Here is a 71466-nt window from a genome sequence, read left to right as displayed (position 1 = left end):
AGGTTATCCTAGGAAAACGACTTGAGTATCCCCATCAAAAAATAATATTGTATCTGTATCAAGAACAAAAGCTGTTTAAGTATTACTTAAAGACCCCCCAACCCAAGAACAAGACGTTCAAAGACCTCCTAACCCAAAGACAAGCACAAGACGTTCAGAATCAATTCACACAAAGAGAGTATCCACATTCAAAGGGTCAAGATCAACGCCCTCTGCAACACCAGAACTGGTAGCCTAATCAACAACAACTTCAGAAACAACAGAAGGAACAGTTAGAGCAACCGGTGGCACAACGACTTGGTCAGATGGCAGATCAGATGGTCTATTCGCATCTACACCAGCATCTGCAGTAGACACTGTTGCAACCCCACTTTCAATAGACATCTTAAGGCGATCATATTTATCCAATGCCTCAGGATAATCATCCAACAGCATGTACTCATCGGCACTCTCCACCTTATCCACCAAGTCGTTGTATGCAATCTCAGCTCATTCAGTAACGGAGCGCAGCCTCTTACACTCATCAACCCATTGCTGAACCTCCAACTTTGCGGAATCCAGAGCGGGTTACAACAGAGCCACTTTACTACCAAGTTGTTGCACCTGATCCCTCAGCCCTGCAACCTCCATTCTCTCCATCCATCGCTTTCAGCCACCGGGCTACAAAGCTTGCTTTTCTTCATTATCCAAATTCTTCTTATAACGGTCGGAGATAGACACCATATCCTTCAGCTTCCGATACATCGCCAGAACCTAACAAACAAGACAACAAATGTAGACATTATAAGGGATCAAAATCAACAAGACCAAAAAGGAGCAAGCTCATAACGGAAGAATACTCACAAAGCACAACGACCGTTCAATCTCCATAAAGTTTACATCCAAACCCTTACCATCCAGCTTGCGCCTATCCCCGGCAAGCGCAATACTCTCCAACAATGCCCCACCAACCAAAGGAGACTTGAAGTTACAATCACCATTCACAACAAACTTCGGCAGCAGACTGTAGGGGTCCTCATACGTAACTAGTCTATCAAGGACATCACTATCCCTCTTCTTACGGGGGTCCGTACTTCCTGACCCCTTGCCCTACTCAGTAATAGGCTCAGCATCACCAACTTTCTCCTTACCTCGGGCCTCAACCACCCCAACATCAGCAGCCACATCAATCAGGCTCATCTTCTGCAGAGGAGCCCGACCTGAAGACTAGTGACCTACAACAGCACCAGGTCGGTCTCCAGACCCAATTCGGACCTTCTTAGCCCCCTCCGACTCAACCACTTCGGAACGCCTTTTCATATTAGGCTTCCGGAACGAAGTGGGAGCAACACCCTCCCCACCAGTACTGCCACCTGCAGCACCACCAGCACTTCCAGCACCCGCATCTCCAGAGGAGAAGTAGTTGGATGCAGAACGATCTGCATCACCAAAGGAGAAGCGGTTGGACGTAGAGCGCCCTCCACCCCCGAGCTCAGAACGTTGGGGTGCCAAACGATTTGCATCACCCAACTCAGAACGTTGAGATAGCAAACGATTTGCGTCACCCAACTCAGGATGTCTGGAAGGCGTCACCCCTCTAGCCGCCCTCACCGCTCCAAAACGGTGTTCAGCGACCCCACCAGACATCCTAGCTCCACCAGAACGGCTGTCACCAGCACCTCCACTCCGTTTCACTTCAGAAATAGGTGCTTTCTTGTGACTCTCCCTCTCCATGGAAGATTCTGTGCTAGAATCAGAAAGTTCAACCACCACCTTGCGAGCCCTAGCCTTCTGCTCCAGCCTCTTACGGTTGATTTTCTTCCATCCGCGCCTCTTAAAGTAATGCGCAACCTCACCCAGCAAAGCCTGCTTATCTTCCAAACTCAAACAAGCAAACCTTTCAATCACACCGTTCTTCGTACGAGAAGGGATAGAAACCTCTGCAAAAAAAACAAAAAAACAAAAAACAAAAAACAAAAAACAAAAAACAAAAAACAAAAAACAAAAAACAAAAAACAAAAAACAAAAAACAAAAACAAAAACAAAAACAAACAAACCCAACAATAAATCAGAACGTCTAAATTATAATATAAAACACACACATTACGACCTACAACCAATGACCTGCCATGAGATTGTACAACACGTTTATCAATCTCCAAGCTAGGAGGACAATATCTACCCGCAGCCAACAACGGCCTATGACTCCAGTCCTCCTTGCTCACCCCTACAATAACAGGAAACTTCCCCTTATAAACATGAAAACTAAAGTTCATAACACCCGATCTCCTAAAAACAAAGTGCTCAATCACATCGTTTAAACAGATGTTGTAGCCCCTGTCATTCAACAAGTCCAACACATGGAGAACCCTCCAATTGTTCCCCACGAGCTGACAAGGGGTTTTCCCCAAAAAATTCAACACCTCCACAGTAAGACGGGAAAAGGGCAGCCTCATCCCAGCCTTCAACTGCCCATAACAAACAACTACTCCTCCACCCCAAGGAACGTAGTCGTTAGTATACAAATTCTTCTCCCTAGCCAGATCGTACATAACCAGGTCGGATTTCACCCAACCAAACTCCCTCCTCAAAGCGGCATAAGAATTCACCGACTTAGGCTTCCTCTTATCCACTGTCCCCAACAAAGAAAACGACGAAGCCTCATCACCACTACAAACCCTCTCCTCACTTTCTTCACTTACAGTTCTCTCTCTTCATTTACCAACTTCAACCTCACCACTTACACTATCACTAGTCATAGACATGGCATAATCAAAGAAAGAAAGAAAGCTCAAATTTTTAAAGTGGAAAGACGAACCTGATTCAAGAAAGACGAGAAGTTTTTTTTTCTTCTTTCTTTCTTTTTCACTCCAGACTATTTTTTTTTTCTTTTGGTTGAAAAGTGAACAAACAAAAATCTTCTACAAGTCAAAAACCCCTTAACTGCCAAACACCTCGAGACAATCAAAACATTTCGTATTTTCAAAACTTAAATCATTACTCGTCCACAAATCGCCGCAAATCCGAGCCCACAAATCTAGCCCAACAGTTCCCGCACATTCTCCAAAACCTAAATTCAAAACAAAATAGCTGTCAGACATGTGCCTTCAAACTTTACTTTTTAAACCATTCTTATCCCACGCAACCGCTGTCCACAGAACGGATAAAAAAGGGGGCTGTGTAAGCACCCTCTGTTCTACACTACAGAGCACGTGTCCACAAGGCAAGACGCCTTACCTCAGCTCATCCCACAACATCAAAACGTACCAACGACCCAACACCCAAGTCGTCACCAACAGCAGTTACAACCATACATGGAAAGATATCAACTAGCGCAATCTTGGAGCTCAGTCAACGCAACAATCAAGGAATCATTTACTTTGTAACATCAGAGTAATGGCAAATCATCAAGATAGCATACAAGGTGGATCTGCAATCCATAACGGTTCAGACACACATCTACAAATAGAGAGAGATGAACTACGTAAGACTTGATTCAAGTTTACCCGGAGAAACTTGATACGTAGGCAACTCTTATCCCAAGAAGAGTGCAGCCATTTCCTATCCAACAGATCATCAGGTCGTAGTCCCAAAATAACCAACATCTACAATCTGCAAAATTTTACCTCTTAAATCAAAGAATTATAAGTCATCTATTTTATTGAATTCTCAGTCTTCTCTCATTCGGAGTCTCCATCTAAAGTTACATTAGGTATTGAATTATTATTTTATACATATGTGTGCATAACAATCTCTCTTTAAACATTGACATCAAATTGTATCTAGATTTTTTTTGTTTTCACGACTACTTAATTAGTATCAATTGGATATAATGTATCAAAATTAACTATATAGATGCAATTTAAAGGGGTTAATTGTGTATATTCCATTTTTAGGGTTTAATTTAAGTCCAATTCCTTTGTTATTTAGTTGTACTCATATTTTTTGCATAGGGATTTCTTGTTTAGATTATTTTCAGGGTTTTCTTGATTTTGTAAAGACTGTTGTCATTTGGGGTTTCATGACTGATCTTTGTGCTTTTGGGTGTTTTGATTGTTTGATTCAAGTAATTAGATGTTTTCATGATGTTGTTGCTTTCAATAGGTAATATTATAACATGACGTGAAATCACAATAGTTTGTGAAGATCGAGGAACATGTTTGTTCAAGAAATTTCTTCTTTTTTATCGTCACCTTTTTACTCAATTTATTACTTCTTGCATCACATTCCAAATTATGGAGAAGTATATACATAATTATATATGGTGGATTTCGACCATGTTGGTTTTGAGCTTGAATATGAAATTTATGGATGTTTAATTAGAATAAATTTGGTTGTTGAAACTTAGAATGAAACTGGATATAAAAGAAGCAGTAAAACATTGAAAGAGGGACAACTCCCCTTTGACACCCAGAGATAGGCTACCCCTCAAAACCTGTGATTGTTTGGACAAGATGGCTAGAGATTTTTGTTGGCATGGCACCACAGATTCTAAGGCCTATCACACTCTGAGTTGGAATAACATTGCTACTCACAAGACCATGGGTGGACTTGGTTTCAGATCTTCAAGGAATATGAACTCTGCTCTTTTAGCAAAACACGTGTGGAGATTGCTCACTGATAATAGCTCATTTTGGGTTTGTTTTTTCAAGTCAGTTTATATGAAATGGTGGCAACATATGGATATATATCAGCTACCAAGAGATTGCTCCTTTTTCTAGAGAGGCATCTGTAAGCAGGTTCAGTTTGTTCAAGATAACTCTCTCTGGGCAGTGGGAGATGGATCTTCTATATCCATTTTTACTGATCCATGACTCTCCTTAAACAACAAATCTTTCCTTCTCTTGGACCACCATTACAAACCAAATCTCTTGGATGTTAAAGTCAATCACCTCCTCATTCCAGGAACGAACTCTTAGGATTCTATCAGGGTAGGAGAGTTGTTTCCTAACCCAATTCAAAACCTCATCACATCTATCACAATCAGACCTGATGCTACTAGATATAGACTTATTTGGTTGGGTTTTAGAAAAGGCATTTTGTCTGTTAAATCTGCACACTATAGTATTAGTTTGCTAGAAAGTCATGGTCAAAGCTCCACTTTAAACCCCCTCACCCTTAAAAGGATCTGGAATCTGAAAGCTGCAACAAAAATATAATTGTATCTCTGGAAAATGTATAGATATGCCCTACCTACTGGGGAATGTCTGATGAAAAAGAATTTCAAAGGGGATGCAACCTGTATCATATGTGGGAAAGTTGTAGAGACAGACACTCGTTTGCTCATACAATGTGAGTGGACTAGAGTTGTCTGGTTTGGCTCCTTAGCTTCTGTAAGGATTGAGAGCCTGAATGTGAACACTTGCAAGGATCATATAGACATTCTTATGGAGTGGCTCAACTGCTCTGAGGAAGATAAGAGATTAAAAAGTCTTTACTGTTGCTATCTCTTATATGAAATATGGTGTCATAGAAATAAAGCAAGAATGGAAGGAATTGGTATTTCATGCCAAATCATCTGGACAGACACTATGCATGATTGGCTCTCTTGTATAAAAGCATATGAAGTATCTGAATCTCCAATACTGAATGACATTGCTGTTGTAACTCTTGATGAGATATGGCCTAAGATCTCCTTTGATGCCTCATATAACAAGTTGTTGAAGTCTGGCATAGCTTGAGCTTGTTGTTTTCTAGAAGGAGGAAATATGGTTGCTGGTTACATATTCAAGATTTCAGGCTACAAGTGTTGAACAAGCTGAATTCTGGGCAGCAGAGTTGGCACTGAAGTTGGCAAATAGGGCTGGAGTTGGCGGAAGTCCAAATTCAAGGTGACAACAAAGCTGTAGTTGTTGTTGTTGCAGAGGGCACCACTCCATCACATTGGAATTGCTATCCTATATTACTTTCTGTTCAGAACCTTAGTACTAGATTGCGAAATTTTGTCTGTAAATGGATTCCTAGAATATCTAATGGGGAGGCACATAGTTTAGCTAAATGGGCATCTGCGAATGTCAGTAACAGGCCTCGCCTCCTCCACTGATTTTCCAAAACACTGATGTAATGCATTTCTAATATATATATATATATATATACTAGAATTTAACCCGTGGCTACGCCACTCGAGTCATTATGGGTAAATTTAGTAAAATAAAATCGTGTCAATTTATTATTTTAACTTTAATTTTATTGGGAAAAAATAAAGAGTGTTTCCACTATTTTTTTACATTTAAATTGAACTTTTGTGCATCATACATACTCAATTTCACACGGCAATATGCCCATAAAAGTGATGCACCCACAAGTGCTTCAAATCCCATGAGTAAATATGCCTTACGCCAACAAAACCTGAATAGTTGTTAAGTCCCTTTATAAGAATTAGAAAAATAAATAAAAAGTCAATAGTAAACTCTTATAATCCAAGGTATATATTGCTATCAATAAGAACCTAAAGCTCAAGGGTTATGCAAACATTGTTGGAGCACTATTAGGCTCTTAGTGAGAACTTGTCACACATGTCTATACTTAGAGTGAACACTGAAGCACACCTCATCCGCGTCGTTAAGCAAGCAAATGCAATTTTCGCCAATGACAATCTTCTTGAGAGAAATTTTGTGGGTCTTTTGGCTTACTTGTGTTTTAATCTTGCTAAATACATAGCGAGATTAGCTTATTCATGAGCACATAATTATTATCATCAATAGTTCTGCAGATAGTTCTGCGGTAAAACATGTTTAGATCAAACAACTAAGATCCTAAATTGATATCAAATGTTTCCTGCTAAAGGACATGTCTGCAAGTCTGCAATCCAATGGACTGCCAAACGAAGTGTCAACAGCCAATAACAAAAACAAAAACAGTAACTAATATGAACTACTGAAGTAACAAAAAGTTCTCAAGTTTTCTTGATTTTGTCAACATCAAAAGTTCGAAAATAGGAGCTAAATGAATTCAATGCATTTAATTAATCACATCCATTACACAATTACTACAAAAATGCATAAGAGATCATATGTAAGATGCACTACAAATTATGCCATTACATTCAACAAACAAAGATATTTCAAATGACCAATATATAGCCCATAGAGCTTCAAATAGGCCCAATTAAAACATGGCTATTGTAAACAAATTTATAAGTCTGCTACTCAAATATATGTACTGGGAATAGTTTAATCTGCCACTCAAAGATACCACTGGGAATAGGTTTGCTACTCAAATGAACTTCCAAAATTTGTTTTTAATGCCTCTAATACCTAATTTGCAAACTTCAATGGGTGGGGAATCTGTCAGTTGCCAAAATATTGTCGTCTTTATTTCCTTCATTGGATAGTTCCTGCATAAATATAATAATAGTGAAAGTCATAGATCCATTAATAAGTAAAAATTAAACAAAATGGATCCTTGTTAAATCCAGCATATATGCAACCAACATTACTGCGTAAGAAGCTAAAGACAGCCACAACCAATGCTCAAGACAACATGGGGCAGTTTAGTAGCTAGCTATTAAGAAGTGGGCCCAATTGACAATGAAATCTGAACTTCTGTAGCCACTTCTTGCAACTAAATCTTAATCACAAAGCCATAGCTAAACTTTCGCAATGCAATCATGAAAATATAATATTTTGTCAATCCGGCTACGTTCATTTGACAATCCAAGGATATGAACCATTAGCTTCCAAACTAATGACCCAAATATGCAACTCAATTGTATCTTATGAAGAGGGTTCTTTCTTGCCTACCTTTATCTACTTGTTCCGATCTTAGTGTGAGGTAGTCTTCATGTGTCATATTCTCAAAATATTGGTTTTAATTCAACCCACAATCCTTTGTACCTGGATTTAACATAATTAATAAATGTCAAATGATAACTAAATTCATATATTGTGAGGTACGGTTATGAAGTCCTAATAAGTGCACACAAAATCATAATACAAAGAGGCTGAAAACATCCAAGAAACTACAACCTTAATATAAAAATTTATCGAAACTAAAATATCATATTAGAAATTATGAGGATTAAAAAATCTGATAAGAAGAGAAAATACTGATCCTCAATACTCGAGTGATGATATCATAAGAAGTAGAAGTTCTACTTGTGCCTTGACTTATACTCTTTTTGTTGTTGTTGCATCATTAACCATGCACTTATGCAACACAATAATAAACATGGGAAATGAGTCCAGCACAAACATTTGGGATTGGGAAACGATACATTCTTCTACATTTAGTCTCCCACTCAACACGTCTTTACAACTACAAAATGCACAAAATGAAACATACATCTACAGACAAATAAGACATAACTTTTCAAATATAAATAGTGAAAAATAACTTTTCCACTAACTTACTTGCTTCCATTATAGCTAATTTTTCACTCTTACATTTTCTTATAACTCAGACACGTTCTCAGTCATGTTGACTAAAAAAGTTCACATTCAACAATATGTAAACCTTCCATTGATTAGTTAAATCTTACAAAAGAAGCGTTGAAGTCTCTACACTCTGTACATACCGAAATGAATGTAGATTCTTTGTTGTTCTGTGCATAGAAATAAACTTGAGCAATTAGAAGGAAATGAAGTTAAAATGTACTACTTCCCTTCACAACTGTCGTTTAATCTCGAGGAATCTTATTCAATAGAAAAGATTTATTCACGTATCAATGGATTTTGCCGAAATCCCATCCCGCTGAAATCCAAATTGAGTGTTACAGGCATAGTTTTCATTACGCTCATAAAACTATGCACTGAACCACTATGTAAACTAAATACAAATTAATATTACCTGTTGAAGAAGAGACTTAGAGTGGTGGAGAGAGCATGACGCAGTGGAGAGAACCGAGATAGATAAATCATGTTAAGAATTCTTACTGAAGAGAAGAAGATAGTATTGAAGAAGGTTACTGAAAAAACAATGTGGAAAAAGCAACAAAATTCATTGACAACAAAGTAATGAGATTGTTTTACCTTAAATTGAGGATTGTGTCGGGAGATCCTTGCACTCAAACGTGACAGGGTGAGAATAAGGGTGTTACCTTACTGATTAGGAAGAAGAAAGGGTTCTAAGGTATCTTCGTGAGGAAGATGAAGAGGAAGAGGAAAGAGTGAAAGACGTCGGTTTTTTTTTTCCTGGTAACTAAAAGTGATTTGAAGAAAAAAGATAGATTGGCCCAGGATACTTATTTCCTAATTTCGTGGGTATTAGTAAGTGTTATAATTATCGTCAGATCATCCCAAAACTAAAAGTGGTTTGTTTATTGGTAACTAAAAGCTAGTGATTTGAATGAAAAAGAGAGATTGGCCCGATGAAGGATTCTTATTCTTGTTTCCTAATTTTGTGAGTATTAGTAAGTGTTATAATTACTGTTAGATCATCCCAAAACTGCTTTATTATATAAAGGATTCATAACATCAGGGAAATACTTTCCGAAGAGTTTGTCGATAAGAAGGCTATGAGGATTAATATCATTAGTACGTTAGAATTTAGATAATTTTAGATAAATTAGAATTTCAATAAGTTTTTTTTTTAAACTTTAAGCTAGGGTTAGGCTGACCCTCACTTGTATTCATCATCCAACTCGTACATATATGGTTCCTCTTGCATCCTCCTCAATGAAATTATACAACTCCCTACCTATTGGAGGACCAACATACACAATATTACAACCATGGTCAATAGATAGGCCAGCTAGGTGGTCGGCCACTCTGTTAGACTCCTAAAACATCTTGAGAAAGTACAACTTAACAACCGTGGACGCTATATCTAAAATATGGTTTAGCACATCTTGACAGTTCCATGGCGGCTTGGCTCGCTTGTTACTCATTTGTCTTTGCTTGTAGAGAGTCCGATGCCACATCCACTTGTACCGACCTATTTCCAAACATATACTCAACCCAATCTCGATGGCCTTCAATTCTTGGAAGAGTACTGACCTCTCTCCTCCACTACCAGTGAATGCTCTCAATAACTCACCCTTACTATTTCTGATTGCTCCCCCATGACCCGTACCATTATCTGCAACAGCCCCATCTGTATTCAATTTGAATCTATCCTGTTCAGGTGGTTCCCAGGTACAAAACTGTTGTGCCGCACTTTTAAACTTCACCTGGATCCCGATATCCTGAGTTAGCCTTCGGGCGACGTCCGTGTCCTCCATTTCCGATACCTTCACCTCTAGATACCTTCTCATCTTTCTCGAATGCATTTCAACACTGGCGATCTTTGGCCTACTATGATTGGAGAACCTACGTGCATTTCGCTCCTTCCAAATCCCATTAACTATTGCACATATGTAACTCTTATAGATTTCCACCACCTGGCTCGACCCTCTGCAAAGTTTCAGCAGTGAAGACCATTCTCTATTTGAGCTTCGCAATCGGTTCCAATACCCAAGACTATCTTAATGCCATTGATCACCTCTCGAGAAAGGAGCATTCAAAGAAAAGGTGATTTGAGAATTCCGACTTTGGTCGACCGCGAGCAACAAGATGAATGTGTTAGAATCTTCTTGTAAACTAACCTTGTCTTGAGTGGAGAGGTCGTTCGAGAATAATTGCCGAGCAAGAAAGGAATGACTAGGGATAACCGATCGGCCCCATACCATACGTTGCCATCTAACCTTACCCCCATGTCTTCTCGGGCATGGTACGCGACTTGCTAAATTCGAATGATCCACTATGATCGCGGTGTCCATACTACTCGATCTCTCTCTATGTGTCGATTCACTTTGGTACTCAAGATATCTTCTCTGAGGGTACTGCACTGTATATTATTTACAATGTCATTCCAGCTTCCATTGGTCAATAGCTCCTTCACTGTTGCATTGAGGGGAAGCATGATTTCAGCTACCGCTTGTGAATTGTGTAAGAGAGGACTGCTGCTGCACCAAATGTCGTGCCATAAGAGTGTGTCTTCCCATTTGAGATTGAATAACAGATTAGCTCTCTTGCTTCCTTTCTCGCACTTCAAGATATTGCGCCATGACCAAGAACAATCTCTGAATCGGCATAGTCCACAAGAATTTATTCTCCAACCGATTTCTCCAAATCCACTCGACCCGGACATTACTCTCTTTACTTGCGATCTTGAACAAGCTGACCCACAATGCGCCCTTGTTCCATATTTCCATACTCATCATCCCTAGGCCACCCTCCTCCTTTGTTTTGCATATGGTACTCAAGCTTGCTTGATGTACACACCTTTTGATTCGGCCCGCCCATAGGAAGGTGACACATATTTTCTCAATTTGTTCCAAAGATCAAGCATCTGAAGTATGAAAGTTCCGCCCAATAGATGTTTAGAGAACTCAAAACAGCGAGGACCACCATAATCTGCTGCGTGAGATAGTAGTTTAGCTTTCCAAATTTATGCGGCTTGTGACCTTTTCAATCAATGGTTGGCACTCTTTGATTCCAAGTCGAAAGCGAAATGAGTGGGAGACCGAGATATCTTCTTGGAGGTTTCACAAGTTCCAAACCCAAGATCACGGGCCGGTATTTCGTGCATCATCATGAAACATAGCTCCCGCCATTATAGTAGTCTTCAGGGGTTAATGCCGAGTCCAAAAGTAGCTTCACTCGAATATTTGTAAACAGTCCTTGAGGCCTTCTATATAGGTTACTTCCCTTTGCGTAAGATGAGAACGTCATCAGCAAAGGCCAAATGTGTCAACATATTCCTTTTGCATTTAGAGTGATATTGCATGAGCCTGGATCCAATGCTTTTCCTGATCACAATTCCCAAAATTTCCATGACTAGCACAAAAATATACGGAGACATAGGGTCGCCTTGACGCAAACCTCTTCTCCCAGCAAAAAACCCTTCTGGAGCCCCATTCACCAGGACAGAGAAATAAGCTGTACTAATACACATATGAATCCATCTTCGCATCTTCTGAGGGAATTCAAATTTCTCCAACAAGAGGAGGATCGTTTGCCAACTAACCATATCATATGCCTTTCTGATATCCAGTTTAACTGAGCATCTGGGTGTGCCATGCCGCCTATCATATCCTCTCAACACTTCATGGGCCATGAGAATATTATCTTGAATAGATCTACCTGGGATAAAAGCACACTGGTTCTCATGTACAAGTTCAGATATCACCATTTGTATTCTATTGGTGATTACTTTCGATATGCACTTATATATCGTGTTGCACAGTGCTATGGGGTTGCTCACCTTTGGGATGAGGCAAAGGAAGGTAGCATTGATACCCCTCGGCATCTTAAAGCATCTGAACACATTGTTAACGGCACTTATTACATCCTCTCCCACTGCCTCCCAACAATATTTAAAGAAGAACGGATTAAACCCATCCGGACCAGGCACTTTATTATTCTCCATCTCAAAGATAGCCTGCCTAATCTCTGTTCCTGTAACCTCTGCATCAAGTAGAAATCTCATGTTCGGCTCGATGACATTTCGGACTTTCAAATCCATGAAAAACTCTCTCTCTCTCTCAAGCGGAGCCTCAGTACCCATCATCTTTCTGAAATACTCAACAATGATATCTGATACATCCGCCTCGACCTTAATCAGAACCCCCGGTCGCTTGCAATTGCCCAAATACCTTTCTTGGCGGCTTTTTCCTTCAATGAATTGAAGAAAAACGGTGCATCTATCCCCGTCTATCATCCATTTCTCCTCTGCTTTCTGCCTCATATCCTCCGCTTCTGCTCGTGCAAGACTTATGTACTTCTGCATTGCAGCCCTTTCCTGTGCTCCCAACATCGCATCATCAAACTTATTTTGGACCAGCACTTGTGCATCCTGTAAATTTTGCCTAGCAACAATTACTCTCTCATGTAAATTGGAGAAGTTCCTTCTTGCCCATGGTCTAAGCCTTTCCTTTAGTAACTTGAGTTTCTGCATCAGTTTATACATCGGGTTATTATAGATTTGAGTTGCCCACACTTCCTCTAGCATACTTTTAAACTCATCCTGATAAACCCAAAAGTTGCAAAATCTGAACGGTGTTGGCTTTCTCTTAAAATCGTTCCATGTAATGAGAATAGGGGAGTGATCTGAAACACCCTGTGGCAGAAAATCAGCTATAGTTTGCGGGTATCGAGATAGCCACAGGCTATTAACCAAACATCTATCAATCCTCGACATGATTCTGGCTGATCCGATGGATTTATTCCACCAAGTGTAAAAGAACCCGATGGATTTTATATCCGAGTCCCGCGTCTCGTATGCATATACTAAAATCGGTCACTTCATTCGGATGCATAGGATCTCCTCCTATCCTTTCATTTGCAGCCAAAATGTTATTGAAGTCTCCTACTACGCACCATGGCATCTGAATCGATTTGTGTATACCATGCAAATCCTTCCATAACACTAGTCTTTCCCGTGGAGCATTACTAGCGTATACTACTGTGAGCAAGAACTCTTCTGGTTCTGGAAGATATGTAACTCTACAATGTATATACTGATCTGATGCGTCCGTTCGAAGAACTCTGACTACAGACGGATCCCAGCATATCCAGATGCATCCAGAGTGACTCCGATCATAGTTATTAGTATCTTCCCATGTAGGGCAACATATTTGTCTTATGAGGTCATACTTGGCTTGCTTCACTTTCGTTTCTAGCAGCCCAAATATACACAACTTCTTACTTTGTCGCACCTTATTTATTTCCGCTGCTTTCAACAGATCATTAGCTCCTCTCACATTCCAGACGCAAATTGGTCCTATCATTTATAGATTGGAGTTTTTGTTTTTTGAACCCTTGGGGCGTCCCCTACTCTTCTTTCCTTTGCTTTTCTTACCACTAGACTGATTAGTTGTTTGACCTTTACTCCTCGTTGTCACACCACCCTTTGGAGAAGCAGGTGAATCCGATATAGACAGGGGGATATTATTCTTATCCTTGAAATAGATAGTTTCCTCCTCCTCAAGACTCCTCACCGCACAAGTCCCCATTTAAAGGGTCGCCACAAGGAGATTGTTATATTCATTCTGCTTTCAACTTCATAGTGCATCAGCGGATCTGGATTTGTTTGCATTTCATCAATCCGAGTGTTCTCAAAAGGTACTAAGGCCGCAAACATATTACTCTGACATACATCTGATTCACTGTCGCTTTCATATTCCTTCCTCTTCTCAATTTCTTCTGGTACTTCAGCTGATGTTGCTAACACTATAGCCCTCACTTCATTCTCTACCATTTCCATTACTGCATTCATCTCATCCAATCCCACTGTTGAATCCTCTGCATTTATCCTTGTTTCCTCACTATCATCCACTCTCATTCCATTGTCTTCACCCATGGTATTCTCCCTCGGACTGCTTCAAATCCACCCCACTACATTTAAACCTCCAATTCCCAGATTTATGACATTCATTGTTCCCCCAGTAGCACCCTCCACAGTTTGAGCACCTCTGTCTTCTCGATTTATCTCATTATTTGAGGTTGTGACTGGTGCCGCATTGTGCACTGTGTTCTCTTCCCCTGAAGTAGTACTAATCACACTTGTAATCTCAGTTGTGTGCACCCTAGTTTCCACACAAGAGTCAACCCTAGGCATATGCCCTATACTGCTACAGTCGACAATCTTATGTCCAAACCTTTTACAATAGTCGCACATTTTTGGAACCCACCCATATTCTATAGAGATTTTCCTAACATCTTCTCCACCCATATTTATTTCAAAAGAATCTAGCATCTCTGCTGTAATTTCCACTAGAACACAAACCCTCGTGATACAAGAATCTCTTCCGTCTTTGCGTGGCTTCATCCATCCTCTGTGGCTCTCCTATTCTGCTGGCTAAAAAACCCAACCCCTCTCCAGTCCAGAGCACCTTTGGTACATTATAAAGATTAACCCAGATTGGTATAGCTTTAACAACATCCTTCCTCCTCTCAATGTCCCGAGTCCATTGAGTAACTATGAAGCATTTCCACGCCATGAATATCCGGGGATTTTCTAACACTTTCCTCTTATCTTCCTCATTAGAAAATTTAAAATAAAACAGTCAAAGATCAAAGAACCATCTCATATACACCTTTTGTTTTCCATTTTTTTTTTCAAGAACTCCTTCACCACCGGATATGGAAGCCTCTGTTCCAGAAAAAAAAACCCACAACATACTCTTTCCACACATTGAGACCTTTCCACCTCAAGTCCATCGACACTTGTGTAACCCCCTCAATCATATCAAGCTCAAACCTTTGGAGAGAGGTATCTGATGTAGATGCATTTCCTCCCTGGAAAAGCGAGCTCCAATTCGACGCCTGGTTACCTGTAGCATTCACATTATTATGTTGCATCTGATTGTTACCCAAGGATGGATTACATCCCTGCTCGCGAGCAGCTGTGAGTGGGGGAAAACTTTTAAGATTATCTAGCTGCGAATCCATCTCTAGAAGCGTATCCAACTACATTATCAAAGAGGTAGTGCGCTATCTTCCTACTCTGAACTTACAGTGTTAACACTTGAGGATTTTACCAGCTGAAGCAACCACCAAAGATGAGAAACAATATTATCCACGGAGAACTGAACTTGTAAGCTAAGCCCCTAGAATCTCTCCTTACCAGAACTCACACTGTCTTCAGTTGAGGATTTTACCTGATAAGGAAAGGAACTTAGAAAGCAGAAAAGATAAGATAATTGCACCAAACCAGTTTTTACTAAAAGCGGGAAGGAAAAAGGAGCACAGGAACCAGATGCATCTTAAGTTATAGCACTCCTGGTCGCCCAAGAGTTGGTCCCCATTTTTAAAGGAAAAAGGAGCTTCTTAAAATTGGGGTGCATAAATTATAACCCTAATTTCAATAAGTTAGATAAGTTATTTAGATAAGTTTCATAAATTCTAGATAAGTTAGTAGTAATTTCTTTGAGTACGTTTTCATAAAGATTGTTTCCTAATTAGAATCAACTTACTCTTTTATCATGCCGGTCTACCGTCAGATGTACTGATTGTATTAACTATTAGCCATCCGAGAGAGATTTGCCCGATGAAGGATTCATATTCTTATTTCCTAATTTTGTGAGTATTAGTAAGTGTTATAATTACCGTTAGATCATCCCAAAACTGCTTTATTATATAGAGGATTCACAACACCAGGGAAATACTCTACGAAGAGTTTGTCAATAAGAAGGCTATGAGGATTAATATCATCAGTACGTTAGAATTTAGATAACTTTAGATAAATTTAGATAAATTATAATTTAAATAAGTTAGATAAGTTATTTAGATAAGTTTCATAAATTCTAGATAAGTTAGTAGTAATTTCTTTGAGTACGTTTTCATAAAGATTGTTTCCTAATTGGAATCAACTTACTCTTTCATTGTGCCAGTCTACCGTCAGATGTACTGATTGTATTAACTATTAGCCATCCGAGAGAGATTAGCCCGATGAAGAATTCATATTTGTATTTTCTAATTTTGTGAGTATTAGTTAGTGTTATAATTACCGTTAGATCATCCTAAAACCGCTTTATTATATAGAGGATTCACAACACCAAGGAAATACTCTCCGAAGAGTTTGTCGATAAGAAGGTTATGAGGATTAATATCATTAGTATGCTAGAATTTAGATAAATATAGATAAATTAGAATTTAAATAAGTTAGATAAGTTATTTAGATAAGTTTCATAAATTTTAGATAAGTTAGTAGTAATTTCTTTGAGTACGTTTTCATAAAGATTGTTTCCTAATTGGAATCAACTTACTCTTTAATCGTGCCGGTCTACCGTCAAATGTACTGATTGTGTTAACTATTAGCCATCCAATGTAAACTTCACATAAACCACTTAAAAACCAAGATGTTTTATTATATACTAGAATTTAACCTGTGGTTACGCCACTCGAGTCATTATGGGTGAATTTAGCAAAATAAAATTGTATCAATTTATTAATTTAACCCCAATTTTATTGGGAAAAAATCAAGAGCAAAAAAGAAAAACAAATTAGTTACGTTAAAATGAATACTAATGTTGGTTCTTTCCAAAATCATGTTGTGTCCGTGGTTGAATTGAGTATCTAACCATTTGATAAAACTATATTTGTAAGGAGTGTTCCTACCAAGAAGAGAGTACCGACTACAGAGTATACTAATGCGAAACATTAAGCACTCACACGATAGCACACCCATTTCAAAGTTTCCAGGTTAACGTGATTCATAGACTATACCAACTCAATTGTAGAGAGCCCAGATATATCCAGTGTGTCTGCGAGATGGAACCAATCACCATATACAAATGCTCAGAAGGTATATACCATCATATATATACTATTCACCGGTCCTTTCAAAATTAAATTGAAACATCATTAGGCTTGCATCCTTTACAGGTCAGCACCATCTGGTATCAACACTACAGTTCCAGTTGTTTTATGATTGTCAAGATCTGCATGAGCTTTGTGCTGCTTGTGAAAGAGGGTAAGTGTGGTTAACGCGAACCCCCAACACACCAGATGCGACATTGGTAAACAGTTCTCCAGCAGCTTTTAGTAGCTCATCTCGAGCTTCTATGTAGTGAAAGAGTGAGGGCTTTATTAAGAACAACGATTTTGCAGCAAGCGCAGACAACATAACGGGGTCTATTAGACCTGACGCCTGCCTAAAGCTAACCATGTATCCAGAAGTCTTCAAACATGCTAGTGATCCCTGAAAAAACATACCTCAAACATAAGAATCCGAAATCGATACAATAAACCAAAACAGGGATTTTTTTTTTAAAAAAACAAAAATTGTATCTTATATGATGTACTAAAACAATTGGTAAGTGGTATACACAAAAGCGTAGAAAACTATTTAGTTTACTTGTCCTCATGTAGTCATTCATTAAGTAACACAATATGAATGTTTTACAAATATTTTCAATATTTTCTTTTTTGGAACATGATAAAGTTCCAATAGATAGGAATAAATACTCACAGGCTAACAGCTCTTCCCAACCTCCTAAGTCAATACAGAATTTAAAAGTGGTAGGTCTTTCCTATTCAAAATCCCTTTTTATAGTAAGACTAATCAGTCTATTATCTAAAACGCGTTAACCGCAGGGCGGTTTCCACGGCATGTGTGTTTTCTACAAATTCTACATCGTAAAAGTATCTTTTCTTACGAGCCTACCCGAATGTATATTTTCCTATAGAGTCGTAGACAACATCAACTCCTTTGCCCGATGTTATCGTGTTGACCGCAAAGAACAAAATCCTCATGAGTCTAGATTATGATGTGGTGGCATCCATCTTCTTTGGCTTGAGTTGCCTTCTCTTCTATTACGCCTTCCAATTACGATGGTGCCAAGGGCATTTGCCCACCGGCACAAAAGATACCCGACTCCTCCAAATTCTTTGATGAATAAGGACTGTGTGTCCAGCTTCTACCTTCATAAACATAAACCACACATCTCAGAATAAAAAGATCACTAACTAAACTATCTAGGGAAAACATTCAGGAGGAGAGCACTACAAGCAGAAACAACTCATTTTATTGGGATAAACATCAAAGCATATAGAAAATCCACATAATGGCATAGACCTCCCAATTCCACTCGCTTACTCCAGGACTACCCTTGTTCAACATAATTAAGGACACATAAAAAGTAGAAACATAATTCAAAAGGTTCTTGCTTAAAATAGTTGTTTTAAATCATGGTTCACTACTGCTGGGCACACTAAACTCTCTGAGCACCTCCGTGGCTCTCCTCTTCATCGTCATTCGCTTCCCAAGAATGGGCTTGCTTCCATAGTTTTCTTCTTAGGCAAAACTAAATTTGTTGAATAAATTCAAGATATTGTGCTGACTTTGTCCAAATTTATCTGATTTTGTTGTTGATGTCTAGCAGAGAGAAGCACCTTCCAATCCATCTATTGGTGCCCCACGCTATCATATCTCGTTCACTTTGCTATGCGAGATGTGCTATGGAGTTTAAGGTCACTTTGAAGAGTCTTCGTAATGTGGTTTCTACATCTACTCGGGATTCATCTGTGGATGATCAACCTCAGAGGATAAGCTCCTATTTTCAAACCTGCAGCTGAAGCGGTTTTGGGTTATTATACTTGCGAACAATTGAAAATAAATTCTAGCTATAATTTTAACTATAACAAACCAAAAACTAAACAATATATATTTTCACAATGCAGTGAAGAGAGAGGCATACTCCCTCACAAAAAATCAGCTCCTAAGTCCTAACTAACATGGCCAAAAATTATATTCAAGCTTTAGGACATAACTAAAGTTCCACCTTTGATGGTCATGCTTTTCTTGTTCTTATGGTAATGATACACTAATGGACATGTATAATTGAATTTGTACCCCACCTAATCCATAAATCTTCTTCCTTATCTAACAACCATATGCAATTGATCCAAGATTTGGCTAACTCAGCTAGTGTGATTTCTGATTGGTTTTGAACTTCTAAGGGTTGACTGAATGCAAATATTCTTAAAGGTATGAACCTCAAACTAATGTAGTCAGGATGCAACTACTCATAGAACATGAGAGAAAATCAGTAGTTCTGAGATATGCAAGATAAGACTATGATGCATTTATCACGTAAAGTTGTATACATGTGGAGATTATTGGTCGCAGAACTTTTCTAAGAGGAGCAAACGAATATCAGAAACACGCCATATTTTAATGTCAACATAGAAACATATTTTAAAATATGGGGTTTTTAATAGTTAATTACACACAAAGGAAATCTGGAAGTAAGACTTTAAGGCAATTTAAGATAGTGATATTTTGGTACCTCTCATGCCAAACATGAGCATGCCCAGCTTCAAGAGGTGTATAGGGGTCAATGCTGCACCATTTGTGTGCCCACTTCTCAGCTTGGCCAGAGGCATTGTAATTTTCCCACCACTTCTCATGTCACTCATCACCCATTCCATTCTTCCCCCACTTGTCTGCAGTTTTCTCCATATATAGTAGGCCACTTCCAAGATCCTATGTGGATAGAAAAGTTTCTGAAAGTAGCTCCTAATTCCAAGGGCAGACCAATCACAACTTAGTGCATCACCATGGCACACATATCAGTTTAAGCAATGTGTCTCTAGAATACAGTCAAGCTGCAAATAATATTTCCAAGCTCTGCAAGCAAGTAGATAACAGTCTACTTGTTAGAGGTTCTCTACTATCCCTTCATCCTCATCTTCTTTCCTCTCTCACTCTAGATGAGAGTCTGATAGTGTCAGCCATACTCCTTGATAATGAAATAGGAAGGAAAATATATAGACTCTGTTTTTTATGCAGACTGGGTTGCAATTTTTTATGAGCCAACAGTACTTCATTTGAATGGTTGGGAACAAACTTTCGCACACGAAGAGGGGTTGATAGCTAGGGCGCTAACGTAGTGGGAGTGTCACCTATCTTTCTGATTTAGAGCACTCCCCCCTACCTTGTTGGTCATGGTTATCAGCTCATATTCTCATGTACTACCTTCAAAAAATTTGAATAAGTTCACACTCCCCTAGTAACATTCCTGTTTTTTCTAGGCTTACTGTGTTAAAAAAAAATAGGGGCATGTCAACTCTTCTATACTAGCTGATTCGACGGGATCATTATATTACAGTAAACTCCCTTTATACATCAACAGAATTTGTTATTTATATTGCTTCATCAAGAAGTTGCTTTAACCCATGCTTGCAATAGTGGGGAACTTATCATGAAGCAACTTAAGCAATGCCACATCTAAAGAAACACAATTACACATCCCATCTCACAAAATGTTGATATAGTCCAGGAAAATAATTACACGACCAAAATCACTAAAACAAATGAAAATATGGAGAAAAGGAAAACTGTCAGCATATTCAAAGTCTCATGTGTGTCTTTTCCTTGAGCATATATATACACATAAATAGGGATGCTAAAATAATTCATAAACCAAATCCAATAATTATGTAACATATATATAATTAAAATAGCATCTTGATTTCATGAATGTGAATGAGTGAGAGATTGGAATATTTGACATAGTGATAAGAGCCCAAAACTGTAGTTTTAACCCTGTAACAGTCATACTTTTAGACCAATTATGTGAGTAATAATTAAAAGTTAATACCGACACGTGTTTTTATCGCGTTCGTGCTTCAAAGTCAATTATGTGCAGAAAGGTGCCACTTTGATGAGATAAAAGAGCAATGGTTGGTTGCTAAGGAGTTCTGTGATTAAAGGCCAAGATTTAAGAAGACAAAGCCTTTCTAAAGCTCGGTCAAAGCTGAAAAGTCAAAGTCAACGTGGGCGTAAACAAAGACACAAAGTCGTTAGAACTTCCTCGCGTCAGATCTTTGGACTCAGACCTCGGAATTGGGTCTACCTTATGTCAAAACGACCGGCTCGGAATCGGAAAGAGCTTTCCAATGGTCCAATCCTTGGCCCAATCAGAGGAGCAGAAGTGGACGAAAAGTCTGTCGAAGTCAACTACAGCTGAAAAGGCCTTTTTAGACTGAAAGTATTGGGTTTTGGGCCTGATTCTCTGGCCCAAAACATGGCTCCAAGCCCATGCACGATTTTTGGATCTTAACATATAAAAACAAAAACTTAGCTCTTTGTTAATGGTAGCTAATTAGACCTAAAACTATAGATAATTCTAGATCTAGTTTTAATTGTTTTTAATTAAGTTTAGTTTAAAATTCAATTCTTGTTTTAGATGAAACTCTTAAATCATTGATCTTCATTGATTAGATAAATAAATTAGTAGATTCTTATTCATTTCGATTTTGTCATTTACAATTGTTTAGATCTAAACTCCCTTATTACTTGTTATTCATTTCCTAGTTATTACCTGAGATTTCAATTATTGTTTAGATAAATTGCATAAAGATAGAATTTTTATATGATGTCTAGTTTTAAATCAATGGGAAATGATAGTAGTATGAATCAAGGCTAAACCTCCATTAGAGGGGTTGAAGAAGCCTTGATGACGCTTGATCTTTGTTAAACTTAGAAATCGTCGTGATAATTATTTCACTCTAGAAACGATTAATTCACCATGAGAATGGGTTTAATCACTCACATGCTAGTTATGAATTGGTAGAAATGCCATGTATAATTAGGGATTATAATTACTATTTTGATATGCGAAGCATTCAATTTGGATCACGACGAGTCTTTGTTAGTAGGATTAAGTCGAATTAAGGTGGATTCACTTCCCCTCTAGTTCTTTATCTAGATTCACATTTCAGTATTCCGTAGCATTCCGTTATTCGTAACTTGTCAATTGAATCCACCCCGTAGTATAGAATTCCCCTCGTAAATCTCTCACTAGACATAAGACTGATTAGTTAATTAAGAAATCATTCCATGCTAAAGAACTAGGAGTGGAACGAATTTGTTACTCCACTCTATTTTGATAGAATTGAGAGTAGAAAACTTGATAGCAATTAGGCTCGTAATAAGTTTTAGTTTACTTATGTTTTGAGTTTTATCGTTCATTTCGTAGGTAAACTATCATTTTTATGTTTATCACATAGCATAATTTGAAGTAATAACAATTCAACAAAACAAATTTAGTTCATATATACGGAAGGAAAATGCAAGCTGGCGCATAAAAAAAACCATCCTCACTCATACCTCCAAGTATAAGATTTGTTAAACCCTTGATTATAGGAATCCATTGAAGCTTTGATAGCCTTTAGAGATACCCCGTCGATAGAAAGTTCAAAACAACTTTTACCTAGAGCAAGGGCTCCTCTTCAAATGAAAAATGCACGTCGCCTCTGATTTTGTTTCATTTGTTGCCTTTCAATTCCCGGAATCTGACAGATTCTATATTGACGTTGGGTAAAGAAGCACCTTCGGGTGGTGCGCCGGTGACTTACTTCGAATAACCCTTTGTGCACTTTCACTCTTCTTCCCTTGCTCTGCATATGAAATTCAGTAAATAAACCTAATTACAAAACATATCTTAATACCAGTCAATTACAAGTAGGGTGTTTTTTTCATAATACCTGCAAATTCAAGTACTTCAGGAGAAGTCGATTACACATGTTGAGTCTCTGGGAAGCATTAACAATTGCTTTGTAACCTCAAATTGCTTCTTTGGGTTTGCGGATAGTGTTGAAGAACTTCTGATAGTCACTTTCTGTAAGGCTATTGCATTTTTCATTAAAACTCAACCAAACCAAGGTCGTTCTCATTTCCATCAAAACTCCTAAGCTCAACTGACTTCCAAGTGTGACAGAAAAGATTGAGGAATTGCTTCAAGTGTCCAACACCCATTACCTTCAAAGAAAATTATATCAACTTCCTACATGAAAATCCAAAATCAAAACTTTAGCATTAGCACAGAAATTAAGTACAACAATTTACTTTATATTTATTTCCTATATTTACTTCAGTATAAGGAACTTAGAACATTATAAGGAACTTACTTTGGTAAAGAGAAGAGATTCAACATTAGGCAAGTAACTAAATAATTATGTCAAAATTTCACCATATCGGTATCCCCCTTTTATATGGACTCTCAAACTTTTCAAGTTGGGAAAGGCAAGAAGTTCCACTGTGATATCTCTCATGCTTCAGAAGATTCTAATATGGATTGGGTAAGTCAGAAAACTAAAAAGAACATTTTTTTTTTGGCGTGAAGAACTTAGAACATTATAGGGAACTTACTTTGGTAAAGAGAAGAGATTCAACATTAGGCAAGTAACTAAATAATTCTGTCAAAATTTCACCATATTGGTATCCCCCTTTTATATGGACTCTCAAACTTTTCAAGTTGGGAAAGGCAAGAAGTTCCACTGTGATATCTCTCATGCTTCAGAAGCTTCTAATATGGATTGGGTTGGGTAAGTCAGAAAACTAAAAAGAACATTTTTTTTTTTTTTTTTGGCGTGAAGAAAAGGGGGAAAAAAGGGTTTTTTTTGCTAGCGTGAAGAGAAGGAGCATGGGTGAATAGGCGAACGAACGAATGAACTCTCTATAAAGTTTTCTTCCATTTGTTTTTGGCAAGTATATAGGACTCTAAGTTGGTGGTTTTCAGTAGGACTGTTAGAAGAAAGCGAATATTTTGTATAGTAAGTAACTAAGTATATAGGACTCTATTTGGTGGTTTTTAGTAGGACTCTTAGAAAGTAAGTGATTGTTTACCGTAGGATCTCCCAAAACTGTTTTCTCCCCGACCTCTCGATATAACAGCATTAAAAGACCAAGTTACTTTATAAATATATATCTATATCTATATATTAATATTAAAGCTCCCACAAGGGGTATTTTTCTAGCACTCTTAAAATTCCACGTCATCAAGTCCTATTAAAACGGGAATTTCTCTCCTATTGAAAAGAAAAATTATAGCATAACATTCTAATTAAAACGGGAATCATTCTCTTATTATAATGAGAATTCATCTTCTATTGCAAAAAAAAAAAAAAAAAAAAAAAAAAAAAAACTATCACTTCTAATTAAAATGAGAATCCTTCTCTTATTACAAACGGTAATCACGCTTCTAAATTAAAACAGGATCCCTATTCCAATTAAAAAACGGAAATTATTCTCCTATTGTAATGGGAATTCCTCTCCATTGAAAAAGAAAAATCTAGCACTTCTAATTAAAACGGGAATCCTTCTCCTATTAAAAATGGGAATCACACTTCTAAATTAAAACATGATCCTTCCTCCAATTAAAAAATGGGGTTTTAAAACACAATAAAAACAATTTGTTGAGAAATTGAAATGGGTTTTAAAGACTGGATTAAAACAATTTGTTAGAAAATTAAAACGGGTTAGCAACGAAAACAGGAATCATGATTTGTTAGAAAATTTCTATATGTATAGTTATGATTGTTGAGCAAGTTTTTAAATATCTTAATATTAAAGTTCTCACAAAGAGTATTTTTAGAGCTCTATTAAAATTCCACGTCATCTCCTATTAAAACAGAAATTTCTCTCATATTTGAAAATTGGAAATCTTTTTTTATAACGGGAATTCCTCTCCTATTAAAACAAATTCTAGCATTTCTAATTAAAACGAGAATCCTTCTCCTATTACAACAAAATCTCTCTCCCAATTGAAAAAACGGGTTTTTAAAACTTAATTAAAACTTCATTAAAAATAATTTGTTAGAAAATTAGAACGGGTTAGCGACTAAAACAGTAGTCCCAATTTTCTAAAAAAAACCTAAATGTTTTCAAAAGAGCCGGTGCATATGTACGGCCTACAAACTAGTATATATATAAGACAACTCCCTGATGGACTGAACTTTCTAGAAGCTCCTGCGATATTGTGTTTGTTAGCTGCATTTGATCCAGCCCATCGACCGAAAACTAAAAAACTTCTTAAAAGAAGAGTAAAACGTTTGAAAGATGGACAACTCCCTGATGGACTGAATTTTCTCTATAAGCTCTTGCGATCATAGTACAAAATATCGTGATATATATCGAGATTTCAGATATGGGTATATAAATATCGCGATATTAATTTGGATAAATACCAGTATAAGTATCGACGATATTTGTGGATATATCGTGATATTTCGACGATATACAAAATTTTTGTTTTAATTACGATATTTTTGGATATAATTGGTGGTGGTGGTGGCGAGGAAAAGAAACTGGAGAGTTTCGCAAGATGTAAAAGGAACTTGTGCACTATAGCTTGTTATGATGGTATGATGGCTAGATGGTTTATAAGAATGTTTATTGTCTGAATGCTATATTATGAAAGTTTTTTTGTTTTTTTGCAGGTTGAAGAGATAACAACCCCATTTTTAACTCCGCCGTTGCCGGTCCCAAGCCCAGATAAAGGAGGAGAGAGAATGGTGAAGTCTCTGCAACAAAGGCAGCTGCACCTGTCAGAGCCAGTGGAGAAAGCAAGGTCAAAGCAACTTCATCCCCATGAGTATAACTCAGGTTGTTTACTAATCTGGTTCTTTGTACATTCCGTTTCTTTGTAACAATGTCTGTCCAGTGATATTAAGAAACTGCATGGGTGTAATCTTGTAAAATTCAGGAACATTCACTCTTTCCAATTTGGGGATGTTTGGAGTGGACAGATTTGATGCAATTCTTCCACCAGGCCAAGTGAGTGACATGCTAGAGTCTCTTTGCCTCCATCACCTTTATAGTATTATCTTGTTTTACTTACTTTTTCATGGTATGCTTGAAACATGTACAGGGGGCTATCATGGCCGTTGGAGCATCAAAGCCTACAGTTGTGACAGGTGCAGATGGATTCTTCAGTGTGAAGAGTAAAATGCTGGTAAAGTCTAGTTTTTTTAATCTTTATTTTCTCTTTGGACATCACTCATCCTTAATTACGTGGCTTGGGTTGAGTGGAAATAGACGAAATTCATGACTGCAACCCTGAAGTTCTAAGCCTAATTCTGCATAGACACAGTGATAATATGTTGATATCATTACAGTGCTCTCATACATAAAAAGATAACTGTACACATATAAAAACATAAAAAGATCACTAAATGAAAAGCAATCAAACATCTACACAGTTAAATGTGTTTCCGCACCAATTATATGCTGATAAATAGATCGCAGATGTGTATGGGTTCTGTAAACACAGGAATTATGTACCAAGTTGATCATTGTTATTGTTTCTTGTTGACTTCAGTATTTGGCTTCTAAGAAGATGGAGTCATTTCCCTTTGGGCTAAGTATATATTGATCATCTACGTAGTACTGAAAACTGGTTGATTGAATTCGGTGGCATACTTTTGAGGGTGCTCATAGTCTCAAACTGCTTGTTATGAAGTGCCTATTGTATTCATTATCATATAAATCATACCTGCATGCTTCTTCCTTTTCACTCTTTTAAGTTACTGTTCTAAAAGAAAGTAGACAGCCTAAGGGGAAGAAGGTTTAGATCTGGTCATATCAGTGACTGACAGGGGTTTGCGCTGCCTCAAATGCTATGGACACACCTTTTGGTTTTACCTATAAGCATATGCATTGTTTTTTTCTGATAATAGTTAGCTGAATGAAGTTCCTCTGACCATTGATAAGAATATGAATATCAATGTGTTAATAAATTTGAGCTCATTTTTCAAGTTTATATTGATGATATCTGTTAGTTGTTTACTTTAGCTTCCATCTTTGCTTGTAACTTTGTATCACATTCATTTCTAAAAAACCAATACCATCAATCTCGCAAAGCTAGTTGCCTTTTAAGCGAAGGAAAATGATTGGTTTCTTCTTTGACTTGAGGTAATCGGTAATTCACTAGTTGGGGATTCTTACATTTGAAATGAAAGGTGTCATTGAAAACCTGTAGGATAGATTTCTTAAGATTGAAACATCATAATAAATGAAATGATGAATACATATATATTCTTCTGATGGTCACATCTGTTATATAGACATCAAAACCATAATCCATAAGGGTAGAACCAGTAATCACGCAACAGACATGAAACTAAGATCTACAATTCATAGGAAATGTTTTTTTTCCCTTTCATTTAAAAAAAAAATGTTAAATCACACATTAGAGGAAAAGCGCACCACAAGTGGCACTGCTAGTCCTTTTTCAAAGGTTATTTTTGTTTTTTCGGGAGAAATTAGACTTGAAGCTTATGGTGTATTGGGAATCGTACACTTTTATGTTGGGGATTTATCCTTTGTTTTCTATTTCATTCTGTCATTGATGATGTATATGTTGTGGTTCGGGAGAGGGGACAAAATGACAAATAGCTGGGTGAACAAATAAGTGTCATTGTTTTCTTGCTTTATGTAGATAAATTGTGACCCAATGACAGCTCAAATGCAAAGAATGCATAGCCAAGTTGAGCAATTGCAAGCTGAGCTTCTTTATTTTTGTGGAGAAGGTGGTACACCATCAGAGGAGCTTCAGGTATCAAGCCACTGTTAAGAACTTGACTAACAGAGTAACAATACTCTTTTGCCAAAATTCTTACTCTCTTTATTCCTTAGATTCTTGGGCACAAAATTTCATTGCTGGAAGCAAGTAATTCATAACTACATCAGGAGCTTAGAGAACGAAAGCTTAACTGTGAACAGCTAGCACATTGTGCTTTTGATGCTCAGGTTTGTTGGACAATTTTTTTTCAATGTTGCTATTGTTGTTTCAGTAAGCATCCCACATGTCTTTCATAGAGTCTATTATTCATATACTTGAGAACGAAATTGAAAAACTTTGAATTGACTTCCTTCTGTATACTGGTATGAACTGTTGTTTGTGACTATTATGTTAATATGCATTTACATCTCCACGTTTAGTCTTACAATAACTGTCTGAATTTGTCAGGTAGAAAAAGATAAACTGCTTTTGAAAATTGAGTCTGCTCGAAATGGCAAATCCACGGATGAGATCGAGAGTGGGGATGAACAGCAGGTTTGACACTTATTATTATTGTTGTTCTTGTTCTTGTTATTATTATTAGAATATTAGTACTATTATTATTGTTATTATTTATTTTACAATGTAAACTTTGCTTTTTAGATTTAATTTCAAATTTGGTTGGTTGGTCATTGATATTGATGTTTTTGTATGCATTTCAGGACTGCGATTTAGTGAAAAGTTATGTTTCGAAGATTTAGGAATTAGAGGGTCAGTTGTTGCGGTTGCAAAGCTTGAATGATACAAGACGTAATGATTTTGTTGATTGCCTTGATTTGGAGGATGATGGTGCAAGAGGAGTATCTTTTTGTAGGTTTAGCTGGTCGTTACAAAGTATGATAAAAAAAAAATTTATCAGCAACGGTTTATAACCGTTACAAACGAATAGGCGTGAACAAACTGATTTATTTTTTAAAAATTAACTGACAACTTTGCAACGGTTAAGAACCATTGGTAATTTTTTTAACAAATTCCTAACGCTTACAAAGCGTTTGTGAAATCAAAAAACCGTTGCAAAGGTTTTAAATTTGTGTACGAAATGGTTATAAAAAGCGTTACAAATCATTATTGCAACGGTTAATAAGCGTTGGAAATTTTTGTTCGCATCGGTGAATAACCGTTGGAAAGTTCTGTTTGCAACGCTTTTTAACCGTTGCAAAAATGATTAGCAACGGTTTTTTGCCGTGGAAATTGGGAACCTGTTTCGAATCCCAATCCTGAAGATAACTTTGAAGCAACTTTATCTCCTAATGACACTCAACTTGATGGTGAAATATATTATGATCTTGATACATGGAGAATGCCTAGTGATGGGGAGCACGATAATACTCACAATGTTGTTGATAACGATAACGATAACAATAGCGATGATGATGATCATGCTCAAGTTCGTGCCAGTGGTCCAAGTCGAGGAGGTGGTGGTCGTCGTGGGGATGGTAGTGGTTCGAGTCGAGTAGGTGGTGGTGGTCCTCCTGATTTTGATGGAAATGATGGGGTTCAGTCACAACAACGTAGAGTTTCCATTGGTGGTGGTGTTGGGTCACAACGGGTGACAACACCAAGGTCACAGCAGTCAAGGGGTGGGTCCTCAATGCAGCAATCCTCAAGCTAAGTATGTACAAAGAAAATATTAAAAGTATGACCACATTCAAAGAAAATATAGATGATTTGTGGATATTTTTTGCGATATTTGTCGATATATCACTATATATTCACGATATTTGCAGTTAGCAATATACACACACAGTCAAGCGATATTTTGGAATATTTGTCGATATATCTCAATATATCCATGATATTTGCAGATGCCCCAATATAATATATCCACACAGAAGGGGATATATCCACGATACATATCCATAAATCAGAGATCGATATTTTGTCATATCCTGATATTTTGTATTATGCTTGCGATATTGTGTTTGTTAGCTGCATTTGATCCAGCCCATCGACCAAAAACTAAAGAGGTTCTAAAATAGGTGAATCAATAGGATTGTACTTAGGATTAGGGGTGGGCAATGGGTGGGTCGAGCTAGCCCGGTCCTAAACATTTAAAAGCTCTTCAGATATTAAGGTCGGGTCGGCCTGGTTCTAAAGTCAGTATAGGGTCGGGTCGGGCTGGGTCACAAGTCTAAATCTCAAGCTCTGACCCTACTCTAAGCCTTCTTTAAAGGCTTTAGGGCCGGATTTTAGGGTCGGATTTTATAGCCGGGCCTATATATTTTCTTCTTTTTACAAATGTCATTTTTCAAACAAAGGTTGTTTTTTTGGTTTCTGTGTTACAAATGTCTGCTCTGTATTTCGCTTTAATGGTGTGGACAGAAACCTTTAGTTCTAGACTTGGCTTGGATGTGAATAAAAATATAATTTATAAGAAGTAAGGGGGAAAATAAATTGAGAATAATAAGTTCTAGACTTTGATTTGATGATCAAAAGAATAAAGTCTTATTTTTTTTTATTAAGCTAGTGCTCATTGTTCTTCATGGCTGCTAGATAGGTTGACAAGTTTTTGTTATATAAGATAAGTTATTGGAAGTAGCCTTGGGTGTAAGTGATAAATTACAAAGGACAATGTTATTTTAACTTAAAATATTTAACAAAGAGTTGGACAATTATAGTACGTGTATTTATAGTGACATGTGAAACGAAACTATAACTAGGGCTTGGTTAGGGCTGAATTAGGGTCGGGCCTATGTTTCAGAACATTAGCCTTAGCCCTGCCCTAGAAGGCCTTAGAGTCGGATCGGGTCGGTCCTGTCCTAAACTCTGTGAGGGCTTTAGTTGTGAGGGCTCTATAGGGCTTAGGGTCGGGTCGGTCAGGGCCGGGTTAGAGTCGTTAGGGCCAAATTCCCACCCCTACTTAGGATAAGCCATATATCATTTTTTACCTCATATCTCAATGGGTTAAGTTTTCGTATAAATTTCACTCCGAACAAAAATCATATAGATTTCAAGTGACTACAGCGTCTATATATAATCCACATGCTATGTTTGATACATTGCCTTGTTGTTTGATAGTTGTGTGAAATTTTTACTTGTGATCACAGTCTTTTTAAATGAGTATATTATGGTGGTTATGGAACTGCTTGCTGCAACTTTGCACTACATTCTTAAAAACCACCCCATAATTTTCATTTCCTTCCCATTAGTCACACGGATATTAAAGAGTTGGCAAAGAGAAAATTACCATATGTTTTAATCACATTCGTTAAGAAGCACTCAGCAGGTGATGGAGTCTCGAAAGAGTGAATATGATTTCTGAATAAATGTGTTTTGAGCCTTTGGGGGGTTTAAGTGTAATGGCATGACCAATGGAGGTTCTACACGGGCTTTTATCTTCAAAATTGAGGGACCAATAAAAAAAACATCTTCTAATACAGCCTCTAAATGGGCCTTTGTTTTTTACTTCACATTTTTTTTTGGTCTTAAATTTAAGAGTGCTTCTTCAATGTGCATCACATTGAGTAGACTTAATGAGCACAATTTGTTGTTTTTTATTTGACATTTTTTTCATTGAGATTTGGGTTTTTGTGAAAATTTTCACTCAAAAAAATTTGTCTTTTGTGCAATACATCTTCAACCCTTAGGCTGGGTGCAATGGCACCCCATTCCTTCAAAACTGGAGGGAGTGGCGGTGGTCATTGCCCCCCATCTCTATTTTACTCTCCATATATAGAGAGTGAAATGGAGGAATAGAGAGTGCATTCCACGCCACTTGAAGTGGAGTGGTTTATAAAAACTCAAACGGCGCCACTTCAAGTGGCGTGGAATGCAATATGCAATTTCAAACCGCGCCATTTGAAGTGGAGTGGTTTGCAAAGTGTCCCCACCAGATAACATGGTAATTATGAGAACAGTGAATTACTACACTACTCCCACTACTTCTATTTTATTACGGATGTATCTTATTACTCAATTTAATTTAATTTTGCCATGTGTGTTTTTGCGTAATTAAAACAAAATTTTCCAAATTAATTGACAATTATAAAATAAAACGAATTGCATAACATAAAAAAAAAAAAAAAAAAAAACATTTCATTATTACAACACACAGAAATTAAAATGGCATGAAATAACACAACACTTCCAAAAGATATTCAATTTCAATCGGAATCTTCGTCGCATTCGGTGAAGTCTAAGTTCCTTGATACACCGGACATACGCGTTTTGCATATCCGTGATTAATTTGACGTTTCATCCCCTTATAATATATTTTCCCCTCTGGTGTCATATCTGAAGTATTTGTGGTCATGATTTTTGACTCCCACTCCAATCTCGCGAGGGTTGGCTCCTTCTCTTTATTTTTACCATGTAAAGAATTTTTTTCACTGGATTCATAAACTTCATAGGCTTTTTTCCCGCGGTCATGCGAGTCTTCAATAGCCTTCATCGCTCGTCGAGAGTATTCTTCAATATTCTTCAGACTGGGTGCATTTTGTGATTCAGCTCTTTTCACTTGTTTTGCTTTGTCTCGCCCACGTACCCTTGTCGACGAAGGATTTCCTGGCATACCAGAATCAGGTGTTGCCCCAGTCTCGACGCTAATGTTTACTGACGCGGGTGATGTGAAATCCATATTGTTAATGGAGATGCCAGGTGTCGGTGAGACTTCATGTGGAGCCCATTTCTGGTTGTCTTTCAATAGTTCCCATGCGTGATCCATGGTAAAATTCTTGTGACCCGTTGACCTTTTGACATACATCTGTTTTGCTTGTGTCATCTGTTAAGAAAAATTATACAAACTGTAATATTAAATGAAATACAAATTAAATTTAACAATACTAGTGAATTTCATATCAATACTTACAATATGTGCATCGTTTGCTCCAGAAATGTTAAATGATTCAAATTAGATGGACACAACCACCTAAAACGAGTTATAGCTTTGTTGATACTTCCCCAACGATTTTCCAAGCTTTTCTTGGTTCGATGAATATAACAGAACTTCAATCTCTCTGTCTCGTAGTGATTCGCAATATTATCCCAGAGCATGTTATAGGACTGGTTGATCCCAGTAATTGGATCAATAGAGAACTGTAACCATGTTTCAATCAAAATTGTGTCTTCCATTGGGTTAAATGACGATTCCTAGAAGACATTGCTATAAAACAAGCTTAGTACTAAATGAGAATAAAACTGAGAGAATGAGATTTTATTTTTTGTTGGTTCAAAACAGAATGAGAAATGTGTGAATTGTATGATGAGAATGGATACGTATTTATAACTAAAAAATCATAAATGTGGCACTCGCTCTAAGTCAGGAAATAAATGTGGCACTCGCTCCAAGGAAATAAATGTGGCACTCGTTCCAAGGAAATAAATGTGGCACTCGCTCCAATCTCCAATCTCCATTCCCCATTCTCCAAAATCTTATCTTCAAAAAATTTGGACCTCAATTTTAGATTTCATTTGTCTATATAAACAATAATAAGCATATACCATTCCAATGTACCTTCTTACTTCGTTCATTATTTTCTCTTTCTTGTATAATCTTAAGGAAAATGGCCTCTGGAGCTGGTCCTTCTCATCATCATTCTTCCAACTCTTCTGATAATGAAGACAATGATGCTATTAATCGAAGAAATCATTTTCTTCAATTCTACCAACAAGATCAAGATTTTTTGGATACCATAGCTATTGGCATCCAAGCAAATCTTGCTGCAGCGATTGCTATCTATAGTAATGCCATTCAACCTGAAAGTCCCCGTCTAGGGTCTATTGCAGGACGCAAGTATCGTAACTGTAATAGAGTCATGGGCAATGCTCGTCTAAAGGCTGATTACTTTGGTCCGAATCCCACATATGATGAAGGCATTTTCAACAGTCGCAACCGAATGAGTAGTCAGTTATTCTTGAAGATTAGGAGTCGCCTAAAGCAACATAGTGACGTTTGGAAGAGAAATCTGACGCAGCTGGTAAAGTCGGATTGTCATCTCGGGGAAAAATATTGTGTGCATTGCAAACGGTAGCTTACGGAACCCCAGCTGATTTTCTGGATCAATATTTCCGCATTGCTAAATCAACCATACTCTCATATGTAAAATTGTTCTGCCAACATATAGTGGAGGCATTTGGTCCCGAATATTTGAGAGAACCAAACCAGGAGGACATTGCAAGGTTGCTTAACATTTCTGAGCTAAGGGGGTTTCCAAGAATGCTTGGTAGTCTCGATTGTATGCATTGGACTTGGGAAGCATGTCCAACAGAGTGGGCAGGACAGTACACTGGAAGACATGGAGCTGCAACCATCATACTCGAGGTAGTTGCTTCTTACGACATGTGGATATGGCACGCTTACTTCGGCCTACCAGGTACTAATAATGACGTTAATGTTTTGTGGCGCTCTACTCTTTTCAATAATCTCATGTTTGGTCTTACCCCTCCTGCAAACTATACTCTCATGGGTAAAAACTACACCATTGGTTACTATCTGACGGATGGTATATATCCTAAATGGTCTACACTAGTAAAAGCGATTAAAAAACCTAGAGGTGAAAGAGAACAATTTTTTACACAGATGCAAGAGTGTTACAGGAAAGATGTTAAACGAGCATTTGGAGTTCTTCAAAAAAGATTTGCCATTGTTAGGGGTCGAGCTCACCTATGGGAGAAAGATGTGTTGCATGATGTTATGTCAGCATGCATAATTATGCATAACATGATTGTGGAAGAAGAAAGACATACATATGTGTATGCAGAAGAGTTTGGAGATTTACCACCTACTAGGGACTATAATTATGAAGAGGCTGCTGTCCCACATATTGTTCTTGAACGAGACACTAGTAATGTTGAATTTATAAGAATCCTACAACGTTTAGCTTATATGCACAATCGAGTTGAGCATAGAGAATTAGAACAACGCTTAATTAATCACTTGTGGGAATGGCGTGCAAACCAATAAATAAAGTTGTTTGGTGTCTTATTATTTCCAAGTTCAAACCAATAAATAAAGTTATTTGTTGTCTTATTATTTCCAAGTTCAAACTAATAAATAAAGTTATTTGTTGTCTTATTATTTCCAAGTTTCAGTCTTCACGTTTCAATGTTGTATGTTGTGTTGTATGTAACTTTTAAGTTTTGTATTTCAAATGTTATGTGTTCGAAGTTACATATTATAAACTATCTTTTGAAAAAAAAAAAAAAAGGACAGAGCCTCCTTTGTATTTTCAGTACTTTTTCATAATATTAATCCTATCATACCTGCAATGTATCATAAACTACATTATTACATCCTGTCATACCCGACAATCTCCTTGTATTTTCAATACTTTCCCATAATCAACATGATATCAAATATATACACCATTTGAGGAAATTAAATATTTCTTACAAACATAATAAATAAGTCCTCCACTTATTACAACTTGAAAGGAAATATATTTTAAAAACTATATTACAACTTGAAAGGAAATACGTCCTCCAGTTGCTGTTAGTGTGATTGAAACCGAGGGTCCGTAACAAAGTCCCAAAGAAAAGTGGTTTAAATGAGTACCTGCTGAAAAATTACCATTCATCTTGAGACTATTCTTCTGCTCGTCCACCACTACTGCTGTAACAAAGAAAGGCTATATATGACTATGTCGTTCATGGCATTGTACTAGTAAGAGTTATGATATCGATAGCCATAATAAAGGATCGGGAATTTTACAACATACAGTAAGTGTTATCACATTTAATAAAATCAACATTGGACTAGGAAGCTATCTTGACGATGTAACCATTAAGGAATGCCAAAATCATCACAAATCTAGCTTTCTTTATAAGAGAAAAAATACCGAGATGAATAGCGGCCATCATCATCATCATAGGCTTTCTTTATAAGTAGTTCTTCCTAGCAAGGCTTAAAGCCTGTAATAACTCTTGAATGACAAGCTAAGAAAATCGCAGACACATACTCATTTAATTTAACAAACAAATAATTTCATGTAATCAACAGTTCTTCCATCTATCTAACAAGGGCTGAAGCAGATTGTCTGACTGAACTAAACTGAACATAAATCATGTTCATAACGAAAGAATATTTGAGTAAAATGACAAATATTCATCTCAAGCAAATATTTGAGTAATAGCACTGTCATGAAAGATCGAGCCTATGATGATGATGAAAGCTTTAATCTACTAAAACTAGCTAAAGGTAGAACCAACACCCAACCTAAAGCAAAGGAATCCAAGGATAAGCCATCCAAGTTCACAACTTGGACCAAACGAAAATGATTTACTAGACCCTATAATCTTGAAAGTCAAACTCACTTGTCCCGGTTTGCACTGGCTTTCTGTCTAGCTTCCAAGATTCTCTCTTTGTCATTCACTAGTGCCACAAGACTGAGACTTCTTCCTGACATCACTTCCCTGGTCTCTCCCACTAGAATCAATGTATTGAAAATCAGACAGCGTCTGCAAGATGAAAAAAAAATGTCACAAGTAAGTTACAAGATCATGAGTACAAGCATCACAAAAATATATTTATAAAAATAGCTAAAATAATCCAAGGTTAAAAATTTGAGGATGTTATACCATCAAGCCACCAAGGGAGCTATTAAAGTACCGTGCTAAAACCACCCTCCACTGCCACTACTATCCCCCTGAAAAGTACTTCTAACGCCATCAAAGCCGGAGTCACCATGAAAGTTGGAGTGGCGCCTAGATGTTTGTGGAGGCTCAAATTGAGGATAGTATACACCTCCCAGTGGAGTCATATGAGTCTCAAATACTTGGGAATGAGTATGTTGATCCTCTGAACTACTATGACCAACAGTGTCGTTAAAAGCTCGAATGACATCACCTGGAGTACTATACACCCCATTTGAGATATGAGATATAACTCGAGCCTTTGAAGCATTTGCATGTAGAACATCCTCTAACATTGCCTTCATCTTAGCCTGCATATATTCAAAGATAACAATTACTTATCATAACCAACACTAACAAGTACGGTAACAAATGCAAATAAAACAATCAAACAAATTAAGTTACTTACACGAGACATCTGATCAGAAATAGGAAGTTGTGGCACTGATTCTCGACCCACTGGTTCAATATGGTCATGAATGATCTGCCCATTCTGTAAAGTGATAGGGACAGTCCAGTTGCTTGCAGTGTCGGGTGCATTGACCTCACGCTCTCTCTGGGGGTAAGGTGTGTAAGACAAGGTCGCATCTACCGGTTGTGAGATATGCACATCATCCTGGAGACCAGATGGACCAATGTAGTCCACATTTACAGCTCTACGCAAGGCGGGAAGAAGCATACCTACTGACACGTGACCCCAATAAGCTTTGTACTGATCCTCACTAACAAGTCGGACCAAACTAGCAGCAGGAACACCAACATTTTCTGACCACCACTGTAGTGTCACAGGAGAGGCCTAACTAAGATCCGCAGGGGAAGGTGGAGCACAAGGAATTGAAGCTTCACCCATCACTTGGCGCCGACAACGCTCTCCCAAATACCATGTATGTACATGAGCTCCAAACACAATGCACCGTAGGTCAGTCAACTCTTTAGCGCTCTGAACGTAATGATGTTCTATGTAACCCTTCCATGGCTGCCATATAATAGAAGCCCGACTACGAAACTCTAACTGCTGTCGAGCTAGGTCTAAAATATGACGAGCTTCACCCGAGGCATGCTGACGAAAACTTGGACCCCAATTATTTATAGCTGGAAACTGGTTAGGCTCGGGTTTTTATAACGCGTGCATGCCATTTTGGCAATAAGAGTAATACCAGTACTGAACATAATTAATTTAGATTAACTCACAAATTCAAATAACTAAGTACTTAATTTAATAAATAACATGTAATTAATTTTCATTACCTCAAGCACTTGCCATATCGCCGACATAGTTTTAGTCCCAGGTTCAGTGCCATAGCGACATACTTTGTCCAAAGATCGAATTAGGTACGCATACGCAGCTCCTCCCCAATCATAACTACAAATATCGTCTATAGTAGTAAGGCTCGCCAAATACCCCAAACACACCGTGCTATTACTTTTTGGACACAAAATATGACCAATAACATACAACATACAAGCTCGTAAAAACATATCCCTTTCCACCTCTTCATCGGAATAGGCATAGCACGTATATTGCTCCAAATGAACCAACTTGATGCTACCATACTGAATGTCATTTTCATTCAACAATGTGAGATATTCTTCAGCCAACTCAAATGACTCAGCTCTTATCATAAGCCAGCGGCTTCCCAACTCCAATACGCAGACCAGTCAACATAGCGAAATCAAGTGGCGTGATTCCTAGCTCCCCACACGGTAAGTGAAACGTATGGGTAGAATCCCACCATCTCTCCACAATGGCCTCTATTAAAGCATGGTCGGCCTGCTCATTATCTATTCGTGCAAAAATGTCGAACCCAATGTCATTAATGAATTGCCAAAATTCGACGGTGTCTATTAATTTCATCCACTTCAACACAGGAGTCCAAGTCCCTTTAAGACCAATTTTTGGAACTGTCCCACCATTTCGAAGACTGTAAAATATATGTGTCTCTTCATTTGGAACAACACGTTCATACGACGTGGGATCATCCAATGTAATAGGAGGATTTGTATCCTCTGAACGAGAAGATATTTGTTTCATGGCCTTTTTTCTACTCCTTGAACTCCAAAGTACACGCCCAAATCCGGACATTTTACTGGAGATCAACTCGAATTAAACAATGTACATGAAGATATAATTTAACAATGTTTTATAATTCACACCATTATAGAATAGCTCACAGTGATGCATTTTGAAGGGATTCAGAATAAGTCGACATGCAAAGCTATGTTTATCAAGTGGATTTTGCAAATCCCATTCATATTAAATTTTTAACTGCAATGAACATCCTATGAAACTAACAGTAATTATACAATATTATATGTAACTGTGTCGACATTGAAGAATGTTGAGTACTGTTACTTGCCTTATTCGAATTTCTCACATCGTCTTGTGCCTTTCGAATCATGTTGCCATGTACATATACATATATTATATTGGTCATGAGGTTGACAGCACAAACTTGCCCCTCACAATCTCACTTAGGTGGCAATTTAACACGCAATCACGCATACTAGGGACAGTATAAGAACAAATGCGAGCAAATATTATATGTGATTATGTGATATTAAGGTTTCTTAGCTCACATATTATCGGTAGGGGCTGTCAATAGATTGGTTTGGATCGGGGTTATGGAACCAAAAACCAAACCAAACCGATAAAATATATTACAAATCGAAATCGAATTGAAAACTTGCCTGTTCCACAAGAGAATTAACACCAAGGACAGGACCTATTGAAGCCTCCAAACTCCTGGTCGATGGGGAAGTGGCGCTAAATGGGGGAGTGGCGCTAAATGGGGAAGTGGCGCAAATGAATTTTGGAGCGAAATTGGAAAATTAGCTGAGGAAGAAGAAAGAGGTTCGGTTAAAGGGCGCAGGGGCAGTTTCGTCTTTTACAAAATGTGGGTTTTCATTCTGCGCTGGTTGAAGTGGCGTCGAATGGTTTTTTTTTTAACCGCGCCCGGTTGAACTGGCGTAGGATGGTTCAAACCATTGCTTCGACCAAACCTACTCTCTATCCTCATACCACTGTGCTATTGAGGAATGAGGATAAAGGGTGGCTGACCATTGGACTCAGCCTTAGTTTGAGTGGATGGAGGGTGCTGATTAGTGTACATTGAGTGCATTTGACTTTTGGAACCGTTGAAGAAAATGTCTAAATTTAATGTGTTTTAAGGAAAAAATGGCTTTAAAAAAAGGGCGTGACTATCCCGCATGACCCAACACATATTTTTTTAACGAAGTCACACTTGATTGGCTGTGAGTCATGACGTGGCACTATAGATCGAGAAACAAAAATCTCATGAGTTAATGAGCCCAAAACCAAGGGAAGACAACAGACTTCAAATTAAACGTCTCTCTCTCTATCTTCGGCTCTCTCTCCTCTCTCTTTTCACCATTTTTCCTTCTATGTAATAATTTGATCTTGAGTTCATATGTATATACTTTGTTTAGGTGAACCCTATATACCATATTAAGAATTCATTTTCATTAATGATTTTTTTTTCTCTAAATTTACTCTTGAATTTGTTTTTTTTTAAATGGCAAAGTGCTTGTATAAAAGTCAATTTTTCTTGAATCAAAATCAACAACTTTGAGGTGCTTGAGAGGTGACACCAAAATTTGAATTATCGTAAGATACAAAAGAGATTATTAGAATATATAAGTATTAAAATATGGATGTCCACACTTATAGAAACGTGAGACTTTACATATAGGACATGTTCTAATACTAATATATTTTAATAGAAGTGTTGCTGAGTATGTAAGAATGGATGGGTTGCACCATTTTGTATTCAAATTCTTAATTTTTACAACTTGGGTGCTTTAAAACACCAAATAAACTCTGAACATTCTTATCTCTCCCACCTGAATTTGTATTTGGAATTTGTATTACTGTATGAGTAAGAGAAGGAAAAGTAAGAAGGTTTTGTTTCTTGGTATCTTGATAGAAGGTAAAATAGTAAAACAGGAGAGAAGAGAATAACGAAAAGATAGGTACCTTTAATTTGAAATCTGTTTTCTTTTTTTGGTTTTAGGCTTATTAATGTGTGAGATTTTAGTTTTTCTATGGTGCCAGTTATGACTCACGGCCAATCAAGTGTCATTTCGTTAAAAATATGTGTGCTGGGTCACGTGGGATAGTCGCGCCTTTAAAAAAAAATCATTTCTCTCGATTGGAGCACCAAGCGTATTTAGACTAGGATTGCCTGGTTTAGAGAGAGAAAATAGGAGAGAGGAGATAGAAAGAGAGTTTGAGTTGTTATTTTATTTTTATCAACCAATCACAGTCAACTTCGGACGTTTTTTTTGTACTGGGCCATGCGTTTCACCAGCACAAAAAAAACCTCCGAAGTTAATTCTGATTGGTGTATTGTATTAAAATAATAAGTCAAATTCTCACTCATCTCTCTCCTCTCCCCTCACCAGCGAATCACGGCTGACTTCTGAAATGTGTTTTTGTGGTGGGCATCAGAATATCTAGTCCGCATTTAGGCTGAGTCCAATGGCTCTCTATCCCTTTAAAAGTAGTGTTAAAGTCAATAACGTAGAGCTAAAGTCAATAAAGTAGCTCTAAAATAGAGTTAAAGTAGAGCTAAAGTCAATAAAGTAGAAATTTAAAAGTCAACATATTTCATCTTCTATTTTACTCTCTATAATGAGAGTAAAATAGAGATAGAAAATAAATATGTCAATTTATGTAAAAGAAAAATAGAGATAGAGAAACAAATATGTTGACTTTTTTATTTCTTTTTATCGACTTTAAATTTACTTTAACTCTATTTTAGAGCTACTTTATTGACTTTAGCTCTACTTTATTGACTTTAACACTACTTTTAAAGGGATAGAGAGCCATTGGACTCAGCCTAAAGCGTCTATCCCGGCAAACAAATCCAAAAAGTCCAATTCCCAACGATCCAACTGACTCAGCTTCCACGTAATCATCAAGTCAGAGAAACCCATCAAACTTTATCCACTTAAAATAGCATCCACCTCATTCATCAGAGTACAACCTCCTTCCTTCTCACCCATCCAATTCTCCTCAAACACAAATCAACGCTTCAAACCTAAGAACGACACTACACCCTATAAAACTCACAATAACCACACACTATAAAAACCAAACTGAAAAAAACACTTCCACTCTCTCTTTCTCAAAAAGAAAATGTCGTTAATAATTCGTCAAAAACTCAAGAGAAGGAATAAATCCTTATCCCAATTTCTCACAAACCAATTCTCTTCATCAACAAAGAGCACTAATAATAATAAATCAATAGAGAAAATATTAATAGCAAATAGAGGAGAAATAGCGTGTAGAATAACTACAACTTCGAAAAGATTAGGAATCAAAACGGTTGCTGTTTATAGTGATGCTGATGAAAACAGTCTGCATGTTAAATCAGCTGATGAAGCAGTTAGAATTGGTCCGCCACCTGCTCGTTTAAGTTACTTAAATGCTAAACAAATTATTAAAGCTGCTCATACAACTGGTGCACAGGTATAAATAACGTACATAAATTAACTTGTTTTTAAAATTGTTATAATTTTTATTTGTAATGATTTTTTAGGCTGTGCATCCTGGGTATGGTTTTTTATCAGAGAGTGCTGAGTTTGCTCAGTTATGTGAAGACGAGGGGCTTATTTTTATTGGACCACCTGCATCTGCAATTAGAGACATGGGTGATAAAAGGTACAATGCAATGTAGTTGACTAGTTGGTATATATATACTTACGATATTTATTATTATTATTGTAGTTGATTGATGTGATGTGTTTATTAGTGCGTCGAAGAGAATTATGGGGGCAGCAGGAGTACCACTTGTGCCGGGATATCATGGTTATGAACAAGATATTGATTTAATGAAAATGGAAGCTGATAAGATTGGATATCCGATTTTGATAAAGCCGACACATGGTGGTGGAGGGAAGGTACTTTGTTTTTAAGTTTTTCAGTAAAGGAAGCATGCAAAGTAAATATTGATAAGAAGAATTAAATTAAAATTGTATTGTATGAGTGTGTATATTAACTATTTTCAAGTAAATGTCTTATTACTGTTACGATATATCTTGACTACTGTGTGATTGAATTCTTTATGAATGTTAATCATAATGCGTTGGAATGTGTTTTGTTTTAGTTGTTTCTTTCTTTGTCCTGAATCCTGATTTGTGTGTGTGTGTATGTACCTGTGATAGTTTTTGATTGAATCTTTCAGATATGCTTATAGAAAGGATTAGCATCACTTCAGTATTTACAGATTCATATATACCTCATATTCCAGGGTATGAGGATTGTGCAAAGTCCAGATGAATTTATTGAATCCTTTTTGGGAGCTCAACGTGAGGCTGCTGCTTCTTTTGGTGTAAATACAATCTTGCTAGAGAAATATATTACTCAACCAAGACATATAGAAGTCCAGGTCAGTTACCCATTATTGTGAACTTTGTACTGTATGGCATCGTTCATATTAAATTTTAATCAGTTGAAGTTTCTGAAATTTTTGCCATGTATAGATATTTGGTGACAAACACGGTAATGTTCTACATTTGTATGAGAGAGATTGCAGTGTGCAGCGAAGGCACCAGAAGATAATTGAAGAAGCACCAGCGGTGATGATTATTTTTTTTGTATTTTTTTGCTCCCCACCCCTTACAAATAATCAATGTGATGATAGTAAGTTAAAACAGCTCCATTGCTGCAGCCAAATATTATTGCTGAATTTCGCTCCCACTTGGGTGAGGCCGCTGTTTCTGCAGCCAAGGTGATTTTTCATTAAAAAATATCCTTACCATTGTTAGTATTTGTGACCTTTTTGTCAATCACATAATCATGTTGGAATATCCTAGTGTATCTTAAGTTGTGCTAATTTTCCATTTCATGAGAAGTTCTTGGATGTAAACACTATATGGACACTTTGATCTTCATGTGTACCAATCCTCCCGTTGTATCCTTTTGGGCTTTTGTTTTTCTGGTTGTGAAGAAGTACAATGGTGTGACTCTGAAATAGTATCAACTATGAATGGTGTGACTCTTTATAGATCTATCCTATATGTGGCTTCCTACTATATTAAACTTTGGTTGTCTAACACCTGTTGGGACTTGAAGCTACCTGTTTCTTAATGACTTGGGGACTTTTTTCAGTTATAGAAGTGATATGTAAGATTGTAAGCTCCATATCCCCTTAGTTATTATTATTATTACCTGTATTACTATTACTATTATTCTTTTATTTATGTTTTTGTTTTGTTTATTTAATCATCCATCAACTTCAATGGTGTTATTTGCAATTGTATATGTTTTTACCCTGTCATTTCTTCTTAATCTGCGTTACCAATTTTTGGAATAATCGAAGTTGAAACATAATATGGACAAGTGAAACAGGACTTCCTTGGTGTCAGATAGCAACTCGACTGTGATCATACTAGGATCTATGATGTCTTCACCACTGAGGTTCAGGAAATAGTAGATAATAGGACTTAAATCAAACTTTTCGAACAACAGGATATTTGTTATTTTCAGATGAAAGATGGTAGGAAGATTCACATAGTCCAACTTATAATGATGTGGCAAGTTTCTTACACTTGCTTATTCTGTCAATGAATGCTTATCTTGACCTCTTTTTCTGTCTGGTATTGTATCATGCGTTAGAGATAAGTAATATATGAGTTTACATCAATTGGCAGAGTACTAACATTTGGTAGTCATTTTTGGCGAAAGGAGCTCTGCGTTTTTTTTTTCTTTTTCCTTTTTCCTTGAAAACGTTCTTTCTTATAAGGATTGTTGTGTTGTTTATACTTTCTTCTGTACGCTATGTTTCTTCTTCTTTTTGATAGTAGTCTGATTGGCCTCTGTTTGTTGCTAACAATCTGAGAAGGCAGTTTCGTATCACAATGCTGGCACTGTGGAGTTTATAGTGGACACAGTCTCCGGCCACTTTTATTTTATGGAGATGAACACTCGTCTGCAGGTGCATTGATAATTAGTTCTACTCTTTTTGCTTTTACAATGTAATTAATCACCACTTTACTGAAAACATAGAAAACCTTGTTCAGGTTGAGCATCCCGTGACTGAGATGATTGTTGGTCAAGATCTTGTAGAATGGCAGATTCGTGTTGCGAATGGAGAACCTCTTCCCTTAAGTCAGGCACAGGTACCTCTAACAGGTAAACTTTACTGTAGAACAGCTACGTCTTGTCACTTGTGAGTTTTTATCCCTAAAAACTATGAAAGATAATGATTAATTCTGAAGCTACAGAAAAGGAGAAAAAGAAAAAAGGTCTACAGGTTAGCAGTAATCAGGAGAAGAAAAAAGAAAAGAAAAAGAAGTTACTTGGACTGTGCACTACTTGATATGTTATCCCTGGAATTTTTGTTAAATTGATTTTGTATCCATGCACTACTTAATCACTTAGATTTCAAATGAAAAGCATCTTTGTAGAACAACCAAGCTAGATTAGGGGAAAAAAAATAATATTCAAACACTTATCTAACTGGTCATGCATATAACCACTAACCAGATCCTGGGATAATTTACTGTTGATTCCAAATGGGCATTTGTATTCTTCTTCCATTCTAGATCATATTCTAGAGTAAGATTCTAACATGTTTTTTGCTACTTCCCACTGTAATAATAGGGCATGCCTTTGAAGCTAGGATTTATGCTGAAAATGTGCCGAAAGGATTTCTTCCTGCAGCAGGTGTTCTTCATCATTATGATCCAGTAACCATCTCTTCAACAGGTGCACAAACATGTGAACTCATTCATTTGCAAGTCATATATCAATGTTAGCCTGGAGGATTAGAAAAATCAATATTTCCAAATCCTATACACATGCACAAAGCACGATCAGAAGTTAGGAAGTCCGAAGGAAGGTTCACACTAAGAGATCTCTAGTCTAAGGCAAACCTTCATGCTAATTAGACGATCCTAAATCCCTGACTATCCGATCCTGTTACTGTCTGTTTTTTATTAGGAGGAATTTTAAATAGTTGAGAGATCAGATTGTGAGGATCATGGAATTTTCCTTCTTCACCAAATCTTCACTTGAATTGCACTGGACTTAGAACATTGGTACTTATCCTTATTCAGTTTTTTGTGGATGTTCTATCATTGAACAGTTCGAGTTGAGACAGGAGTGGAACAAGGAGACAGTGTCAGCATGCATTATGATCCAATGATAGCTAAGCTAGTAGTATGGGGAGAAAATCGTAGTGCAGCATTAGTTAAATTGAAGGATTGCTTGTCAAAATTTCAGGTATACGATTGTTATAGTTGCAATGTCATAGTCTTTTATGGTCTGCACTGCACTAAATAAACCACAATGGATATTTTATATCATCATGTAGTGGCTCTTACACACTCCAACGCCAAAGAAAAACGGATATGTAATATATCCTTCACTCTTTAGACATTAAACTCAGAGTGATACATGAAAAAATGGTTGTCTGCTCATCCATTTCGTTCTTTTATCTAGAGACCTTTCTTCAAATAAGTGGATGACTACTGTTTTCCTTCCTATCCCGTTTTACACCCTCGTGTACTGCTACTTTCTATCTATCATTACAACCTTCTAGATAGGTGCATTGTTATGCCTCACATTTGGAACGTGCTAACTACTGTTTAACTTCAACTCATTCATTCTGAATGGAATTGATTACCTGCAGTAGTCATGACTTGAGTTTATTTGATAGACATTCTTCAGTGTAGTCTAAACTGGAAGTACGAAATTCCTTTTGTAGGTTGCTGGCTTGCCAACCAACATCAATTTTCTTCTAAGGCTTGCCAACCATTGGGCTTTTGAAGCTGGCGAAGTAGAAACCCATTTTATCGAGCGTTTTAAAACTGACCTTTTCAATGATCCAAGTGATACAACGTTAACAACAAAGGCATATGCAGCTGCTTCACGAGCTGTGGCCTTAGTTGCTGCCTGCATGTGCAAACAGGAAAACTTAGCTTTAACTAAAGGTCCTCTTCCTTCAAATAGGGAACTTCTCTGAATAATTTTGTTAGGTTTTCTCGTAACATTTCATGACGCATCCAACCTCTTCATTTCAACAGGGAGCAACTTAAATTCGTTATGGTATGCCCATCCACCTTTCCGAGTTCATCACTCCCCGAGGCGTACAATGGAATTTGAGTGGGACAATGAATATGATAGCAGTGCCTCAAAACATCTGAGGCTCGACATCAGCTATCAGTCAGATGGAACTTATTTTGTTCAGGTAATAACTTTTATGTTTCCGAAAATATGGCTTCATTTGATACTCATTATTATACCTTATAATTTCTAACGTTTATATAGGTTTTATTTTTCTCTCCGCTGAGTCTCTGATTGTTCATATACTCCATCTTGTATGTGTGCTATATGTAGACAGGAGATGGTGATTGCCACGGAATGGGAATTAAAGTGTTACATTTAGGCCAACATAATTTCAGAGTTGAGGCTGACGGATTAAGCATGGATATCTGTTTAGCTGTTTATTCTAAGGTATAACGTGCTTATTCAGCACATTTATCTTTTTTCCAGTTGATTTTGGCATGTCTAGAATGCAACTATAAAATTTCTTGTGCCATGGAATATTTGTGAAATTAGCATAGTCAAAACAACTTTGCTGAGATCTCTCTAATCGCACAATGTCAACATCTTTATAAAGTAATAATATCATAATTTAATAGCAAAAAAAGAAAAAAAACTCTACAATTCTAAGCAGGACAGTTCATGCTTAGATGTCTAAGTGGGGCAATAATCCTTTTATTCTCTCATAGAAGAGATTTATGATGATAAGCAGGAACGTGGTTACATGGGAGTATGAGACTAGGTGTTATTGGGCCATGTCATACATTTAAGTCTTTAGTATTATGAACGTTGAATGTGTATATTTAAAAAACTATTATCGTGTCCCAAAATTTTATTATGTGGATAGTACAGGCCCTCTGTACCTGTGTCAGGCTCGGACTCAGACTTGTGTTTATGCAACATCGTTCCTAGGATAATTCCTAATCCTTGGATTTTGAGGCACTTTCAAGTGTTGGGTCAAATGGTTTTCATTGATTTATTTGTATGTGTGCCCATTGAAGGATGATGGCACACAGATTGTGGCATCCAATTTTCAATTTGGGTGTCATGAGTAACACTGCATTGTGAGGGTAGTTGTAGAAAGTACGCTGCCCTCCTATAACCTCCCAGGGAACTCACCGCTGAGTTCGATCAGGGGGAGTATGGAATAATTATAACTCACTCTGATACCATGTAGAAAGTAATTTAGGGAAAAATTAAGTGAATGAGAGATCTCGTCACTTATATTTATAGATGAATAATAGAAATCCTAGAGAGGGTAATAAAGTAATTACATAGGTAATAAATGGAAAGCACAATACTAGCCCTGCTAAGAGTAATTGCATGGTGCAACTATGTAATGATTTTCTTCTTAGCATTACTCTATCTGTATTTGAGATAGGACAAGAATTTCAGGGGTTTAAATACCAATAGGTTTGGTTCATTTAGTGGGTTCAAACCCAAATTAACTAAAAATAATGGTTTGATCTCAGTTCATACTGTTTGAGTTTAGTCTGATTTTTCCTCACAAGTCTCCAGGGTGAGGATACTCGCTCTAGTGTAACTCCTGTCCCCTAATTTTGAAAAAAATTCTTCTGAAAATCTATTTGAACAGTTTTAACTTGAAGAGTAACATATCCAGTGAACATTCAACTTAAAGAACAATTGTATAAGTAACGTACAAAGGACACACACCAAGTCACCAACATTCAGGTGCTTTTCTCTGGCATAGCATACTTTCCAGCTATGTTACATGGACACGCCATACTTTGAAAATAATCCGTATTGGAAACATATCCACGTGTCCGTGTCAGACATATCGGACTCATATTGTATGTGATATACCTCAATTTTTTATATTTTGCCTCGTCAGACACTTCATATCCATGTCGGATACGGACACACGTATCCGTGTCAATGTAACTTCATATCCGTGTCAGAGAAGACATATCTCATTATGTTGAGTAATTAATACATAGCTTGTATCAGAATCTTCCCGATCCAAACACCCTTCTTCTTATGGTGCTTTATAAAAGCTCAAGTGATCCGTTACTGCATTTTTCTTTCATTCTAAAAGCTGATGCTGTTGTTAAATGAAATATCAAATTATCAATGTCTCAAATTGCTTTCTTCCTTATCTTACATTTGCTGATTTCGGAATATTGTGCCAGGAAAATACTAAGCATATTCACCTATGGCATGGTAAGCATCATCACCATTTCAAGCAAAAGATCGGACTTGATCTGTCTAATGATGATGTGTCCCATCATAAACCAAATCTGGAGATGACATCCCCCCCTCGAGGGACTGTGGTGGCTCCTATGGCTGGTTTGGTGGTTAAGATTTTGGCAAAAAATGGGATGAAGATGGTAGAGGGACAGCCTATCTTGGTGTTGGAAGCCATGAAAATGGAGGTTTGTTTTAGTTTGGATTTCTCTTCTTCCATCTGTCTGTCACTATAAAAAAAATGGTTTCTTGATCTTATATCTATCTTCCTGTTCAGCATGTCGTAAAAGCACCTTCTACTGGATATGTACGTGGGCTTGAAGTCGCTTCTGGGCAGCAAGTTTTTGACAACAGCATTCTCTTTAGCATTAAGGTGAATCTCTGGTGCTTTTTGTTTGCTAGAGTTTATCATAGATCCTATGATCATTTATAGTACTGTAGGGAGTCGACAAGCTTTATCTAACAACTATTGCCTTCACACCCAAGAAAACAATGGCTATTACCAATTCCTTGACAAAATGTTAAGATCATGATTTTATGTAATTTGTTTTAAAATTTTCTTATGCAAAATTTGCCATGTCCATGCATATACTAGTGATATATATATATCTGAAATTGTGGGTCTGAAATATCAGATGATATGGATATATTAGGTCTTCATAGTAGAGCCACATTTAGAAGTGGTGGTTTGGCACAAAGGTAAGGTTGCTCCATTGCGACCTAGGTCATAGGTTCAAACAAATCACGGAAACATCCTCTCTCTATGTGGGGACAACCTATGAAGCACCGATACGTCTCTAAGGGTGAAGTATCTGTGTCCGATACGTGTCCGACATGGATACGCCCCGATACGTGTCGGATACGCGATTTGGAGTATCCGATTTTATAATTAATTTTTTAATTTCCGACACACGGGGGACAGTAATCTCACACATACAAGAAATTTTTTTGGAACTTCAACAAAAGAAAAACAAGTGAAATAAAATCCAAGTTAAGAAGAGATGCAAGAGAAGAAAGATGAAGTGAATCCAAGTTATACATGTAAGTTGCTACTTAATGTGTTTGAATTGGTCATTTTATGAGGTAGAATTGCCATTTTAATTTGAATTTGGTGAAAAATGCTCAATTATATAATATTTATATATATATTATTCAAACGTGTCCATGACGTATCCGTGTCCTATATTTTTGAAAAATGTCGTGTCTGCGTATCCGTGTCGTGTCGTATCCGTGTCGCGTATCGGCATCCGTGCTTCCTAGGAGACACCTCTATGTATATCTGACCTTTCCCTCAGCCCGCATTGGCGGGAGCCTCATGGACTGGGTTCACCATTTTATAATAGCTACACTGAGGCCTAGTTTAGGCCCCTGTGGCTTGTGAAGGAACAAAAGAAAAATATGCACCATATGCCGAAACCATATGCAGGAGTAGTTTACTACACTGGTGTGGACAAGTGTGTGTTTTTTATAAATACTGTGTTGGTAAGAACTACAAGCAAAGTCTTCTCCTAGGCACTTCCCATGACATACTGTTTTCATCTTTGTAAATCTCCAAGATGCCAAATGCTCAAGATTGGCCAAGAGAATTGCTGTCTATCTTGGTAAGCGCTTAAGAGTATTTGCTCCTTAAGCGTGTAGGAGCAAGCATTTGCTTGTTTCTTTATATAATAGTTGGGCCAAACAAAATATAGACCAGACAAAATCAAACTTTCCTGGTTCATTGGTCAGGATGAATAGCGCAGGAGGGAGGGCTACTTCTGTCTACAAACACTGGCTTGCATTGGAGAAGAGCAGCCTGACTTCAGCGTTCAAAGAATATGTGGGAGGCAACTGAGCTGTTTTCTTAGCTCAGAAAACTATTACGATGGAGTGCCTTGATTAACCATTCATAAGGAAGCATTTCAATGTGTAAGAAGTTTTGTAATTGTTGTAATTGCAAACTGAAACCTGTAAAAGCTCAGCTCTGTGTCGTTTGTAATAAACATTGAGCTTGCTAGGTAAATCTGGTGGCTACTATCTCTCTTGTGTTATACTGTATGTCCTTGGAGCTATCTTTGAAAGTGGGTCTATGTCAGATTTCAATAAAATGCAATCATTGTGATAACTTGAAGGTTATAAGACTACAATACTCTTTTTTTTTTATCGGTTTAACTAGCAAAATTGGTAAAACTTGATACCAGAGGGTTTGGCGTGCGAACCCCGCCTGGATCATGAGAAACTCCATTCCGGCATCTACTGGCATTTCTCATAAATTTGCAAAAATGGATATGTCCACTTGTGAGTAGTTTTCCTTTTCGCAAGTATTGATGATTGTCTAAATATGCTTGTATGTTAAAAAAAGAAAAAAGAAAAAAAAAAAGGAGAAAAAAGTTACGATGATGACAAGCGGTGAAGCTAGAAAGGTTAAATGTTTGAAATCTTTTACATTGTTTCCTGGAAACTGAAAATTAATTTAAAATAGTTGTTGACACTAATAATTTGTTCAAAATATGGTTGCTTTAAAAATCGCTTGAGAAAATTGTTTGTCGATCTTTTTGATTGCTTATCATACTTTTACTAAAGTTGAATGCTTTTGTGATCGGTTGGAGTGTCAGATAGGTTAACAAGAGATGAGAATCAAATTTAGTTTTGTCTTCCACTCACAGATGGAAATGTGAAATTATGCACAACCTTTGAAAGATCAAGAAGTTTTGAATTTTCGATTCTCTAAATATACCAAATGGCTTCATATTTTTTAGGTAGCTCGTAGTGGACTTGCAATTAAGCCCTGACCGTAGCTTCCTCTATTGCCTACAGGAAGGGATGCTAACAAGCAGCCCCTATATAGTTGCACCAGCTATGATTTTTATCAGTTTCACGTTTTACACTGTGTATCTGTATCACCACTGCAATAACTCTTTGACCGGGGTGAATTGTTTCCTATTCCTTTTGTGTACAAGCAAGTCTATAGAAGTTTGGAGCAATATTGCTTATTGATTAGCTATAGCATATAGCCAAAAGAGAAAAGAGTACGTGACCAGACATATTTCATTAGTCTAGGCGTCCAGAATTGTTCCCCACTTCATCTGTTATATTGATTACACATTCCGCAACTTTTGTGGTTGTTGTGAGGGAGTAGTATTCACATCCAATGAATACCACACACGTGTCCAACACAAACAGAAATACCGCACCGACCTCATGTCCTCGTCTTCGAACTTGTTGCATAGCAATTCACCGCACGCAAGTGGTATACTCAGCTCGCTTCCGAGCGACTTATGCCTTCAGCTCGCACACACAATCTAAGATGTTCGTCCTATGAGCTCGCTCCAGAGTAGCTCAACTCGCACACCCTCATGTGGAATGTTCCATCTAGTGACGTCATCCATTATCCAAATGCAATCATTACGAGCCGTACTGGCACAACCCAACCACCCCCTATCATTGTGGGATTCCTACTAACACCGCCATACACGCTTCCCAGATCTCAACCACATAACTGTATTCGTCTTTACACGTGTTGCGTAGATTTACATTGCTCAACAACTATAAATACCCCCCTCTGGAACTACGTCAGACCTGATTCTTCTCTCCCCCAAGAATCAAGAGAAAATAAGTAGGCGGTTCGCTCAACAACGAACTCGGTCTAAACCCTTTCCCACATCCAATTCCAATTCCATTCTCCTTCCTCCCTTGTATGTGTAGAAAACTAAAACGCTCATTTACATTGGCGCCATTTGTGGTCTCGATTTCTTGAGAAACCACTTCACAAATTCTAAAACTAAAAGAAAAATCCTCAAGCCCACGAAGTATGGCAAGCCTTGAAGCTCAAAGCCAGAGCTTAGCAAGTCAGCTAGGTACCATGAACGAGCACATCACCCTGCTCAAGCAAAAGAATGTTCTATTATGAGCACCAGTAGACGCGCAAAATCCTACTGGCGCAATAGCAGAGGACGGTATCCATGAAGTCAACCAGCAGATCAACAAGCTGTCGTAAAGAATCGATCAAAGTGCAGTCAATCAAGCTCCATAATTACTACTCTTGCATTTTGTACAGGTTCTTCAAGCTCCAAACTAGGGACTAGCCACAACCATCTCCGAACTGGGGTTAGTCATTGCCATCTCAATAGACTCAATTAAGTTATTATGCTCTCACGCATCTCCGAATTACTCTTTGTTAGTTAGGTACTAATTCTTTGGTGTTAGCTCGCATTTTGTACAGGTTCTTCAAGCTCCAAACTAGGGGATAGCCACAGCCATCTCCGAACTTGGGCTAGTCATTGTCATCTCAATAGGCTCAATTCAGTTATTATGCTCTATGCATCTCCAGAATTACTACTGTTAGTTCGTACTAACTCGTTGGTGTTAGCTCGCATTTTGTACAATTCGCATTTTGTACAGGTTCCTCAAGCTCCAAACTAGGGGCTAGCCACAGCCATCTCCGAACTGGGGCTAGTCATTGTCATCTCAATAGGCTCAATTCAGTTATTATGCTCTATGCATCTCCAGAATTACTACTGTTAGTTCGTACTAACTCTTTGGTGTTAGCTCGCATTTTGTACAGCTCGCATTCAGTACAAGTTCTTCAAGCTCCAAACTAAGGGCTAGCCACAGCCATCTCCGAACTGGGGCTCGTCATTGCCATCTCAATAGGCTCAATTAAGTTATTATGCTCTATGCATCTCCAGAATTACTACTGTTAGTTCGTACTAACTCTTTGGTGTTAGCTCGCATTTGGTACAGGTCAATTAAGACTTCAAAAATAAATTTGGGGCTAGCTATTGACGACGATCTCCAAATCAGGATGCCCACAGACTCACTCGGGTCACGACACCCAGCTGAGTATAACGCTCACTCGAGCTCAAATGCTACATAGCGTCACCACTTCTCTCCTATTGTCAAGACCCCAGAGGTTGCCTCCACTCCTATTATCAAGGCCCCAGAGGTCGCCCCAGCTCCTGTTGTCAAGACCCCAAAGGTCGCCTCCGCTCTTGTTGACAAGACCGCGGAGGTCGCCTCCGCCTCCCCGTTATCAAGGCCCCAGAGGTCGCTACTATACAACTCCTGTTGTCAAGACCCCAGAGGTCGCCTCCGCTCCTATTGCCTTAGCTCCTGTTGTCCAGGCTAACTATCAACTGCGATCTCCAAATCAGGACGCTCACTAGAGCCGCCAGATCTCACTAGTGTAGGCAGACTCACTTAGGTCCTAACGCCCACCTAAGCAGCACGCTCTCTTGAGCTTACAAACTCCATAGCCTCTCCAATTCTCACTAGTTGAGGACCTATATTTCTAGGATCAACTCAGTGAGAACGCTCTCAGTGAGCAATACGCTTTCTTAAGCTAATACGCTCTCCGTGAGCAGAATGCTCTCTTGAGCTCATAGGCTCCATAGCCTCTCTAATTCTCACTAGTTGAGGGCCTATAACTCTAGGATCAACTCAGTGAGAACGTTCTCAGTGAGCAATACGCTTTCTTAAGCTAACACACTCTTTGTGAACAGAACGCTCTCTTGAGCTCATAGGCTCTAGAGCCTCTCCAATTTTCACTAGTTGAGGACCTATAACTCTAGGATTAACTCAGTGAGAACGCTCTCAGTGAGCAATACGCTTTCTTAAGCTAACATACTCTCCGTGAGAAACACGCTCTCTTGAGCTCATAGGCTCCAGAGCCTCTCTAATTCTCACTAGTTAAGGACCTATAACTCTATGATCAACTCAGTGAGAACGCTCTCAGTGAACTACAAGCTTTCTTAAGCTAACGCGGCTCTCTGAAGCAACAAGCTTTTTTAAGCTAACACGCTCTCCGTGAGCATAATGCTCTCTTGAGCTCATAGGCTCCAGAGCCTCTCCAATTCTCACTAGTTAAGGACCTATAACTCTAGGATCAACTCAGTGAGAACGCTCTCAATGAGCAATACGCTTTCTTAAGCTAACATGCTATCTGTGAGCAACACGCTCTCTTGAGCTCATAGGCTCTATAGCCTCTCCAATTCTAACTAGTTGAGGACCTATAACTCTAGGATCAACTCAGTGAGAACGCTCTCAGTGAACTACAAGCTTTCTTAAGCTAATGCGTTATTCGCGAGCAACAAGCTTTCTTAAGCTAACACGCTCTCCGCGAGCCACAAGCTTTCTTAAGCTAATACGCTCTCCGCGAGCAACAAGCTTTCTTAAGCTAACACGCTCTCCGCGAGCAACAAGCTTTCTTAAGCTAACACGCTCTCCGCGAGCAACAAACTTTCTTAAGTTACCACGCTTACTCGAGCTACCTAGCTCCATAGCCTCTACAGTTCTTACTAGTTGATGACCTACCACTCTAGGCTCCACTCAATTCTCACTAGTTGAGAGCTTACAGTTCTAGGATCGACTCAGTGTAGAACGCTCTCAACGAGCCGCACACGCAGCCAAACTAAAACACTCTCATATGCAGGAGTAGTTTACTACACTGGTGTGGACAAGTGTGTGTTTTTTATAAATACTGTGTTGGTAAGAACTACAAGCAAAGTCTTCTCCTAGGCACTTCCCATGACATACTGTTTTCATCTTTGTAAATCTCCAAGATGCCAAATGCTCAAGATTGGCCAAGAGAATTGCTGTCTATCTTGGTAAGCGCTTAAGAGTATTTGCTCCTTAAGCGTGTAGGAGCAAGCATTTGCTTGTTTCTTTATATAATAGTTGGGCCAAACAAAATATAGACCAGACAAAATCAAACTTTCCTGGTTCATTGGTCAGGATGAATAGCGCAGGAGGGAGGGCTACTTCTGTCTACAAACACTGGCTTGCATTGGAGAAGAGCAGCCTGACTTCAGCGTTCAAAGAATATGTGGGAGGCAACTGAGCTGTTTTCTTAGCTCAGAAAACTATTACGATGGAGTGCCTTGATTAACCATTCATAAGGAAGCATTTCAATGTGTAAGAAGTTTTGTAATTGTTGTAATTGCAAACTGAAACCTGTAAAAGCTCAGCTCTGTGTCGTTTGTAATAAACATTGAGCTTGCTAGGTAAATCTGGTGGCTACTATCTCTCTTGTGTTATACTGTATGTCCTTGGAGCTATCTTTGAAAGTGGGTCTATGTCAGATTTCAATAAAATGCAATCATTGTGATAACTTGAAGGTTATAAGACTACAATACTCTTTTTTTTTTATCGGTTTAACTAGCAAAATTGGTAAAACTTGATACCAGAGGGTTTGGCGTGCGAACCCCGCCTGGATCATGAGAAACTCCATTCCGGCATCTACTGGCATTTCTCATAAATTTGCAAAAATGGATATGTCCACTTGTGAGTAGTTTTCCTTTTCGCAAGTATTGATGATTGTCTAAATATGCTTGTATGTTAAAAAAAAGAAAAAGAAAAAAAAGGAGAAAAAGTTACGATGATGACAAGCGGTGAAGCTAGAAAGGTTAAATGTTTGAAATCTTTTACATTGTTTCCTGGAAACTGAAAATTAATTTAAAATAGTTGTTGACACTAATAATTTGTTCAAAATATGGTTGCTTTAAAAATCGCTTGAGAAAATTGTTTGTCGATCTTTTTGATTGCTTATCATACTTTTACTAAAGTTGAATGCTTTTGTGATCGGTTGGAGTGTCAGATAGGTTAACAAGAGATGAGAATCAAATTTAGTTTTGTCTTCCACTCACAGATGGAAATGTGAAATTATGCACAACCTTTGAAAGATCAAGAAGTTTTGAATTTTCGATTCTCTAAATATACCAAATGGCTTCATATTTTTTAGGTAGCTCGTAGTGGACTTGCAATTAAGCCCTGACCGTAGCTTCCTCTATTGCCTACAGGAAGGGATGCTAACAAGCAGCCCCTATATAGTTGCACCAGCTATGATTTTTTATCAGTTTCACGTTTTACACTGTGTATCTGTATCACCACTGCAATAACTCTTTGACCGGGGTGAATTGTTTCCTATTCCTTTTGTGTACAAGCAAGTCTATAGAAGTTTGGAGCAATATTGCTTATTGATTAGCTATAGCATATAGCCAAAAGAGAAAAGAGTACGTGACCAGACATATTTCATTAGTCTAGGCGTCCAGAATTGTTCCCCACTTCATCTGTTATATTGATTACACATTCCGCAACTTTTGTGGTTGTTGTGAGGGAGTAGTATTCACATCCAATGAATACCACACACGTGTCCAACACAAACAGAAATACCGCACCGACCTCATGTCCTCGTCTTCCGAACTTGTTGCATAGCAATTCACCGCACGCAAGTGGTATACTCAGCTCGCTTCCGAGCGACTTATGCCTTCAGCTCGCACACACAATCTAAGATGTTCGTCCTATGAGCTCGCTCCAGAGTAGCTCAACTCGCACACCCTCATGTGGAATGTTCCATCTAGTGACGTCATCCATTATCCAAATGCAATCATTACCAGAGCCGTACTGGCACAACCCAACCACCCCCTATCATTGTGGGATTCCTACTAACACCGCCATACACGCTTCCCAGATCTCAACCACATAACTGTATTCGTCTTTACACGTGTTGCGTAGATTTACATTGCTCAACAACTATAAATACCCCCCGCTGGAACTACGTCAGACCTGATTCTTCTCTCCCCCAAGAATCAAGAGAAAATAAGTAGGCAGTTCGCTCAACAACGAACTCGGTCTAAACCCTTTCCCACATCCAATTCCAATTCCATTCTCCTTCCTCCCTTGTATGTGTAGAAAACTAAAACGCTCATTTACATTGGCGCCATTTGTGGTCTCGATTTCTTGAGAAACCACTTCACAAATTCTAAAACTAAAAGAAAAATCCTCAAGCCCACGAAGTATGGCAAGCCTTGAAGCTCAAAGCCAGAGCTTAGCAAGTCAGCTAGGTACCATGAACGAGCACATCACCCTGCTCAAGCAAAAGAATGTTCTATTATGAGCACCAGTAGACGCGCAAAATCCTACTGGCGCAATAGCAGAGGACGGTATCCATGAAGTCAACCAGCAGATCAACAAGCTGTCGTAAAGAATCGATCAAAGTGCAGTCAATCAAGCTCCATAATTACTACTCTTGCATTTTGTACAGGTTCTTCAAGCTCCAAACTAGGGACTAGCCACAACCATCTCCGAACTGGGGTTAGTCATTGCCATCTCAATAGACTCAATTAAGTTATTATGCTCTACGCATCTCCAGAATTACTACTGTTAGTTCGTACTAATTCTTTGGTGTTAGCTCGCATTTTGTACAGGTTCTTCAAGCTCCAAACTAGGGGATAGCCACAGCCATCTCCGAACTTGGGCTAGTCATTGTCATCTCAATAGGCTCAATTCAGTTATTATGCTCTATGCATCTCCAGAATTACTACTGTTAGTTCGTACTAACTCGTTGGTGTTAGCTCGCATTTTGTACAATTCGCATTTTGTACAGGTTCCTCAAGCTCCAAACTAGGGGCTAGCCACAGCCATCTCCGAACTGGGGCTAGTCATTGTCATCTCAATAGGCTCAATTCAGTTATTATGCTCTATGCATCTCCAGAATTACTACTGTTAGTTCGTACTAACTCTTTGGTGTTAGCTCGCATTTTGTACAGCTCGCATTCAGGTGTACAAGTTCTTCAAGCTCCAAACTAAGGGCTAGCCACAGCCATCTCCGAACTGGGGCTCGTCATTGCCATCTCAATAGGCTCAATTAAGTTATTATGCTCTATGCATCTCCAGAATTACTACTGTTAGTTCGTACTAACTCTTTGGTGTTAGCTCGCATTTGGTACAGGTCAATTAAGACTTCAAAAATAAATTTGGGGCTAGCTATTGACGACGATCTCCAAATCAGGATGCCCACAGACTCACTCGGGTCACGACACCCAGCTGAGTATAACGCTCACTCGAGCTCAAATGCTACATAGCGTCACCACTTCTCTCCTATTGTCAAGACCCCAGAGGTTGCCTCCACTCCTATTATCAAGGCCCCAGAGGTCGCCCCAGCTCCTGTTGTCAAGACCCCAAAGGTCGCCTCCGCTCTTGTTGACAAGACCCCGGAGGTCGCCTCCGCTCCTGTTATCAAGGCCCCAGAGGTCGCTACTATACAACTCCTGTTGTCAAGACCCCAGAGGTCGCCTCCGCTCCTATTGCCTTAGCTCCTGTTGTCCAGGCTAACTATCAACTGCGATCTCCAAATCAGGACGCTCACTAGAGCCGCCAGCTCACTAGTGTAGGCAGACTCACTTAGGTCCTAACGCCCACCTAAGCAGCACGCTCTCTTGAGCTTACAAACTCCATAGCCTCTCCAATTCTCACTAGTTGAGGACCTATATTTCTAGGATCAACTCAGTGAGAACGCTCTCAGTGAGCAATACGCTTTCTTAAGCTAATACGCTCTCCGTGAGCAGAATGCTCTCTTGAGCTCATAGGCTCCATAGCCTCTCTAATTCTCACTAGTTGAGGGCCTATAACTCTAGGATCAACTCAGTGAGAACGTTCTCAGTGAGCAATACGCTTTCTTAAGCTAACACACTCTTTGTGAACAGAACGCTCTCTTGAGCTCATAGGCTCTAGAGCCTCTCCAATTTTCACTAGTTGAGGACCTATAACTCTAGGATTAACTCAGTGAGAACGCTCTCAGTGAGCAATACGCTTTCTTAAGCTAACATACTCTCCGTGAGAAACACGCTCTCTTGAGCTCATAGGCTCCAGAGCCTCTACAATTCTCACTAGTTAAGGACCTATAACTCTATGATCAACTCAGTGAGAACGCTCTCAGTGAACTACAAGCTTTCTTAAGCTAACGCGCTCTCTGCGAGCAACAAGCTTTTTTAAGCTAACACGCTCTCCGTGAGCATAATGCTCTCTTGAGCTCATAGGCTCCAGAGCCTCTCCAATTCTCACTAGTTAAGGACCTATAACTCTAGGATCAACTCAGTGAGAACGCTCTCAATGAGCAATACGCTTTCTTAAGCTAACATGCTATCTGTGAGCAACACGCTCTCTTGAGCTCATAGGCTCTATAGCCTCTCCAATTCTAACTAGTTGAGGACCTATAACTCTAGGATCAACTCAGTGAGAACGCTCTCAGTGAACTACAAGCTTTCTTAAGCTAATGCGTTATTCGCGAGCAACAAGCTTTCTTAAGCTAACACGCTCTCCGCGAGCCACAAGCTTTCTTAAGCTAATACGCTCTCCGCGAGCAACAAGCTTTCTTAAGCTAACACGCTCTCCGCGAGCAACAAGCTTTCTTAAGCTAACACGCTCTCCGCGAGCAACAAACTTTCTTAAGTTACCACGCTTACTCGAGCTACCTAGCTCCATAGCCTCTACAGTTCTTACTAGTTGATGACCTACCACTCTAGGCTCCACTCAATTCTCACTAGTTGAGAGCTTACAGTTCTAGGATCGACTCAGTGTAGAACGCTCTCAACGAGCCGCACACGCAGCCAAACTAAAACACTCTCAGGAGTTCAAACGTTCTCCAGCATAAACGCTCTAACAGAGCTACAAGCATTCTCTACAGTAATACGCTCACTAAAGCTCAGATGCTACTTAGCACTACAAACTATTCTCTAGTCACGGCCATGCATGCCCAAGGTCAACTAGAGACGACATGTTAACTCGAACACGAACACCCTCTCAAACTGCAACATACTCAGAATTCACCATATACACTTCTATGTCAAATTCAAGATGTAAACATCAAAATGGAACTTCAAGAGCAAATGATGCGTTTCATAATACAAAATTCTGCTCAGATTCTCCCACGTGCCAGCTATTGTCTCACAACAGTTCATTATCCAATAAGCACCGACCTCAGTAGCACGTTCGACATTTCTGTTCGCAACTGCTCGCATCCTCACATGTGCTAAACACGTGCTATCGTTCTCTCTCAGCAGATCGCTCATCCGTACAAAGCAACCTACTGAGAGGGGGCTGTGTGAGGGAGTAGTATTCACATCCAATGAATACCACACACATGTCCAGCGCAAACAAAAATACCGCACCGACCTCATGTCCTTGTCCTCCGAACTTGCTGCATAGCAATTCACCGCACGCAAGTGGTATACTTTCGGCTTTCGCTTCGAAAGTGACTTACACCTTCAGCTCGCACACACGGTCTAAGATGTTCGTCCTATGAGCTCGCTCCTGAGTAGCTCAACTCGCACACCCTCATGCGGAATGTTCCATCTAGTGACGCCATCCATTATCCAGATGCAATCATTACCAGAGCCGTACTGGCACAACCCAACCACCCCCTATCATTGTGGGATTCCTACTAACACCCGCCATACACGCTTCCTAGATCTCAACCACACAACTATATTCGTCTTTACACGTGTTGCGCAGATTTACATTGTTCAACAACTATAAATACCCCCCGCTGGAACTACGTCAGACCTGATTCTTCTCTCCCCCAAGAATCAAGAGAAGATACGTAGGCAGTTCGCTTAATAACGAACTCGGTCTAAACCCTTTCCCACATCCAATTCCAATTCCATTCTCCTTCCTCCCTTGTATGTGAAGAAAACTAAAACGCTCATTTACAGTTGTCATGTATATTTTCCATTTCTAATTGAATGGAATGGTTACGTATCACTGTATCAGTCACCATCATATCTCTATCCACTCTTTAAAAAAGAATTTTAAGTACAAACTATTGCTTATCGGTTATCACATATTCACATTGAATCCTAAGAATTAATTTAAAGCAACCTCCAGCTGCGGTAAGTCACCAAATGTGCCTGGAAGTGATTAGAACATACCTTACTAATTACTATCATGAAAAAGTTTCATTCCAACAAGGTTTCAGGCCGGTTCAAGTGTTCACCCATGTTTTGTATCCCCTCATCGTTCTTATTTTACAGCAAGTTTTGTAGCCTAAATCCATAAATAAGCTAGGAAAAGTGGAAAACTATAGTTCAATTTTGGGAACAAAATCTAGTTACGACTATAAACTGGCCTGGCCTTAAGATAACAATAATAATTAGCTTAAAACAAGTTTCTCTAATGAAGTTAATTAACTAATGGATAGGAACTAGATTTCTTAAAAGAGACACGATGACTATTCCCCACGTCACATTGCCCACGCAGCTAATCTTCTGACTAAAATAAGAGTTTTGCTCTATAATTTAGTTTATCCCCGGGCATAGATTTGTTTTCCTACTAAGAAAATGTTTAAAACAACATAAATTGCGCTTCCTGACTTCATGGTACACAATCTGTTTGCTCATGTTGGTATCAGTAGACAGTAAATTTTGGGTCTTCATCAATACTAGTACCGTCTATGCCCATCTAACCTTTCACGTTTCTGATCGATGTATACGGTCACCTTCACAGGCATGGAGGTATCGACGTATCGTACTATGGTGTATTTGACTATTTGTTCTCTTTCCAAACTTAGGTAGTAAACACACGATTCTAAAATTGTAATCTCATTTTTAAGGAAAAGAATAATGAACTTTACACGTCAATGATTATAGTGACACCACTACGAACTTGCATTTGTCTTCATTGTTTGGTGAACCTAGACCTAACTCAAGGTATATACACCGAGTCATCATTTTGGGCTAGTGAACCAATTAAATGATGCCATATTCCCGGCTACGTTCAACAATGCAATCATCATTCTCATTTCGTGATGCCGAAATTATTCATGAAATTTGTTTCATTGAAAAGCCCATAGGATAAACTCGAAATTTCAAGAACACCCTCCAACACCCTATATATATATATATATATATATATATATATATATATATATAGGGTGTTGGAGGGTGTTCTTGAAATTTCGAGTTTATCCTATGGGCTTTTCAATGAAACAAATTTCATGAATAATTTCGGCATCACGAAATGAGAATGATGATTGCATTGTTGAACGTAGCCGGGAATATGGCATCATTTAATTGTATATATATATATATATATATATATATAGGCAAAGTTTCATGTGTTCAGTTGATTAACTTTAACTAACGACGCGCGCCCTTTTCTTACTAACTTAACCAACCGTTTCTTGCTGACCAAAAAACAAGATCGTTTCACTCTAAATCGCTCGCAATTAACTCAGTGTTTAACTTGAAATGGGTTTTGGAAGCGTTGTTGTTGTGAAACCAGCTTCATTAGCATTGGAAGAATATTTGAATAATAATGGGTATGCTGTAATAGATGGTGGGTTAGCTACAGAGTTAGAAAGACATGGTGCTAATCTTAATGATCCTCTTTGGAGTGCCACTTGTCTTATCCATTCTCCTCAACTCATTAGACGTGTAAGTTTCATTCTTTGCCGTTGTACTATACGTTTTGTTTTCTTTGATGGATTCTATATATGTGTTTGGATTTTAGATTGTTTAAAGAAAGTAATAATTGGTCTTATACACTGGATTGAAGGATTGTTATTTGTGTCCTCTTTATTAAATAGGTCCATCTAGATTACCTTGAAGCTGGTGCAGATATTATAATTACAGCTTCTTATCAGGTACTACATACATATATCTTTTTATTGGTTATTTAGCAAATAACACGAAGTTTCAAGAAAGTTGAGTTGTGAATTTTCATATGTGAGACAGGCAACTATTCAGGGTTTTGAAGCTAAGGGTTTGTCTACACAAGAAAGTGAAACATTGTTGAATAGGAGTGTAGAAATTGCACTCGAGGCTCGTGATATATACTATGGGAGTCATGTAGAATTTTCTTGTGATAGCACTGGGAATGGAAGGGCCCACAAACAACGCCCAGTCTTAGTTGCAGCATCTGTAGGAAGCTATGGGGCTTACTTAGCTGATGGTTCTGAGTACTGGTGAGTTGTATCAGGCACTTTATCGTCTAATAACTTAATATTATGCATATGTAAGGAATTAAATTTCGTTTTCGGTTATTGTTTTGGTGACTACAGAAAACCAAAATATAGAAATTTTCGAGAAATTTTTGAGAAAAATTGTAAATACATTAGCAAAAATAATAAATATAGGTAACAACTATACTTTCAAATTTAATTGTCTATATACCAAAAATGATCAAAATAAGCAGCTCCCTATCTCAAAATTAATAATCCTCTCAAATAAATAGACATATATATATCTCACTAATCAAATGTCTCCCATCTCACTAATCAAAATGGAGGGAGAAGAGAAAGCTTACCTGGGTGAACCTAGTAGAATATTATGTATTCTCTCATTTCATCAAAACATTTATTTATGCTTTTGCTTCATCATTTGAGATTCTTTTAGTTCACTTTCCATTATGTGCTACGTTAGCCTTAATATTATTGATATCATCCATTTTCAGTTCATTGGAAACGAGAAACCTTAACAACTTTCACCTTAGTAGGTCATGGTCCCAAGAACCTAATGATATGGCTTAAGAGATCTTGTAGCTGGTACTCAACTACTCATGTCATGTTTACCGCGGAGAGGGTGATGGCTACTTATAAGGACCGGTCCAACTAAAAAGTCGGAAATAAATATATATCACATTTTAGGAGTTGTTGCATTTAAATGTTTTGAAAGCTATGCCTACTTGCATTTTGTGATACTGACAAAGATCAAAGCCTTCATTCTCTTTGAAATTCCACTGTCTTTGGTGCTGTTCAAACTGAAGTATAAACTCGAACATGCACTTCAATCTGCATATTTTAAGAGCTTAGTACAATTTTATAAGAATTGAGCATCCATTGTGCTTTAAACTCCTTTTTCTTATCCTTGTAGCGGGGACTATGGGAAAGCGGTTACACTATCAACTTTGAAAGATTTCCACAGAAGAAGGGTTCATGTTCTAGCTGAATCGGGTGCTGACCTTATTGCCTTCGAAACAATCCCTAATAAGTTAGAAGCTCAGGTAAGGTGTTGAGTTTTATTTAATTTTCGAGTAATCAGAATATGACATACTCTGTTATTACCTTCCTCAACAAACTACACACCCAGAGTCCCAGAAGAAAATTACCACTACCCAAACTGTCTCACAGGCTTTCCTCTTGAATAAGCTTTCACCTACTGACCTTTGACAGTTTGACGATCTTCTGGCCTTAAATTTAAGTCTGATATTTTGCCCCACCCAAGAGGTATCTACAAATTTAAAACATATAAATGACAAACTATTGGGTCTACTAAGATAATGGAACTTATTGTTCAGTGATGGATTGAGGTATGTCTTTCGAGGGAATCTATTTTGATTTGTAGTGTGTTGTGCTTGTCCTTTGATGTTCGTAGGCTTACTCAGAGCTTCTTGAGGAAGAAAATATCAATATTCCAGCATGGTTCTCTTTCAATTCCAAGGATGGTCTCAATGTCGTCAGTGGAGATTCTTTGCTCGAATGTACCTCTATTGCTGAGAAATCCGAGAAGGTTCTTGCTGTTGGGATCAACTGTACCCCACCGAGATTTATTGATGGGTTGATTCAAACCATTAAGAAGGTAAGGTTCAAGATGTTGTTCATGCATCGAAGTTTAATATTAGCTATTGATCTTGTTAGAATTGATTCTTGTAATGGTGTACATTACTACAATGCATGTCTATTTGGTGATATTGAACTATATACTGAAATCCTTAAACATGAGAGGAGATATGTAGAAGTGCTAGATTGCTCTAATGACTAAACATGATGAGTATTGTAGAACTGTAGAAGTACATTTTAGTCATGACCTTACAATCTCAGAGAATAGGGTTTGTATAAGATGTTTGACTGAACTCAGGTCGGTGTTTTGAGCTGCCTACGTATCCAGTTCTCTGATGAACTGGAATCAAGTCAGACGTAGTTCATCTTGAGTGATTGAGTTGGAGATGGAGAGAATATGAGCTTCCCTCGAGAATGGAGAAGACGCCTCTTTTTATAGGCGTAGATCCCCCTTTTACGCTGTCTTGATGATTGATTTTACTCTTTTCGTTACGAAGTAATGATCAGTCATTAATGATGATGTTGACTAGCTTGCAGCGGTTACGTTTCCTATGTCGTTTGGACGACCTGACCTTAGGTCGTATGCAAGACCTGCTTGTAGTCTGGACACGTGGTCTGCCACGAGTGGTTGAGAGTGGAGGGTACTAACATAGCCTCCTTTCTTTATATCACTGTTTGTAAAATAGTGGTGTAAAGAAAGATAATAAAGGAGACCGCGTGTCTTACTTGGTTGAAAATGGAGATTGCTAAGCTACAAATTGAAATTTTTGTGTTTGTAGGCTGGATGTCGTTTGTTGCTTAAAGTTTTGTTGGGAGTTGATGTGGTAGGTCTTACATCGTAGTGCGCAAATCGTAGCTCGTAGTGCGTAGATCATAAATCGTATGTCATAGCTCATAATGCGAGATCGTAGTTCGTAGATTGGATTTGACTGATAATTAGCCTTTGAGTGGTAATTACAGTTGAATCAAGCTTAACCATATCAGAGGCCTTAAGTTGATTTGTGGTCCTTTTGGGGGTACCGTGGATTGGATTTGACTGATAATTAGCCTTTGAGTGGTAATTACACTTGAATCAAATTTAACCCTGGCATTGGTGTTAAGTTGATTTGTACGTCTTTTGAGAGCGTTTTTGTTGATAGTTAGCCTTTTGGGGGCGTCACTATGGTTGATAGCTAGCCTTTTGGGGGCGTCACTATGGTTGTTTCCAGTTGAGCGTCCTTGATTGCAATCTGACATCGTAGTGCGTGGTTTGAACTTGATCCTTAGCAGGGCGTCAAGCTGATTGGTTGATAGCTAGCCTTTGGGGGCGCTATTGTTGTCGTAGATGCCATTTGAGTTGGCTGATTAGTAAGCCTTTTGGGGGCATTACTATGATCATAGATGTCAATTTGGTTGGCTGATAGTAAGCCTTTTGGGGGCATTACTATGATTGATCGTTAGCCTTTAGCTGTCGTGCTTATCGCTAGCCCCCAGTTCGTAGTAGAAGCAGCTCCTTGTGGGTGTTAATGTTGGTTAGCCCTAGCGAAATAACTTGTCCCAGTTCGGAGATGGCTATGGCTAACCCCCAACATGATTGGCTTGCAATAAACTACAAGGGAGTGAGCTTCCATTTTGCAATTCGAGTAACTCACTGGTTTGTAGTATATGTGAACTGTCGAGGAGGGAACTGCATGTTTTGAATTGTTATATTTGATTCGGGAACACTTGGATGTTATCGGTTTGGAATTGTTGATTCCTTGATTCGACAAAGTATTGCTTCCCCTTGATTTGTTATTTCAATTGATGATGGATATGCTGGCAATTTTTTATGTGTGGTATAACTCCATGGCGAGTGAGCTTTTTTAGATTGATTGACATCATCGTCGCGAGCTTTGCAGTGTGGTCAGTCTGGGATGACCTGGAATATTGATATTCGTTCAAGCTCCAGTGAATTGATGACAACCTGTGTACAAGCTGAACTGATAGTGATTGTGTTCGAGTTGAACTGATAGTTGGAATATTGGTTGCTTCTTCCAAGTTGTAGACTTGCTCTGACCTGACTTGAGGATGACTTGATCTGAGAACGACCTGACCTGAGGAAGACCTGAGCTGAAAACGACCTGATCAGAGGATGAGCTGAGCTGAGGATGAGCTGATCTGAGGATGAGCTGACTTGAGGATGAGTTGTTCTGAGGATGAGCTGACTTGAGGATGAGTTGACTTGAGGATGAGCTGACTTGAGGACGACCTGAGCTGAGGATGACCTAACTTGATGATGCGCTAATTTGATGGATGAACTGGCTGAGGACGACCTGGAGGAGGACAACCTGAGCTGAGGATGACCTGACTTGATGATGCGCTGATCTGATGGATGCCCTAGCTGAGGACGACTTGGCTGAGGACGACCTGAGCTGAGGATGACCTGACTTGATGATGCGCTGATCTGATGGATGACCTGGTAGATGACGACCTGGCTGAGGTTTTGATATAGCTCTGTGATGAGTTATGCTGGTGTGCGCTTCTCCTCATTGATATTAGCATGCTCTGAAATTTCTATTTGAGAGTGGTTGAACCAACACCTTAGTTGACCTGGTAATGAGCGACCTGTAAGCTGGATTCCTAGATTTATATTATCACCGATTCGCCGTAAAGGAACGTGTGACATGGTGGTAGTTATAGCCCTCAGATTGGTACTGGATCGACTGCAAGTGATATGTAAATATGAAGTATACCTTGCAACATAGAAGAGTGCACAGATTATTCGAATTGATCCAAAGATTAAAGATTAGTATAAATGAAGGATAGTTGAATGTAGACTTATCTCTTAGAACGCTGACTTTTCGCTTGCTGTCATTGATAGTTGAATGGAAAAATGTTGATTGTTCTTCCATAGTGGTTTTACCAAGTTTCGTGGGCTTGAGAAAATGGTGTAAATATTTTTTCTCAAGAAAACGAACCGGCAGACGGCGCCAATGTAGAGGTACATTTTAGTCATGACCTTACGATCTCGGATAATAGGATTTGTATAAAATGTTTGACTGAACTCAGGTCGGTGTTCTGAGCTGCCTACGTATCCAGTTCTTTGATGAACTAGAATATATAAAGTCAGACGTAGTTCATCTTGAGTGATTGAGTTGGAGATGGAGAGAATATGAGCCTCTCTCGAGAATGGAGAAGACGCCTCTTTTTATAGGCATAGATCCCCCTTTTGCGCTGTCTTGATGATTGTTTTTACTCCTTCCATTACGAAGTAATAATCTGTCATTAATGATGTTGTTGACTAGCTTGCAGCAGTTACGTTTCCTAGGTCATTTGGACGATTTGACCTTAGGTCATATGCACAACCTGCTTGTACTCTGGACACATGGTCTACCACGAGTGGTTGAGAGTGGAGGGTACTGACAAGTATGAAGTTGGTTCAATCTTCTAATTGAATGAGATTGTTTGTTGTTGATTGTCTTCCCCACGGAACAGCTAGAATTTGTAAGCAGTACGTCTTTTGTATGGTAATTCTCGTAGTCTTCAAATTCAATTTGAAGGTGGCACCTAAATGACGAGTCTTTCAAGTTTCTAGACTCTGCAGCCTACCCTCTACCACTAAGATTGAAAATATAATAAAAAAAAAACAGTTGGGGCGCAAGCGGAGAAAATGGATGCTAAGCTAGTAAGCTGGTATCCTAAGATGAGAAAATCCTAGCTCAATTTTCCTTAATTGTGTATTTCAACAGCTTCTCTTAAAGGTTCCCTCAATGTCAATTTTCTATACTATTGATTATGGGTGATATCCTTCAATCACCCGATGAATATCATGAGTTGGTTTTTAATGTTCTGTTCATACAGTCACCAGTACTCCTATAAAACAAAACTGCCATCACCATCTCTCTATGCCTGCTTTAAATTTGCAGAAACAAAATTCTACTGCCTCTGGGTTAAAATATTTATCTGGTTTAATAGCAGGAGAAATATGTTTCTCTTGGTTGTTACTTGTTTGTTAAATTGATTATTCTGACTTTGGCAGTTATGTTTACAAACAGTTATGAACTTTCTTGTTTTTGTTAATCACGCAGGTGACCGCTAAACCAATACTAGTATATCCAAACAGCGGTGAAACATATGATCCTGATTGCAAGGAGTGGGTGGTGAGTATTCTATACCGACCTTTTCTCCTTTGTTGGATGAGTTGGTTCAGAGTAAATACTTTTAGCCTTCTCATGAGAGGCTTGAAATGCATTGGATGACCAATATTAAATTGAAGAATTAAAACTCATCTGAACATGTTGCAAATCAAGCAAAACATATTGAGTTTGCAAGTGATGGCAATATTATAAGGATAAAACATTACAACTTTGGATATATGCCTGCCTTTGTTGCCTGATTTTTCTGTTCTTGATTTGGTACTGACATTCCTGTGATGTATTTTATCCTCTTGAATTGGTAGATTATGTAGTTAGTTAAGCCAATAACCATTGCTTACGTTCCTTTTCTTTGCTTATATAATCTGGCAGCAGTCTACTGGATCTACTGGAGTCCTTGATGAAGATTTCGTGTCATACGTGAATAGATGGCGTGAGGTTGGAGCTTCCCTCTTTGGGGGTTGTTGTAGGACAACTCCAAATACCATTAGAGCCATAAAGAAGATGTTGTCGAAGGGATCTGCTGCTATATCTCAAACACAACCTCCTTACTAGCTGATTGAATAATAAATTACAAGGAGAGTGAAAGTTAATTGTGTAAATAACTATCTCATGCATGTTATAATTATGGTCTTTAATGCAATAACTTGATTTAGAATACAAAATGGCATCATCCACTTAAAAGATGATGTTATTTGAAGTATGAAAAATTATCTACACCAATGCATCACACTCTATAATAACATCAATTGTTAAGAACTTGATATGATCCAGTCTAAACAAAGACCAATCCCAAGAGCGACTCGTGTGGGGGCGATTATGAAAGTGTGAGGGTACTTCCATCATACTTCCCTTTTTTTTTTTCCCTTTTTTAGTATCGTTCCTTCTGTTAATAGCAATTATTGTTGATAAGGTTCGTGTAAAGGAGGGAAAACCTTCCCTTTTAAATGAGTTGACCGTCCCTGACCGGTGGTTGACCCCTACCTGGAGATCGGAGAAGTTGTTTTAAATATGGCAAACGTGATGGAAAGCGTTGTGACAACTCAACAACCTAAAGGTTCTTTTGCCACAGGGGTTTTTTGAATGAGTTATCAGAGGAGAGCACGATTGTACCACCTTCTGGTGCTCTAGCAATTGCTCAAGAGAGTGTTGTGGAGGTGATAGCTGTAGAATCTTCCCATAACAATCAAAGCCTAGCAAAGAAGTCTTATGCAAATGCCACCAAAATGACGTATGGAAGAGATGTTGACACCTCAACCCTTCCAACTCCTAGACGTACGTCAAGGTGAGAATCTACTATTTCTATTCAAGCTTCTGATGTGGGCAAATTAAAGGACTTGAATTTTGCAAACTTGGGTTGGTAAGGAGACTAGATATGTCTAAACTCACTATGATTGTTGACAATGAAAAGGTTAAGGAACTTTGGAAACCCAAGAGTGAGTGGCAAGCTACTCCACTTGGTAAAGGATACATCATGTTTCGATTTACTGATGAAACAGACTGCCAAAGAGTTTGGACACAAGGAACTTGGGTCTTTGTGTTGGGATGGGCCTAATGGGTCTTGATATTTTGGCAACCATTTGCCGAAATGAACCCACCAAAATTTCAGCTACATTCTAAAACAAAATTAGGGTATAGAAGAGAGTAAGTGAGACAAAATTGGTTGCTAGGGTTTGGGATTTGGTGCCTCTCTTGAGAGAGCTTTGGAAGAAGAAAGACTTGAGTCTTCTCTTTATTTGTTTATGTCCAAACTCTTTTGTAGTTGTCTACAAATTGTTGGGATGGGCCTAATGAGCCTTAATATTTTGGCAACCATTTACCAAGATGAACCCACCGAAATTTCAGCTACATTCTAAACCAAAGTTAGGGTATAGGAGAGAGTAAGTGAGACAAAATTGGTTGCTAAAGTTTGGGATTTGGTGCCTCTCTTGAGAGAGTTTTGGAAGAAGAAAGACTTGAGTCTTCTCTTCATTTGTTTATGCTTAAACTCTTTGGTAGTTGTCTACACCATTGAAAGTTGTAGAGTTGAGAGAACATTGTTGTGAGGAGAGACAAAGAGAGATTTGTGAGTTTCTTCTAGGGAAACTTTAGGGATTATTTAGAATCAATTCAAGGTGAGAGCTTATTGTACTCTTTTGAATATTCTCTCTATTATAAATTTATCTATTTGGTTGTGGATTAGGCGCAAGCTAAACCACGTAAATTTTTGTGTCTATACTATTTGGTTGGTTGTTTATTTGAATTGGTGATACTTTGTTTGCTTTGGTTGGTTGTGATTCACCACTCCTCTCAAGTTGTTGTTGTTGTTGTTGTTGTTATTGCTATTTGTAGTTGTTATCGCTTCCGTTGCACAACAAATTGGTATCAGAGCTAAAGGTTCTGTTTTGGCTTAGTTGGCGGCTTATTTTGGTGGAAGTTTGTTTGAAATAATATTTTTGGTTTCATTGGTTGTTTC

At 38.3% G+C, this 71466-nt stretch overlaps 5 protein-coding genes across 13 annotated transcripts; 4 read left to right on the top strand and 1 right to left on the bottom strand.

Moving 5' to 3' along the window:
* The first annotated feature begins 25464 nt into the window (after positions 1-25464).
* LOC147518280 (uncharacterized) lies at positions 25465-28699 on the top strand. 6 transcript variants are annotated; one of them, XR_015211748.1, is made up of 8 exons: positions 25465-25548; positions 25626-25791; positions 25892-25962; positions 26057-26140; positions 27626-27742; positions 27823-27936; positions 28157-28243; positions 28411-28699. XR_015211748.1 is itself a non-coding variant. In XM_086590172.1 (6 exons), the coding sequence occupies exons 1-6, from the start codon at positions 25543-25545 to the stop codon at positions 27911-27913; spliced, it is 513 nt and encodes a 170-aa protein (XP_086446298.1). In that variant the 5' UTR covers positions 25467-25542; the 3' UTR covers positions 27914-27938. The 6 variants fall into 6 exon arrangements, 2 of the variants coding, with proteins under 2 accessions (XP_086446298.1, XP_086446299.1); XR_015211749.1 differs by having other exon boundaries at positions 25466-25548; positions 28157-28239; XR_015211746.1 differs by having other exon boundaries at positions 25467-25548; positions 27648-27742.
* A 4550-nt stretch (positions 28700-33249) lies between these two features.
* LOC147518279 (uncharacterized) lies at positions 33250-34649 on the top strand. The gene is made up of 2 exons (XM_086593876.1): positions 33250-33589; positions 33811-34649. Exons 1-2 carry the CDS (start codon positions 33250-33252, stop codon positions 34647-34649), a joined length of 1179 nt encoding a protein of 392 aa, XP_086450002.1.
* Positions 34650-34986: 337 nt separating this feature from the next.
* Positions 34987-39154, bottom strand: LOC147518278 (uncharacterized). 2 transcript variants are annotated; one of them, XM_086594755.1, is made up of 6 exons: positions 39005-39154; positions 37565-38403; positions 36726-37478; positions 36294-36627; positions 35999-36142; positions 34987-35297 (listed from the first exon to the last, which is right to left on the bottom strand). In XM_086594755.1, the coding sequence occupies exons 3-4, from the start codon at positions 36993-36995 to the stop codon at positions 36298-36300; spliced, it is 600 nt and encodes a 199-aa protein (XP_086450881.1). In that variant the 5' UTR covers positions 36996-37478; positions 37565-38403; positions 39005-39154; the 3' UTR covers positions 34987-35297; positions 35999-36142; positions 36294-36297. The 2 variants fall into 2 exon arrangements, with proteins under 2 accessions (XP_086450881.1, XP_086450880.1); XM_086594754.1 differs by lacking the exon at positions 39005-39154 and having other exon boundaries at positions 36726-36972; positions 37565-38399.
* Positions 39155-41445: 2291 nt separating this feature from the next.
* MCCA (methylcrotonyl-CoA carboxylase alpha chain) lies at positions 41446-50694 on the top strand. Of its 2 annotated transcripts, none has more exons than XM_086590170.1 (16): positions 41446-41807; positions 41878-41999; positions 42091-42238; positions 42589-42726; positions 42821-42916; positions 43009-43068; positions 44182-44274; positions 44360-44471; positions 44943-45047; positions 45427-45563; positions 46048-46273; positions 46367-46530; positions 46680-46796; positions 48536-48778; positions 48868-48963; positions 50319-50694. In XM_086590170.1, exons 1-16 carry the CDS (start codon positions 41475-41477, stop codon positions 50325-50327), a joined length of 2199 nt encoding a protein of 732 aa, XP_086446296.1. In that variant the 5' UTR covers positions 41446-41474; the 3' UTR covers positions 50328-50694. The 2 variants fall into 2 exon arrangements, with proteins under 2 accessions (XP_086446296.1, XP_086446297.1); XM_086590171.1 differs by having other exon boundaries at positions 41679-41807; positions 41909-41999.
* Positions 50695-62460: 11766 nt separating this feature from the next.
* Positions 62461-69676, top strand: LOC147518276 (homocysteine S-methyltransferase 2-like). Of its 2 annotated transcripts, none has more exons than XM_086590169.1 (7): positions 62461-62776; positions 62929-62985; positions 63077-63306; positions 64214-64343; positions 64715-64918; positions 68946-69017; positions 69387-69676. In XM_086590169.1, the coding sequence occupies exons 1-7, from the start codon at positions 62591-62593 to the stop codon at positions 69564-69566; spliced, it is 1059 nt and encodes a 352-aa protein (XP_086446295.1). In that variant the 5' UTR covers positions 62461-62590; the 3' UTR covers positions 69567-69676. The 2 variants fall into 2 exon arrangements, with proteins under 2 accessions (XP_086446295.1, XP_086446293.1); XM_086590167.1 differs by having other exon boundaries at positions 69384-69676.
* The last annotated feature ends 1790 nt before the right edge of the window (positions 69677-71466 follow it).

This window comes from Coptis chinensis, chromosome 2 (genome assembly GCF_015680905.1).
Source record: "Coptis chinensis isolate HL-2020 chromosome 2, ASM1568090v1, whole genome shotgun sequence".
NCBI lineage: Eukaryota > Viridiplantae > Streptophyta > Magnoliopsida > Ranunculales > Ranunculaceae > Coptis > Coptis chinensis.
This window is presented reverse-complemented; position numbering and strand designations above follow the sequence as displayed.

Coding starts and splice junctions, on each gene's coding strand:
- LOC147518276 (XM_086590167.1), top strand. CDS start 62,591: ATGGGTTTTGGAAGCGTTGTTGTTGTGAAACCAGCTTCATTAGCATTG. Junction 63,307..64,213: donor GCTGATGGTTCTGAGTACTG/GTGAGTTGTATC, acceptor TTATCCTTGTAG/CGGGGACTATGGGAAAGCGG. Junction 69,018..69,383: donor CTGATTGCAAGGAGTGGGTG/GTGAGTATTCTA, acceptor ATAATCTGGCAG/CAGTCTACTGGATCTACTGG.
- LOC147518279 (XM_086593876.1), top strand. CDS start 33,250: ATGGCCTCTGGAGCTGGTCCTTCTCATCATCATTCTTCCAACTCTTCT. Junction 33,590..33,810: donor CAGTCGCAACCGAATGAGTA/GTCAGTTATTCT, acceptor GCCAACATATAG/TGGAGGCATTTGGTCCCGAA.
- LOC147518280 (XM_086590172.1), top strand. Junction 25,792..25,891: donor TCCCCATGAGTATAACTCAG/GTTGTTTACTAA, acceptor TGTAAAATTCAG/GAACATTCACTCTTTCCAAT. Junction 27,743..27,822: donor CACCATCAGAGGAGCTTCAG/GTATCAAGCCAC, acceptor TTTATTCCTTAG/ATTCTTGGGCACAAAATTTC.
- LOC147518278 (XM_086594754.1), bottom strand. CDS start 37,617: ATGGCACTGAACCTGGGACTAAAACTATGTCGGCGATATGGCAAGTGC. Junction 36,973..37,564: donor CGATATGGCAAGTGCTTGAG/GTAATGAAAATT, acceptor CGCCTTGCGTAG/AGCTGTAAATGTGGACTACA. Junction 36,628..36,725: donor TTTCTGATCAGATGTCTCGT/GTAAGTAACTTA, acceptor GAATATATGCAG/GCTAAGATGAAGGCAATGTT.
- MCCA (XM_086590170.1), top strand. CDS start 41,475: ATGTCGTTAATAATTCGTCAAAAACTCAAGAGAAGGAATAAATCCTTA. Junction 42,917..43,008: donor TAATTGAAGAAGCACCAGCG/GTGATGATTATT, acceptor CCATTGCTGCAG/CCAAATATTATTGCTGAATT. Junction 46,797..48,535: donor GTTTAGCTGTTTATTCTAAG/GTATAACGTGCT, acceptor ATATTGTGCCAG/GAAAATACTAAGCATATTCA.